Here is a 72,089-nt window from a genome sequence, read left to right as displayed (position 1 = left end):
CCTTCCAGGCTCTAATGAATGAGATTTTTTAGCCTTACTTGAGGAAATTTGTTCGTGTCTTCTTTGATGACATCCTTATTTACAGCTCCAGTATGGAGGAACACTTAGAGCATTTGAAGATTGTTTTTTCTCTCCTTAGACAACACCAACTATTTGTTAAGAAGTCTAAGTGTTTCTTTGGACAACCTTCTTTGGAGTACCTTGGTCATATCATTTCAGCTAATGGTGTGTGTGCTGATCCCTCTAAGATTGCATGTATGCAGAATTGGCCAATACCAAAAACCATCAAGGAGTTGAGAGGGTTTCGAGGACTTACTGGGTACTATAGGAAGTTTTTTCAAGGGTATGGTTTGATTAGTAAACCATTAACCTATCTACTCAAGAATAACCCTTTCATATGAAGTCCAGCCGCAACTACTGCATTTGAAAAACTCAAACACACAATGACCACTACTCCAATTTTGGCTTTGCCAGACTTCACTCAGCATTTTATTGTGGAAAGTGATGCAAGTGACACATGTTTGGGTGCAGTACTTCTCCAAGAAGGCAGACCAATTGCTTTTTCAGCAAACCTTTAGGTCCAAGAGCTCTGGCATTCTCTACTTATGAGAAAGAATTTCTTGCAATTGTAATGGTTGTGCAAAAATGGAGACAATATTTACAAGGCACCAAATTCATCATCAGAACAGACCATCAAAGCTTGAAATATTTTCTTGAGCAAAAGCTGACTACTCCCTTACTGCAAAGATGGTTGATCAAGATCTTGGGTTTTGATTACAGCAATGAATACAAAAAAGGAGCTGACAATGTTGTAGTTGATGCCCTGTAAAGAAGGCCCACTGAATCTGCTACTTGTCATTCCTTGGTTCTATCTACACCAGCATGGGTTCAAGAGGTTACCACCAGCTATATTAATGATGATAAAGCACAACAGCTTATCTCTCAACTACTTCACAGTACCAATGGTGTTCCACACTTTAGTTATAAGGATGGTGTTCTGAGATACAAAGATAAGCTCTACATTGGGATGGGTGGCAGCATAAGACATAATCTACTTGCTTCACTTCATGCATCAGCTATTGGTGGCCATTCAGGTATTCAAGCAACTTCTGTTAGAGCTAGAAGTCATTTCTATTGGAGGGGTATGCATAGGGATATTGTGATTTTTGTTTCTCAGTATGAAGTTTGTCAGAGGAATAAAAGTGACACTACTAAATCTGCTGGCTTGCTTCAACCTCTTCCCATCCCTGAGCAAGCATGGCAGCATATCTCTATGGACTTCATAGAGGGCCTTCCTATCAGCAACAAAAAGAGTGTCATTATGGTGATTGTTGATAGGTTAACAAAATCTGCACATTTTATAGCTCTTCAACATCCATACACAGCTTCCACGGTGGGAAAGGCTTTTCTCACTCAAGTTTTCAAGTTACATGGCTATCATCCTCCATTGTCTCTGACAGAGACAAAGTCTTCACTAGCCATTTTTGGAAAGATCTGTCCAAAGCATTACGAACAAGCCTTAACTTAAGCACAACTTATCACCCTCAGACAGATGGGAAAACTGAGAGGGTGAATGCTTGCTTAGAGAACTACTTAAGATGCCTCACAGGTCACAGGCCTAGCAAATGGAGTGAGTGGTTATGTCTAGCTGAATGGTGGTACAATACCAGCTTGAAGATCTCTCCATTCCAAGCACTTTATGGGTATGTACCCCCACGTTTAGCTTTTCCTTCTCAGATCACTACTTCAGTGGAAGCAGTTGAGGTTTACCTTAAAGAAAGGGAAGCTTGTCTTGATGTCCTCAAAGAATCCCTTCATAAAGCTCAGGAGCGGATGAAATTATATGCTGACCAATCCAGAAAGGATAGATCCTTCCAAGTGGGAGATATGGTGTATTTAAAGCTTCAGCCTTACAGACAGGCCTCTCTAGCATTGCGTAAAAACTTTAAGCTCTCCTCCAAGTTCTATGGACCATTTCAAGTGTTGCAGAGAATTGGACCAGTGGCTTACAAATTGGAGCTTCCTTCTCATGCGCGCATTTACCCTGTATTCCATGTATATCAGCTTAAGCAACATATTGGACTCAAGCACACTCCTTCCACCACCCTGCCAGTTGTAGATCATGAAGGTGCAACCATAATGGTTCCTCAGCAAGTCTTACGCAGACGCACTGTGTTAAGGGGCTAACAATTGGTTCGACAGGTGCTGATTCAGTGGAAAAATTCGTCTCCAGAAAATGCTACCTGGGAGGATGTGTCAAATATCAGAGCTCACTACCCTAAGTTCATCCTTGATGACAAGGATCCTTTTCAGGAGAGGGCAATGTCACAGTGTGACAATTAGTGTACTGCTGCTCATTAGTTAAGTAGTCACTCTATGGTCTGTTGTTAGTAATTCTGATGTATGCCCAAATTATTTTCGATTGGATGTATCGGATGTCGACACGTGTGTGGCATCCATTGAGTCTTAGCCAGGTTTAGTGATTGGTTAAAAGCCCTGTAAGAACTCTCTCCTCTCTTATCTGGAAATTAAATGAAGTTATACTTCTTTGGTTGCGCTTCTTGAGCACAGATTTGGCCTTAGTCTCGATTCAGGAGGTGAATTATCACCAATTTATCCAAATTTATCTTATTTGATTGACAAATTGTTGTAACTATACAACAATCTCGTAGGAAGTGGGAGTCATTGAGTGATGGATAAGTGGGGTAATGTGTAAATGCTAGAAACCATGTCCCCACTATGAAGGAAACTGGTTAGTTTACACCCACTACTTCTTTCCGCCACTAACTGCTCGCTTTCCTGACAATTTCTTATAATGGGCGTGTTGCATGCCGCACGCTGTAAACCACCAGACCAATACCCTGATGAGCATCCCCCAGTTTGTAACATACTGACATGTTTGATGTCTTGAGTATTTTCGTGAAAAATATGCAGAAGATTGCTGAGTGGGTCTTGTGTGCAAGACCTGGCTATTCTGATTAATCGTACGCCAGCTAAATGGCGGATAATAATGTGTGGCAAGTTAAGTCATGAGACTTGTCGTAGGAAAATGGTTTGTGACGCTATTAGGTTAGTCTTGGTTGGTCAACTGATACTAGTTATAGGCCGGTTAACTCCATGGCGAAGTTGGACGGCTGAGATTGCAATTTATGAGAGAAGGTGGCCATTGATTATGGCCACATCCCGTTGGCGCCAGTAGTGGCATAATGGTGTAATGGCGCCTGTCAGTGGCATAGTGGTGCAGTGGCGCCTGCCTAAATTAGGGATTGGCATGCCGCAACCCTAATTAGTGCGTGTGGCATGTGTCATAGAGGCCCTGCCTAAATTAGGGTTTGGCATGCCGCAACCCTAATTAGCGCATGTGGCATGTGGCGTAGCGGCCCTGCCTAAATTAGGGTTTGGCATGCCGCAACCCTAATTAGCGCGTGTGGCATGTGGCCGCTGCAGGGAGACGTTTTTTATGCAGATGGTTCCATGGCCGCGTCAAAGGAATTATGGCAGGGCCATAATGTGGGAACGACCACAGGCGCAAGGATAGCCATGGGTGGCATAACATGGCGCCTTTTTTAGGGTTTTATGCGCCCCGCATGGCTCATGGCATGTCGTGGGACCAAAGTGGCGTAATTTGGGCCACGACCAAGAATTAGGGTTTCGACTAATGCCACTAAAGCAAAAACGTGTTTTCTGATAAGAATACTCTGGTTGGAGTCTGTTATGGCGTTGGCCACGAACAAAAGTGGGTTAGCACATAGCTGCGCTGTTTGTGGAACGTCGGCATGTTACTGCGGCGGAGTGGCATGTTGGCATGCTGATTAGCACGTTGGCGCGGCATTGCATGTTTGGCATGCCGATTAGCATGTTGGCGCGGCATGGCACGTTTGGCATGGTTTGGCCTTTTAATGCATGTGGTGGGTTAAGAGCGACCTGATTGGTCAATCGAAAAGGGGTCGGCCAAACATAGGGCGTGACCACATCTCTAGCGCGTGGCGCATTTAAAGCGACCTGATTGGCTGATAGGAAAGAGGGCCGGTAAGTATGGGCCCGACCACATTCCATGTGCATGTGGTGGATTTAGAGTGACCTGATTGGTCGATGGGAAAGAGGAGGGCCGACAAGCAGCATGGGGGCGTGGCCACATCTCTAGTGCGCGTGACAGCTTTAGAGTAACCTGATTGGTCGATATGAAAGAGGGGGGCCGGTCAAGCAGCATGGGGCGTGGCTATCTGCGGGTGGCGCCTAAAATGGTCGGCCATGTGACATGGCCACGCCTCCTTTGTTGATGCTCTTATTTTCTGCGGCTCCTCTTTTATTTCTTGTTTTCTGGTAGGACTTTGCTCCTACTAGCTCCATGGCGGATTAGCTTGCCTAGGTTTGGCCTCGACCAATAGGGTTTGAGATATTTGCACAGGCGCAAAAAGGCCTAATTTTTGCAAATTAATTAGGTCAAAACTTGAATTTTCTAAGTTATCACAAAATCGAAAAAATTAAACAAATTATTTGTGTTGACACAAAATCCTTTTATTCTCAGAGAGCAGTTAGCGCATCTTCTGATTGAGCATTTTCATGGAGACCTTAATTTTGATACTTCGGGAAATTCGTGCTACTCAGCTGCGAGTGAACACTAATTGTCATATCATACCAATACTAAGGGTTCAGCTGGGGAACATAGCATAGGAAAATACTTAATAAACCATACACTAATGAATAATGTAGGCGAGAGTTTACAGAATGTTTGGGATTGTTGATATATGCACCATTCAGAATAAATATACTGAATTTCTAAGTACATGTGTGAGTAGAGAGGCCCGGGCACTCATTACTTTAATATGGCTCAGTCCTTTTGCAGACGGCGCATTGAATATAGGGTTTTACATTTTTTCCCTGAACTAAAAACCACCAACAACATTAAGTTCACTGCTTAGTACGTAACACTGACATTGTTGCGGGGTAAGCATTAGATAGTGACAGACAAAGCTAAAAAATTGAAAAGGTAAGACATGTAGAGGTTACCAGGAAAAGTTCGACCGACCTTTGGCAGCAAGTACGAGCGGCTGGTGATCTTTGTACTGGCGCGCTGCTAGCTTGGACATGGAGCATTGCAGGTTGAGCGGCTGGTGTTCCTCGTGTTGGCGCGCTGCTAGCTTGGCCACGGAGCATTGCAGGTTAAGCGGCTGGTGTTCCTCATGTTGGCGCGCTGCTGGTTCGGTCATGGAGGCTGGTGCCATGGAGCGTTGGTGTCGCGGACCCAGATGCCTTCTTCCGTGCATGGTCCAAAGGGAAAAACCTCCTCTACTCGAATTCCAAAAGTGTTATGCATTTAGAAGGGCATGCTAACTTCCTCTCCTTTTATTATTCGCTCGTCTGCTTGTTGTGTTTGTTTGCAGCAGCTCGATCATAGGCGTGCCAATCGTCGGCGGCAAGGTAAGTTCATCTTGTCTTCGTATTTTAGCTGTGAGTGTAATATCCATGAGTAGTTGATCAAACTTGGATATTTATCTCGGTGTGAATGACTTTATTTGTTAGCAGCGTCAACGGAAACAAAGCAATCTCCAATAGTTATAATCATCAGCAAGGCGAGCCAAGAGAACTCCAGGTATGTGCTCTTTTCTATTTTGTGCATGTAGCCACCCAACAGTACCATCGATCTTCTCAAGAATGTGTACTAAGGTTCTCACTTCAGAAGAATGAGCATATAACCTCTCCAGTGGATTTCAAAATTTACCAAACTCCATTGCACTCCTGGGATGGATGGATGAAATATATGCTCGGCAGTGACCAAGTCAGGGCTAATCTTGGAGAGTGTAGCTGCGTTGTTGATCCGTCCTTGACTTTAAGTTATTTGGTGTCTGGACTGCTGAGCCGGTGTTTGGAAGGCTTATTCTTGCCTTTCTGATTGCGATGATGATATGTTGTGGATGCTTGTATGGTAGAAATATTACGGAGCCGTTGGTGAAGTAGATGAGATGAAAGGCGTTCCGTTGCCGGCGTGCTGCTATCAAGTCTTCAAGAACTTCATTCCAAGCGAAATCCTTTGAGCCACCTTCTGAATCTTGGACAATTGTATCGAACAGGATGTGATGAGAAGTCCCCAGTTACACTTCTGTTTGGTCATAGATCTGATGGCGTGGCCGTATATGTGAATATCTCTGCGGCGTGCTTCTTGAGTCTTTGATGCACGTATATGGCTTCATGTTGAGAAATTCATGTGGCTCGTAAAGCTTCGACAGTGACGATGTTGACATCAGAAATAACCTGGTTGAGGGAAGTGAAGGCATCCCATGCTGGTAGTCCCCGTGTGTAATTATCTTGAGCCCATTTTCTCGTGTAAGATGTGCTTTTACTGCATTCGCTGGTAAGGTGGTGACTGCGTTTAAACTTCTAAACCTGAAGGAGGCTTCAGTCCCCAAGTGTAGCCTACTTTGATTGTATCACCTTGAATTCATGCGTATGGGATTTGATACAATCTAATTGTACTCTCCTGGATGCGATGCTGGGATGCCTGGAACATCACATGGACGAAATATTCTGGATAACGAAGAGGTAGAAGTGGGAGAGTTATGTTGTTAATCGTGGCTCCCCCTGTTTCTTCAAGAAAAACATTTCAGCATCTATGGAGTTATCTCATGAATATTTGATTGTTGTCAGGGATGGACTCGGATGAGCATCCCCCAGTCGCACTTCTCTTTAGTTACTGAAGTTGTTTTCTCTGAATAGGCTTGGGATCCATCGCGGCCTCGTAAAGTGTTGCAGGAGCCTTCCATACAGAGAGGTGATGATATCCTTACGCTACACATTTGATGAGTAGATGACCTTATCGTGGCTATGACTCTTTGGTTGACCGTGTCTTCAGAGCTTTGACAGTGAAGGGTTCCGTGTAGAACCTCAGTCCCCAAGTGTGGTTTACATGTTTCTATCTTGTATGGTCGGTGGGTTGACCATGATAAAGATATCACCATCTTGCATCTATACTGGTGACTCTATTACTTCTTCCATGTGAAACTATAATATGGAGAAGTACGGATTACCTTTATAGTGGATGTTGCTACGGTGAAGCTCTAGCTGGTATCAGCAAACGATCATCAGAGGTTCTTGGAAGTAGTTGTGATCAGAAGAGGCTACATTGTCGTGGGAACAAAATAGGATGGATGAAATTGCATGGGGGTCCATGGAAGCAAAGGGATTGGATGGACGTGTAAGCGAGTAAAACTATCCACGACCACGAGCTTTGGCGGGATGGGACAAAAGTTGGTCGCAACTACGAACCTTGGCTGGATGCGATCACGATCCTTAACATGGAGGAGTGTGGCAGCTACGGCACGATCCTTGGCAGGAAGGAGTGGCGGCTACGGTACGATCTTTGGCAGGAAGGGGTGGCGGCTACGACACGACCTTTGGCAGGAAGGAATGGCGACTATGGAACGATCCTTGGCAGGAAGGAGTGGCAGCTACGACATGATCTTTGGCAGGAAGGAGTGGCGGATATGGCACGATACGATCCTTGGCATGAAGGAGTGGCAAGGCGGCCGCGTACTCTGGTAACACGCAAGGATTTGCTCCGACATTATGGCCCAAAAGAAGGATTCCTCCTTTTAATATAACTCTTGTCCGTGAGGTTATTTCTTCTTATCCTTCTCTTTTTTTATTTCGGCGAAGTATCTCTTCCATGATTCTCTGCGCGCGGCAGCTTGCCTATTGTTGCTTGCCACCGACATGACACCGACGGTTGTGGATTCTTCCCTGACATGATGGTGCGGGCACCGTTATCTTCTTGAGGCTGCTCTCTTACCGTGTCGGCTCCAGTAGATCTGAAAATGTCCCGGGCTTGCTCTTGCTTGGGTCGGCATAATAGGCGAACCCCTATGAATGATTTGAAGATGTGTCAATCCTCCTTTGTTATTGTAGATGTACGAATTCCCATAATTTCGCCATGGTCTAGATCTACACATTTTGCTGATGAAGTGATAGCGGATACTACTGACCATAAAATGGTAGTAGCGGTGGAATGGAGATAGACCCTTGCTTTCGTGATCTCTGCAGGTGCCTTTCTAGGACTCCTATGGTGTTGAGATTTGTTTTCGACCATCTCCATACTAGAACAACGGATATGCGAATCTTCCTTTTATCTCCCTGAGTGTGGACCCTGGAGACATTAATATTGGTGATAACTTTGAGGCGTTTCCAGGTTGCTCCATATAACACTTATAGTGTTGCAGATGTGGCTGCTCCATTCGGACCTCGAGAGAAGCCATTGTGCCCTCCTAAGTAGTAATCACGTCTTCATGCGACTTTATGATCCTTTCATCTGGGAGATTTACTGGTGCTCAGCTATCCAAGGCATTTCCAGTAGCATTGCTTGAAATAGGAATTTTTGTGAAGCTTCTTAGTGAACGGAACACCGGAATTGAAATTGGCTGTTGAACCTAAATTGAGTTTAATGATTGAATTGTATCTAAGATCCACCCTTTTGAAATTGAGAAAAATGGAATGAATCCTGAGAAACTGATTTTGCAACCGAGAGATTAATCTCCCACTGTGGTCGCCAGTTGTTTTGGGGTAAAAACTTTTTCTGCCGGTTTTGGTAAATTTGGGTGTGTTATTGAGAAACGAATTTAGACCTAAACAAATGCATTGTGTGGGAGTGCTTTAGATTCGAGAGATCAATCTGTACAATCCTGGCCTAAACCAAGAAATGGTCATTCCAGTCTTGGTTCGGTCACAAAGTGAAGGAGAAGGGTTTGTCTTAGGGAGGGAAGCGAAGAAGGTTTTGAGACCAGAATGGTTAATTCTAAAGGTGTGGTGTTTTATGACTTGTATCAGAATATGGAACTGGCTTGCGGAATGTAAGCTATCAGTTTTTTGGTGTTTTTCTGGATACTTGTGTTGTTGTTAACCAAAACTCTGTTTTTTTTTTTGGTCTAAATAGGTAGAAACCTATTTATACAAGTCATAATTGAACGTACCCTGATCTCGTAGGAAGTGGGAGTGATTGAGTGATGGAGAAGTGGGGTAATGTATAAATGCTAGAAACCACGTCCCCACTATGAAGAAAACGGATTAGTTTACACCCACTACTTTTTGCCGCCACTAACTGCCCGCTTTCCTGACACTTTCTTATAATGGGCGTGTTTCACGCCGTACGCTGTAAACCACCAGACCAATATCCTGATGAGCATCCCCCAGTTTGTGACATGTTTGATGTCTCGAGTATTTTCGTGGAAAATGTGCAGCAGATTGCTGAGTGGGTCTTGTGTGCAAGACCTGGCTATTCTGATTAATCGTACGCCAGCTAAACGGCGGATAATCATGTGTATCAAGTTAAGTCATGAGACTTTCCGTAGGAAAATGGCGTGTCACGCTATTAGGTTAGTCTTGATTGGTCACCTGAGACTTGTTATAGGCCGGTTAACTCCATGGCGAAGTTGGACGGCTGAGATTGCAATTTTTGAGAGAAGGTGGCCGTTGATTATGGTCACATATCGTTGGCGCCAGTAGTGGCATAATGGCGTAATGGCGCCTATCAGTGGCATAGTGGTGCAGTGGCGCCTGCCTAAATTAGGGTTTGGCATGCCGCAACCCTAATTAGTGCGTGTGGCATGTGTCATAGCGGCCCTGCCTAAATTAGGGTTTGGCATGCCACAACCCTAATTAGCACGTGTGGCATGTGGCGTAGCGGCCCTGCCTAAATTATGGTTTGGCATTCCGCAACCCTAATTAGCGTGTGTGGCATGTGGCCGCGGCAGGGTGACGTTTTTTGTGCAGATGGTGCCATGGCCGCGTCAAAGGAATTATGGCAGGGCCATAATGTGGGAACGACCACAGGCGCAAGGATATCCATGGGTGGCTATAACATGGCGCCTTTTTTAGGGGTTTATGGGCCCTGCATAGCTCGTGGCAGGTCGTGGGGCGAAAGTGGCGTAATTTGGGCCACGACCAAGAATTAGGGTTTCGACTAATGCCACTAAAGCAAAAACGTGTTTTCTAATAAAAATACCCTGGTTGGAGTCTGTTATGGCGTTGGCCACGAACAAAAGTGGGTTAGCACGTAGATGCGCTGTTTGTGGCACGTCGGCATGTTACTGCGGCGGAGTGGTGTATTGGCATGCCGATTAGCACATTGGCGCGGCATGGCACGTTTGGCATGCCGATTAGCATATTGGCGCGACATGGCACGTTTGGCATGCCGATTAGCATGGTAGCCGTTTGGCATAGTTTGGCCTTTTAATGCATGTGGCGGGTTTAGAGCTACCTGATTGGTCAATAGAAAAGGGGCCGACCAAACATAGGGTGTGGCCACATATCTAGCGTGTGGCGCATTTAAAACGACCTGATTGGCCGATAGGAAAGAGGTCCGGCAAGTATGGTCCCGGCCACATTCCATGTGCATGTGGCGGATTTAGAGCGACCTGATTGTTCGATGGGAAAGAGGAGGTCCGGTAAGCAGCATGGGGGCGTGGCCACATCTCTAGTGCGTGTGGCAGCTTTAGAGCGACCTGATTGGTCGATATGAAAGAGGGGGGCCGGTCAAGCAGCATGGGGAGTGGCCGTATGAAGGGGGCGCCTAAACTGGCCGGCCATGTGACATGGCCACGCCTCCTTTTGTTGTTCCTCCTATTTTCTGTGGCTCCTCTTTTATTTCTTATTTTCTGGTAGGACTTTGCTCCTACTATCTCCATGGAGGATTAGTTTCCTAGCTTGCCTAGGTTTGTCCTCGACCAATAGGGTTTGAGATATGTGCATAAGCGCAAAAAGGCCTAATTTTTGCAATTTAATTAGGTCAAAACTTGAATTTTATGAGTTATCACAAAATTTAACAAATTAAACAAATTATGTGTGTTGACACAAAATCCTTTTATTCTTATAGAGCAGTTAGCGCATCTTTTGATTGAGTATTTTCATGCAGACCTTAATTTTGATACTTCGGGAAATTCATGCTACTCAGCTGCGAGTGAACACTAATTGTCATATCATACCAATACTAAGGGTTCAGCTGGGGAACACAGCATAGGAAAATACTTAATAAACCATACACTAATGAATAATGTAAGCGAGAGTTTATAGAATGTTTGGGATTGTTTCTACATGCACCATTCTGAATAAATATACTGAATTTCTCAGTACATCTGTGAGTAGAGAGGCACGGGCACTCATTACTTTAAGATGGCTCAATCCTTTTGCAGATGGTGCATTAAATATAGGGTTTTACATTTTTATCCCTGAACTAAAAACCACCATCAACACCAGGGACGGTTCCATGACTTCTTGGTCGGTCCCTCACTTCTTCATAATTAGGTTTTTATCACTTAATGCTCAAACGATCACTATTTCAATAAATGATTAAACCAGCACTTAATCATCCTTTCACCAACTAGTCTTCAAGGGACTTTGGTATTTGTTCACTCGAGCATCTGGGCATCACATGGTCGGATCATCATCCCATGTATCCGGTCCCTCTTTCACCCAGTGGTTGATTTTTCATAAAATCATCAATTGATTGACAGTTGATCAAAGTTAGGGTTTCAAATCTAATGCTCCTCAAAGCATAATTCTGAACAGGTTCAAACACTAATAATTTTATGTTGATCCTGCAATTGACATTTTAATTAATTAAACTCGGTCCAGTTGTCAGTATCTTAAATTAATATTTTATTTTATCCCGCTACCAATAATTCATCAAACTAGCAATATTTGCTCAAACTAGGAATATTGATTAAATTATCAATATTTAATTCATTAGATGAGTAATATTTGCTCAGACTATGAATATTGATTCAACTATCAATAATCAGCAGTTCATCGAACAAGCAATATTTGCTTACACGAGCAATATTTGCTCAGACTATTGGTTCAACTATCAGTATTCGACAATTCATCAAATGGGAAATATTTGCTCACTTTAACTATTTACATTCATTCGACAATTATACATCTGTCTCAACAGACATGTTCAATTCATGAATCGCAGAGCATTCGTAAATCATGCTCGACTCAGAAATACAAGGACTCATCGTCCAATCAAGTCAACTGACTAATTAAATACACGTCTGCCTTGCAGACTCCACAATCACGGGACATCAATCGTGTCACATGGGGGATATTAACTTGGGTTTTGGTTTGGTGGCGTCTGACACGTGTGTTCACCCACGATTAGAATGTGACTAAATCGTGCAAGCGATTGGAGGAGTTAACGAAGTAGTGGGTGGAAAATCAACCAAGTCTCCGCACGATGAGTAACTGGCTTTAACACGATTTTCCACTTTCCTACTCTTTGACTCCAGCAACCGTCACACTTACTGGGATCAATGTATCTACTATTTTTGCAATATAAATAAGTCTTTGAATCCATGATTGAAAGGACAAAGAACGCTCGTCTAAACAAAGAATTCTCATCATACAGGAATTCTCATCCTCTAAGCAATCATTCTCAAAATTCAATCAATCAGAACTTATTCACGCAGAATACACAACATATTCGCAATCCTTGATCATAATTGATCTCACACATTTCTCAGCTTCCCTCCTATAGATCAACCCATCCTCTCTTGTGACCTAATTGACTCTGGAACGACCGTTGGGTTTAGGCCAGAGTCCTACAGATTGATCTCTCGAACTCATAGCACTCCCGTGCAGTTCATCTGTTTGCAAAAGGTTAAAGCAATTTGATCGGTCGAGAGTCTCCTCCGTACGGTCGTCTTTCCACTTTCCTAAAAAACCATCAAATCGTTTTCTCCCATCAACATATTGGCGACCACAGTGGGAGATCATTCTCTCGGTTGCAATATCAATTCTCACAAAGATGGTCGGTCTTAGTCTGGTTCAGTTACCAATCCGGGTTCAACACCCAACTCTAACATTGCAAGTTCTAGTGGTACTGCCACTTCAAGTACTACTCCTCTCAACATTGCAGGCTCTAGTGGTACCGCTAACACCACTCCTCCGTCCAGCAATATCACGCCACATGTTACTACTACTCCTCCGAGTGTCGGTGCTCCAGTGATCATTCCTGTGAATGCTGCAAGCAATGCTACTGGCACTATCAACAATCCACCTCCTAGCGGATCTCCTGAAGAAACCAGAGGAAATCCATCTACCATAGCCGATATCATGAAGGTTCAGGAAATTCTTGCCAAGAATCAGACAGACATGGCGGCAACACAGAAAGAGTTGTGCACCTATCTCAAGACTCTGACAGACAAGCTGTCGTCTAAGCAAACTCATCCCCAACGCCAGTCAGACAAAGGAAGAGATAAGGAAACATCCTCAACTGTCGATCCTGAAATCTCCCAATCCACATCGTGGAAGATGATGAAGTCTGTAATAACCCACTAGGAAAGAAATCAACAAGTTTCATCACTCGAGAAGATTTTGAGCACTTTCTAGAGGATCGTGGAAAATACAAGACATCATTTTTCCATCGTCACCAACCTCCATATACTTCTAATAAACAGAGAGTTCCTCTCCTGAAAGGTTATACTTCTCCAACGTTCACACTTTATGATGGAACAGGCAATATTCGAGAACATGTCTCTCGGTTCTTGGAATCATTGGGCGAGCATGAGTAAAACCATGTTGTCCGCTTGAAGGAGTTTTCAAAATCCTTAACCGGCAGAGCATACACATGGTACAACAACATCGCACCAGGAAGCATCACTAGTTGGGGAGAATTGATAAATGAAAATACGAGGGTAACAAAATATACCTTCATCTAAAAACTTTTCCACATATAAGTCCTTTCTCCAAAAGTGATTGTCTATAGACTGAGTCGAGACAATACAACGAATCGGTTCACACTTCGTGTGATCATTTATGGATACGAGATCGAGACAATATGACAACAAGATAACTTGCGTGATTCACCATGGATACAAGATCGAGACAATACAACAATGAAGTATGATTACTTGATAATAGGTTCGGACTTAACTAAACACTATAGGATTGCTATCAAGTAATTAGGAATTAACGTTTGTGTATTTTACTTCTAATTATAATAAAAACAATTATAATTGCGGAAATATAAAAGTAAAAGACACTGCAAGATTTTGTTAACGAGGAAACCGAAAATGCAGAAAAACCCTGGGACCTTGTCCATAATTGAATACTCTCATAATTAAGCCGCTATACAAAATCTAAACCAAATTCGTATAGTTGAGACCAAGCAACTAAACCTATATTTCACCTAGTTCCCTCAGTATCCCTGCGCCTCCAACTTGTAATAAGTCACGCACTTGGAACAATTCCTTTAGTTCGTATTCCAAACATTAAAGGAAAAATAAATCTGTTCGGTAACAACACTTTTCAAACAACGTGATATGAGTTTGACAAAGGCTCTTCATGTTTAACTAATAAACTCCTTTGTCGGGTTCTTAGATCAATTTATTCAACAACTACCAAAGTAATTGTTTAACTAATAAACTCCTTTGTCGGGTACTTTCCTCTCCGAATAGACGACTCCACCAGTAACAACACAACTAGGTAGTTTTGCTGGCTCTGAGGATTGGTTTACTTGAAATGCAAACTTCAATATTTATAGACCAAGGAAGTTTAGACACCAAGGAATTTCCAAAACCGAATATTCTCAAAGATATGCAATAAAGCCAAATCGGTTTTCATAATCCCTGGAAATGCACTGTCCAAATATTGGCCGAAATCTCAGTAGAAAATCTCCAATTAGTAATGCACATTACCAATTTTATTTTCTAAAGATAAGCATTTAATTGCTGGAAATTAAAAGCATATAAAAACTAAAAAACCTTAATTAAAAGATTCTCAATTTATTTCGATCTGGGATTCTCCTTTAGTTATTAAGGAATATCTTTGAAGAATAATAGATAAGAATTACTTCACATGTTCAAAGTATGGCGACATCTTTACTTTGTAAATTCTTTTTCATATTTACAATCTTGGAACCGATTTTCCACACGTCCAAACAAGTTTAAAATTGGTTCATCTGACTTCCAAGAACTATGTGATTGATTATCCTATCAAATCACCATTAATGGGTTTCACGGTTATACCAAAACACAAAGCTTCGGTTCTACCTCCATGTGGGTACAAGGACCGGTCACACTAGTTTTCCAAAAATTGGTTGACTAGGTACTAGGATCGGTTACCACGTTATTATGGTATTTACTTATGATCGGTTGCACAAGTCATAGGATCGGTTACCAATTACTAAGACTTGTTGTACCTCTTACAAGGATCGATTCCACATACTTGTAATTGGTTGCACCTCTTACTAGGATCGGTTACCCAATGTCTATAGTTGGTCATACCAATTACAAAATATCGATCATACCATCTCAGGTGATTACTTAAGATAGGTTTCACTAATAAAAGTCATACCAATACAAAAGTCAGGCATTGTGAATAGTTTTACCAAGATACATAAACAAGTTATGAGCGATCATACTAAACACACATATTGGTAATCCAAAGATTTGCAATGAATAACAATATCAATAAGCCTAGCGATTTCCCTTTTGATTCACAAAACAAGTTTATGAATTGTACTTCCTTTAAACGAATGTAAAACATTGTTTCCTAGGATGAAATATTCACCCATACCCATACATAATCACAATAGCATTCATACGATTATGTCGATGTCTTATATACGAAGTTCAAAATATAGACGTTATACTTCGTATTGTAATTCCTTAATACTATGTATAACTAGAGTATAATCATTCACAGCTTCGCAGTTATGTTTTCAATGTGCATGACTTGAAGACACGTTAGGAATGAAACAGTTCAAGTCAAATGTTACTAACCTCAAGAGGAAGGATGATGTCGTCGTTGTAGCTCTTTAGTTCTTCACATTCTTCAAGTCTTCACGTAATACTTGTAAGTCTCATATCCTAGTACTTTCTAGCTAACCTATACGAAGTTGACTCTATCATATAATCAAGCGACTCTTTAAATGAGTTTTGGTTCACTAAAATATGACAACCAAACTTGACATACAAACGCTTGGTGGTTCAACCGAGCAATGCTCTAACAATCTCCCCCTTTGTCAATTTAGTCACAAAACTCTTACATCATATGGATAAAAAAATTACAAGAATTCATTACACATACGCTTGATTCCAAGTTTCAACAGCACAATGACCTGTATACATTCAATCCATAAATGTCGTTGTTGACATTATAATAACAAAGCTAATACTCCCCCTAAAGGTAATATAGGTAGATTTTAAATCCGCACGTCTTTGTTATTCCCTTTGTAGTTAAGATAACCACATGAATCAATATGATATGTTACTCCCCCTTAGTCTATGCTTTACTCTTTCGTTAGATATAACGTTTAAGCACCATTGTCCTTTCCTTAGTGATACCAAATCACTTGTTTACTCCATATATTTCTCCCTCTTTTTGTCACAAAATGACAAAGGTACGAGAAAATAAAGGACAAACCGAAAGGATCTTACAAATCTTAAAAGGCTTGCAACCTATAAGAGTTAAGCACGAGGGTTCCGCACACCATTTTAGATAACTATCAAAACTAAAATTACAAAGTAATTTTATTCTGATATGTTACCAAGGAAAAAATTGCCCGAAGAAATTTTCCCTAATAGTTTAGCAAATCAAAAATTGACTAAGCACCTTAGTTCTTTTGCTAAACCGATTGCACAAATACAATCGCTTGTTTGATAAGACCAAAATAAAGATCAGAATTAACTTTATTTTTCTCATCAGGTTCTAATTATTCGAACAATAACTTAGACCTTTCACTTTAAACAAGACAAGTATTAGGTTAGTTAAATACTATTTCTTGTTAAGGCATTCGATTAGACTTGAATAACCGAATCCTACACTTTGATAAGTCTAACTAAGATCAGAATTAACTTAGTTTCTTTTATCCGTAATCGAATTGGACTAAACAATTGATCTCGAAGACCTTTTTGTTAAGCCATAAACAATTCATACAAACCAAATAAATGAAATTGCATAATTATTTATCTCAACCGGAAGCAATTGAAAAAAACATAGGCATTAAAGCACCGCAATTGCACCGAAATTTCGTAAGCCTAAACAATTGATACCAAACTATAAAGAAACATAACAACAGTTTTTCTTAACCGGAAACAATTGAATCACACACAAACGTCCATACACAAGTAATGGAATAAACATCAATTGTACCGAAATTTTGTTAAGCAAAAGCAATAAATATATGCAATAAAATCAGGCTTTTCTTAAACAGGAAAACGATTAACTAACAAATTCGTTACCTCAGATTTCGCATCCTCTTCACCCCAAAAAGATATATCATTAAGCGCAAGTTCACATAGAACTCCCCCCCCCCCCCCCCCCCCCCCGTTGTGTTGTCATCCTCTCACTAAAACAAAAGAACAACAACAAAGACCAACCTTTACCAGAGAAAGGTTGAAGAACAGTTTTAACTAATGCGATGCAAAAGTTGAAACCCCGAAACACATATGCTTTTATGCTAAACCAAAAACGATTCAACATATTGTGACTTTTTCACATATTAGTTTCAATCATAACCCCTTATGATCCTTTGATAAAGCCTACCAACATGGGCTAGAACTCAATCCCGCTAAATCAAAAAGTCACCCAAACCATAAGGGTTCACACCATATGAGATCGAATATTAAGGTTATGAAAACCGAAATCAAACATCCCATATCACGTAGCAATAAAATAAAGCATTTAAGCACAGGATATGTAATATAATAATAATTTTATTCATAAATATAATAGTTTTATTCAAAATAGACCTTATACAATTATTGAAAGAAATCAAAAACTGATGTATATTCTCCTGGATTAATCCTTCATCTCAATGCTAGAGGAAGGTACATTATTACTTTCAGTCTTCATCTTGTGAAATTCTTCAAGTAGATAACCTTGTTGTTTGACCAGAATTTCTTGCGGTGGAGAATTTTTCGTGAAGGATTCTGCAAGAACATGTAATTTTGTCTTTGATTGAACACAGAAGTGTGTCAATGCTTCAATACACTGATCTTTCTTCAGCATATTCTCTCTTTCCTTCTTGCTAAGCCAATCTCTCTTTTTGATTTTACTCTTTCATTTCTCAATACCCAGAGAAAATGCAGACTTATTCTTGAAGTGATCTTTCTGATCTAGCATCTTATCAAGAGAAGACATTGGATCCAGACTCATAGTTCAGACAAGGAATGACCAAAGAAAGAGAAGGATCTTTTTATAATTTTCATACTTTCGAAAATATGATATTCCTATAAATACGAATATCTCAAATATTTTCAATTACTAGATTTTATTCCCATAATCTACACATAAGTGCCTTGATCTTTCTTCTTCCTCACACAATATTTGGCACACGTGATGAGGAAAGAATTCTAATACCGATCATGTGGTATTAGTATGAGGTTTTATCTCTTTATGGAATTTTGAACAACCAGAGTGTTCTTGATCTAGTATCGTATGACAAAGTCTCTTTTTGTTACCTCGAACTAACGAAGTATCTTGAGATTGACTGGGGTTGCATATGCAACTTTTAACAATTCTGTTTTTGAGACAGTTTTTGCATCTTGTCTTATTTTTCCCTTTACCATTAGATGATTTAGTAACATCGGAAGACATGACCATTCTTAAAATGGTTGAATCACTAATGGAGGAGGAAGGAATAAGATTGAAAACTAATGCAATATTAGTTGTTTCCTCTCTTCAAAATCATATGAATCAGAGGTCTCATCTAGAGTTACAACCAGAGCCTTGCTTCCAGTGTATTTCTTAGGATTGGGATAGTCTTTAGATATATGACCAAACCCTTTACATTTGAAGCATTGAGGCTGATATTCATCATCTTCTTCATGATCTTTCTTGACAGGAACACGATCATGTGGAGGATAAGATGAGTATCCTTTATGAATCTCTTATTTCTTTTCTTTAAGAGATTTCGAAACTGTCAAGTAATCAACGATAATGATTGTTCAATTTCATCATTAGAATTTTCTGCAATCTGTTTATCTGAATCATCCATCTGTCTATTTTTCCCCATTGGAGCTTTCAGAATTTTTGCAGCTTTAAAATCAATTCCTTTAGTTTGCATAGACCGTGATTCATGATCACATATCTTTAACTTTCCAACGAGTGTGCTTCGTGAGAGTGTTGAAAGATCATTTGCTTCTATGATTGCAAGCTTCTTAGATTCGTATCTAGATGGCAATGATCTGAGAATTTTGCACACTATATCCTTTTCAGAAATAATCTTTTCAAGTGATAAAGAACCATTAATTATCTCAGAGAGTTTAATATGAAACTCTTCAAAAGTGTCGTTGTCATCCATTCGAAGGTTTTCCAAATCAGACATAAGAGTTTGAAGTCAGCTTCTTTCTCTGATGTATTCCTTTCAAATATGATCTGAAGATTATCACAAGCTTATTTCGAAGTTTGACATGTTGATACATGATGTTGTAGATCAAGACTTACAGCATGTATAATAGCATTCAAACCATCTGAATTCTGCTTAGCCAAAGCCTTTTCTGCGTTTGAAAAATCCACTAAGCGTTTAAAATCAGTTTCCGAATTTTCTACTTTCGGGCGATTATAACCATCGACGACTAATATCCATGTATTAAAGTCTCGTGATTGAACTCATAGAAGATTTCCACCATAGATAGTTTGTTCCGTCAAATCTTGGCGATACGTTAATTGAAGTCGATTCATGAGAACTCGAGTTCATTTCTTATAGGTTGGATCGCACCAAACACAGATTGTTAGATCTTTTCATGTTTGCCTGCTCTGATACCAATTGAAAAGACGAGGGTACCCAAATATACCTCAATCTAAAAACTTTTCCACATATAAGTCATTTTTCCGAAAGTGATTGTCTATGGACTGAGTTGAGACAATACAACGAATCGGTTCACACTTCGTGTGATCGTCTATGGATACGAGATCGAGACAATACGACAACAAGATAACTTACGTGATTGACTATGGATACAAGATCGAGACAATACAACAACGAAGTATGATTACTTGATAATAGGTTCGGACTTAACCAAACACTGTAGGATTGCTATCAAGTAATTAGGATTAACGTTTGTGTATTTTACTTCTAATTATAATAAAAACAATTATAATTGTGTAAATAGAAAAGTAAAAGACACAACAAGATTTTGTTAATGAGGAAACTGCAAATGCAGAAAAACCCCAAGACCTTGTCCAGAATTTAATACTCTCAGAATTAAGCCGCTATACAAAATCTAGACCAACTTCGTATAGTTGAGACCAAACAACTAAACCTATAGTTCACCTAGTTCCCTCAGTATCTCTGCACCTCCAACTTGTAATAAGTCACGCACTTGAAACAATTCCTTTGGTTCGTATTCCAAACATGAAAGGAAAAACAAATCTGTTGTAACAACTCTTTTCAAACAACGTCATATGAGTTTGACAAAGGCTTTTCCTGTTTAACTAATAAACTTCTTTGGCGGGTTCTTAGATCAATCTATTCAACAACTACCAAAGTAATTGTTTCGACTATGCAATCAATACTATTAATCACAAATAAATGTATTGATGTCGGTCTACGCAACTAATCAATCCAATCTATCAAAAGATAAACCGATTATAGTAGGATCCCAAGCCAATCAATTTTGTGCACACCAAAGATTATGAACTCAAATAAGAAATTTTCTTTGTCTTCAAATCTTCTTAGATATTCAATAAACACCTGCACACAAACAACTTGAATCTCTTGTGATCAATCACACACAGAACGGAGTCTGTTAACGATGGATTATCACAAGACGTCTTTAGATCTACAAACAGTCTAAAGATCCCCGTCGTACTTCGATCTAGTTTGAGTGAATCTTATATCAGAAGAGAAGATTCTCAGGCATAAAAAAACTAGGTGCAATCAAAGTCCAACAACCGTTAGTCAATCAACTCAATCGAAAACTAATAATAAACTGCAATTATCTAGTTTCCCACCAACGGTACTCGTAAAGCTTCTCAATCCCAAAGAAGTCTTTAAAACGAGTTGTCGTAAGAGATTTCGCCTAATTAGGGTACTTTCCTCTCCGAATAGACTAAGTAACAACACAACTAAGTAGTTTTGCTGGCTCTGAGGATTAGTTTAATCGAAATGCAAACTTAAATATTTATAGACCAAGGAAGTTTGGACACCAAGGAATTTCCAAAACCGAATATTCTCAAAGATATGCAATAAAGCCAAAATCGGTTTTCATAATTTCTGGAAATGCACTGTCCAAATATTGACCGAAATCTCAGTAGAAAATCTCCAATAAGTAAATGCACATTACCAATTTTTATTTTCTAAAGATATGCATTTAATTGCTGGAAATTAAAAGAATATAAAAACTCAAAAACCTTAATTAAAAGATTCTCAATATATTTCGATCCGGGATTCTCCTTTGAACAATAATAGATAAGACACTACACATGTTCAAAGTATGTCGATATCTTTACTTTGTAAATCCTTTTTCATATTTACAATCTTGGAACCGATTTTCCACACTTCCAAACAAGTTTAGAATTGGTTCATCTGACTTACAAGAACTATGTGATTGATTATCCTATCAAATCACCATTAATGGGTTTCACGGTTCTACCAAAACACAAAGCTTCGGTTCTACCTCCATGTGGGTACTAGGATCAGTCGCACTAGTTTTCCAAAAATTTGTTGACTAGGTACTAGGATCCGTTACCACATTATTATAGTATTTACTTGTGATCGGTTGCACAAGTCATAGGATCGGTTACCAATTACTAAGACTTGTTGTACCTCTTACAAGGATCGATTCCACATACTTGTGATCGGATGCATCTCTTACTAGGATCGGTTACCCAATGTCTAGAGTTGGTCATACCAATTACAAAATATCGATCATACCATCTCAGGTGATTACTTAAGATCGGTTTCACTAATAAAAGTCATATCAATACAAAAGTCAGGAATTGTGAATAGTTTTACCAAGATACATAAACAAGTTATGAGCGGTTATACTAAACACACATATTGGTAATCCAAAGATTTGCAATGAATAACAATACCAATAAGCCTAAAGATTTCCATTTCGATTCACAAAACAAGTTTATGAATTGTACTTACTTTAAACAAATGTAAAACATTGTTTCCTAGGACGAAATTTTCACCCATACCCATACATAATCACAATAGAATTCATACGATTATGTCGATGTCTTATATACGAAGTTCAAAAGATAGACGTTATACTTCGTATTGTAATTCCTTAATATTATGTCTAACTAGAGTATAATCATTCACAATTTCGCAGTTATGTTCTCAATATGCACGACTTGAAAGATACGTTAGGAATGAAACAGTTCAAGTCAAATATTTCTTACCTCAAGAGGAAGGATGATGTCGTTGTTGTAGCTCTTTACTTCTTCACATTCTTCAAGTCTTCACATAATACTTGTAAGTCTCATATCCTAATAACTTGATATCTAACCTATACGAAGTTGACTCTGGCATATAATCAAGCAACTCTTTAAATGAGTTTTGGTTTACTAAAATATGACAACCAAACTTGACATACCAACGCTTGGTGGGTTCAACCGAGCAATGCTCTAACAATTAATGCTTTTTCCAGAAAGTAATTCTTCGTTTCAGAACAGTTCACCCTCTCATACCTGGGAAGAATGTTTCAGAGGAACAATGAACATCCCAATGATTACGTGAAAAGGTTCGGAGTCCAAGCTTTGGATTGTCATGATCCGAATATCACTGAACAACAACTCGTAGACTTGTGCATCAATGGAATGACCACGGTCTACAGAGTTTGACTAGAGAATCTACGATTCCAGACTTTCTCAGAACTTCATGAAGCAGCCAAACGATCAGCGACTACTGCACCTGATTTACTGGAAATAGCAAAGTATGCAAAGTTCGAGGAACCTCGCAGCTGACGCCTAGTAAACAATAATCAGTACAAACTGCAACCTTCAACAAACATTATTTCTGAAAGGAGTGAAAGGAAAGCCGAGACACAGCATCAGAACGCTTCTCCAACATTCCAGGATCCTCTGAAGGCACAGAGATAGGATAACCAATCTTGAAATGCACAAACCTTGACCCGTCATCAATAAACGAGGAAATGATCAGACAGACTCAAACGTCCCTCTTCTCATTGAAGAAGTGATCGAGTTACTGGAAGTCTGGATTCAATATGGTGCAATCAAATTGTCGTTCATCAGGAGAGAGCGAACTGAATAAGAAATAGAGAATCTCAGGCACAAAGGAGAGATATGTTCACATCACTAAATCACATCGTGTCAGCAAGTCCATTCCGGAAATACTTCCTGAGCCTCCATCCACAGACAAAAAGATATACAACTGGGGACTTCTTACCACAGTCAATCTCAAAAGAAACGAATTTGGGAGAACGTTGATCGATGTTGGCACTTCTATCAACATTGTTCCCTGAAAAAACCCTAAGAGCGGCAGGCATCACTGGAAAAAAGCTACTCATGCTCCCATCTCAATCATAGACCATGAAGGAACGCTCAGAGATGCTTATGGCTACATCACTCTATAGATGAAAATAGGTTCGACCTGGACAGAGACCAAGTTTCACATAATCAGGAAGATCCAAGATATGACACGATCCTCGGACGAGCGTGGATCCGTACTGAAAAGATGGCTACTAACAAAGCGTCTTTGGTTGCACATATATCCAACGAAGAAATTTCTGATCAAGAAGATTTAGCGGACATTCCATCATCAGAGTACTTGGAAGAATTTCAAACTTTGACGAGGTTGAAGCAAGAACCTGCAAAAGATGCATAGACATTCATCAAGAAGTTCCGCACTCAGGAAAGTCTCATTTCTCCCATGTCTATGTCATTTATTTCCTCACATGCTATCCTAGCATGGGGACTCAACTTTGCTAGCAACTCTGTTATTTGCAAGACGTTATGAATGGGTAGCTTCACCACGAAAATATTTTACCAAGTGGTTGAATCTGACACTTCTCCGAATCGAGCATCACACCGAGACATTCATTACTGAGATGATGTTTAAGCATGGCAAAGAACACTTTGGGTGTTTCTCCATAGACTTGCGGGATCGATATAGTCAAGCCTAAGACATTATTCGACGCTTAAGGGGTGTGAGGCTTCAACGTTCAAGCATCTAAGGTTTGAAGCATTTAGGATTTACTTTACTTATCCGTTGTTTTCAATTCCTCTTTGGATTAAGCAATTGAATCTATCAAACCAAAATAAAATCCCTACAACTGTCAATCACCTACTTTTCTAAGGCCAACTGAAAGTAAAAAACCTCTCATCTCTGAGTGATACATTCTTCAGAAGCCTTCAAACTGTACTCCGAATCAAAGAGTACACCTTCGAAAATGGCGCCTTTAGATTTCAAACTGTACTCCCAATCAAAGAGTACACCTTCGAAAATGGCGCCTCTAGCTTCAGCACAAATATATCGACGATGACACATTGAGTCAACACCAGCACGATCAAAGTGTAACTGAACTACAATCACTAAATCTTAACTATCCCATCATAAGACTTCTGAAGCAAATGCAACATCATTCTCCATGGATGGCACAATCTCCTTCAACATGCACTGGGGACTTGATCTATTTATTGAAATCGATTCAAATCTATTTCAATAAATCTTATACACATAACAAGTTATTTCAACCTAATGTGATTCCATGAAACTTCATCAACGGGACCTCTCTATATCATCAAACCCTGCACGACTGAGGAACTTACTCTGTTCACCAATCACATCCAGAATAAAGAGTCTGATATCTGCCGCAACAACATCGACTTACTGACGAAGCCAGTTCGCAGTAAAGTCATACTATTCAGGAGAATTAGGGTTAACCTCCTAGTACAACTTCGTCTTAGGGATGCTCAACCCACCAACTAGTTCGTGAATGTAAAGGCTCACTGGATGGAGGAGCAAAGACTATGTGGATAATCATGGTTCTAGCCTTTTCGGTCTCTGGAGCAACTCCGACCACAGTATCGGCATCAACAGGGATATCTGGAGAAACTCCGTCCATGGTCTCAGCATCAACAAGAATGTCTGGAGAAAATTCAATTGTGATCTCAGCATCAACAACGGTCTCAGGAACAACATCCTCATGACAGGGCTTCATCAACTAACCATTCTATGAAGTGTTACTCAATGAAGCGGACTTCTCCAAGCACTGATGATTCATATCAAGATGTGTAGACATGAAAACATTTTAACATGAAAGTCTTTCCCAAAGCTTGCACGAAGTATGGGCACAAGCCAAAAGTATTCTACAAGATTTTCTCATCACCTCTACAAATGATATACAACACACTTCAAGACATGGGCTTACAAGAACGTACCAATTTGTGAGGAATGGTACAATACATCCTTGACAAAAGACGTTCGTCTATGTCTCTACTACAACATACCAAAGGGCGCATCAATCGAACATACGAGCTGAAAGATATGGCATTTACCGTCAGGTCTATGAAATCTGAAAGTTTTGTACGGGATTACAAATTACAAATGTGCACGCTTCGTTGGCTGACCTATGCAACTCCAAATTGAGTTATTCTTTTCCCATATCATGACTCGGTCTTTTAAATTCAAAAGTTGGGGTCAAGCACCCGATGTCGTATGAGGTTCCTACAACTTCCAGAGCATAAAACATACAAGCAACAATGCTTAGACGGGATTCATTACCTCCACAGACGATCAATGTCCACCAGGTCTTTCCACTAAGTTTGTCATCAAGGTAGCTCCAAATTTGACCACCTAGGTCTTTACATCATATTTTTTCTACACGAGTGCTCTATCTAGGTCTTTCCAGAAGAAGGGAAAACGAAAAGGATATTTAACAAAATACTGGGGACTGATGATCCACTGATCATGACGATCAGTTTCACAGTCCAAGACTCGTGACTGGCACCAAGATCACATATGATAATCATTCATCATCGAATGCTATAACTGGGACATATAACCATGGTCATTACATCATCCCCTCTTGAGAGCAACCTCAGTTATGGTCCCGTGACCAGGGTTTCATAAGTGATGTTTCTATGATTGACAGAAACAAAAAATGGTACTGCAAGCACCAGGATCATGTATCAACCATGGAATGCAGATTGAAAATTAATCAATGGTATTGAATTCCTTCATCAAGTGTTCAAGACACAAGCAAATGGTCTAAAGACACAATAGGGGCATTTCACAACAAGCTCGTCTGAGACGATTTTACACTTTCCTGCACAAACAAGCGAGCTGGGAGAAATTGGTGAAGAATATAGGTATGGGTCATATACCATTCTCTTTGCATGGATGTCCTCTACAACATATCAAAAATTCACAATACTTGGATGAACTATCAAAAAGTTGTGGCCGGAACATCAAACTACATGACAGCTGAAGTTTCTGAAGACTTCATGGAAGTTTACTGTTTCGTTAATTTTGACCACTAAACGTGCTCAAAACTCAAAAAAATTCTTTGCTAAATCTAGGAAATTTCCTGGGAATCAAAAAGTTGGGGTAGATCATCAAAAAAGGACATCGCATGAAGATTCTACAGCATAATCAATGAAGACCTAACTTCTGGATTTTCTGATGATGAATTATGACGAAATTCTTCTTTCACCTTCACATCTGAATTAGGAGCTCCACCATCAACGCCAGGCCGAACTTCATCTTCAGCCGATAGTCTCGCTTGCAAGTCGGCGCGGTGCTTCCGCTGATAAGATATGAGCTTTTCATCTTCAGCTCTTTTCTTCTGTGATATTTCATCACGTCTCTGCTTTCCCTCTGCATCTTCTAAGATCAAGAAAGCATATATCTTAGCACGAACCACTCACGGATGATCAAAATACATACTATGTATCAGCTTTCTAGCATCTCTGAAAGGTTGATTCACCTTGGCATGAACATCTGCAGAAGTCTTTATCTTTGACTTGATATTTCTGGAGTGTTCCCCAGAAGAGCCAGAAGGGTGGTTGTAACTGGAAGTCACCATTATATAAGGCTAAAGACATGGAGTCATGGATATACCAATACCAAACACGCCACAAAAATGGTAACATTCCAACTCTTACCAGTTTACAATTTTACTAACAGTAGTAAACTTAGAACAAAAGTTTTAAAAACTTGCCTGTTTCTTCAAACCTGCAAAGACGGGCAAAGTCCACTATTCAAAAATCATAAATTGATTTTCATAAAACCGTGAAAAACCCACGTGAATTTTTATTGTGTGAACATCCACTAGTTTTTCAAAAAATTGACAAACGTCCATTCTACAATTATGAAAACTCACATACAAACATTATTTCACCATGTATAATTGTCTACTTTCAACAGTTGTTCAAAATCAAAACATCGATTTTACAAACAAAAAAAAAATGCTCCCTTGCGCGAGCTTTCGTCTTTGAAACGAGAGTATATTTTCAAAATTTTGTGAAAGTTCACATATCTAGAATAAAAAATTTCATGAAAGCTCATAGACAAAAATTTTATTAACAGACGCACGTCTATTCAAAAAAAAAAAAATCCCTTCTATGTTAGGGATAATTACTCGTTTCTTACAACTAACGGACGTTCATTCCCAAAGCAAAACTTTTTTGAAAGCTCACACATATATAAAAAAAAGGTTCTTTTCTTTTACTGGACAGACGTCGATCTTAAATAAAATAAAATAAAATAAAATAAAAAAAACTTTTTCTCCTGTACGAGCATTCATCTTTGAAACGGGAGTTTATTCCATTTTGTGAAATCTCACATATTAAAAAAAATGGTTTTCGTGAAAGCTCATAGACAAAATTTTTATCATTAGACGCATGCCTATCAAGAAAGAAAATCTCTCTTATGGTAGGGATTATTGTTTGTTTTTTAAACTAATGAACAAACGAACATTCGTTCCTAAAACAAGGATTTCTTTTTTTGGGTCCGGCCCGTAAACGCTAAACCGACCAAAACTGGACGTCTGACCGTCCAAATCAACAGTGCCTCGTCTCTCCGTTCTTACGAGATGACACTCTATCATACTGACAGGGTCCTTATCTGGGCATTTGCTCATATATGACATCATTGGAGCAAATCGAGGATTCTGAAAAAATGCCTTTGTACGACTAAGTTCAACTACTTATCTCGTATACTGGAAAATCACCATCCAGTGCTTACTGCCGAACATGATTGTCCCTGACTAAGCAGGGGACTTAATGTTGATGGTGGATTTTCGGCAAGGTCTAAAATCGTAAAATCATGATACTGCATGTTTTTGTCCTGGCTTCAGGAATGTATGTGACGATTCATATTTTATGATCGGTGAACCATTTCAAGATCTCTGACTGAGCGAGCATTCCTCTCAGAGCTATGATGAATATGTTTCTCGAAAAGCCTCTCAACTAAGCTTTCGATGCTTCACACATTTCATTATCACCTCTACATAGAATCAAAATGATTGGGCGGCTCCTATACATATTTCATGCTAGTATCAAGCCTACCACCTTCGGGACGTCACGCTGCTTGTTGTCCCCTGACTACGTAGAGAGACCGTGTATAGAATCTCTTAATGATTGGGCGGTTCTTAGACATATTGTCTTCAGAACGTCACGCTGCTCGTTATTCCCTGACTATACACCCCCCTCGGAACGAGTATGATGCTTCAATTATCTCATATCTCGATTCTGCAAATAGGTTAATTCTAGCATGTCATTCATCAACTGCATTCCTAGAAAATAATCTATCCTATCTCATTACTCCGTTTCATGGCTGATCCTCAGCTGGATTCCATGGATTAGTAGTAGATACTCAACTCATTTTATTACTACGTTTCATGAATCATTCTCAGAATTTCATGAATTAGTAATAAATACTCACGTAATTTTTATTACTCTGTTTCATGAATTATTCTCAGCCGAATTTCATGAATTAGTAAGAAATATTCACTCATCGGGCATCTGGGCTACCACCGAGTAAGCCCCGAGAAAATGGTGCAAGTGTACTTAGAAAATAATGCACAGACGAGCACCCGAACGCACGATCGAGCATTCGAAAATATGGACAAATGAGAAAACCTGTGCAAAATAGGGAGGAAAATAATATTAATAAAATAATAAAGAGGCGCCTAAAGGGACCGGACCCACCGAACGGCCGGTTCCGCATCTCTTTCCCTTATTTTATATTATTTTGTTATTTTCCCTCATCTTATGAAGACTCCTTCATTTGAGAAAACTCCCTCGTTTGAGCAAAACTCTTAGTTTCTCCATATTTTCCTTCAAATGATGAAAAAATAGTAAAAAATAGGGAAAGGTGTCACGGGACCGGGCCACCTATCCGGCCGCCCATGCCCTAGCCGTGGCCGGTCCCACACCTTACAATTCCTTATTTTCTCATATTATTTTTTCCTTCATCTCATGAAACTCCATCATTTGAGCGAAAACCCTAGTTTTTCAATATTTTCTCAAATATTGCTTTAACCATGAAAAAGCTAAAAAGTAAAATAGTTACATGACCGACTAGGCTTCTCACGTCAAAAATTAAAATATTATTATTTTAATATTCTCAAAATATCGGTCGCACGAGCAAAGTTCTACTTGCTCATTCGAGCAAAATTGAGAGTTTCAGTCAAGATCAAACTCTTCTGAAAATCCAAAATATTGCTCAAACATGCACCAGAAAATACCAAAACTCGCAGGACTGAGACACGGGCAGTATGGTGACACGGGCATGCCACCTTGACCGACCATGGTCCGCCCTTAGGCTTGCAAGGAGCCGGCCCCACATTCTTTGATAATTTTGACTTAATTAGCTCTCAACAGTTCATATTGGGTCCAAACTCTCTCCAACCAACTTGGGATTTGCTCAATCGACCACCAGTTGGTCCCACGACCATCAAGGGCCGGTCCCATGACCCCTTGTCGGTCCTCATGTCTCCATTATTAGGTTTTATTACCAAACGCTCAGACGAGCACTATTCTAATAAATGATTAAATCAGCATTTGATCATCCTTTCACCAACTTGTCAATAAAGGACTTTGGTGCATGCTCACTCGAGCACCTGCACGCTACATGGTCGGCCATCATCCCATGTAGCCGGTCTCTCCTTCACTCAGTGACTTACTTTCAGTAAATCATCAATTGATCAACATTTGATCTAAATTAGGGTTTCGAACGAATGCTCTGCAAATCATAATTTTGAGTAAGTTCAAACACTAATAATTTCATGTTGATCTAGCAATCATCATATGGATTAATTATATAATATTCGGTCCAGCTATCAATATTTTAATTAATATTTTATTTGGTCACGCTACCAATAATTCATCAATCGAGCAATATTTGCTCAGATGCTCGAATATTGATTCGACTATCAATATTCAGTAATTCATCAAATGAGCAATATTTGCTTCGAATATTGATTCAACAATCAATATTCAGTAATTTATCAAATAAGCAATATTTGCTTAGAATATTGATTCAACAATCAATATTCAGTAATTTATTAAATGAGCAATATTTACTCATATGCTTGATTCAACTATCAACATTCAGTAATTTATCAAATGAGCAATATTTGCTCAGATGATCGAATATTGATTCAACTATCAATATTCAGTAATTCATCGAATAAGCAATATTTGCTCAGATGCTTGATTCAACTATCAACATTCAGTAATTTATCAAATGAGCAATATTTGCTCAGATGCTCGAATATTGATTCAACTATCAATATTCAGTAATTCATCAAATGAGCAATATTTGCTCAGATGCTCGAATATTGATTCAACTATCAATATTCAGTAATTCATCAAATGAGCAATATCTGCTCAGACAAGCAATATTTGCTCAGAGAATATTGATTCAACTATCAATATTCAGTAATCCATCGAATGAGCAATATTTGCTCAGACGAGCAATATTCATTATGTTGATTCAATTATCAACATCATTTACTCAAGAACTATACGTCCCAGCAGACATGTTCAATCCACGAATCCCAGAGCATTCGACAATCATGCTCCACTGAACAATACATAGACTCATCGTCTAATCAAGTCAATGACTGACTAATCAAATACACGTCTGCCTTGCAGACTCCACATTCGTGAGACATCAATCACGTCACATTGGGGATATTCATTAGGGTTTTGGTCTGGCGGCCTACGACACGTGTGTTCATACACGATGAAAAATGTGAGTAAGTCGTGCAAGCAGTTGAGGGAGTTAGCAAGGTAGTGGGTGGACAATCAACCAAGTCTCTGCACGACCTGGAACTGGTTAAACCACGATTTCCCACTTTCCCACTCTTTCACTCGAGAAACCGCCACACTTACTGGAGATCAATATGTCTACATTCTATCAATATAAATAAGTTTATGAATTCACGATTGAGAACAACATTGGTCGAATAGACAGATAATATTTATCGTCTAACCAAGAATCATCGTGTGAGCAACAATCTCCCTCAATTAAACATAAATCAAACTTATTCAAACCTAGCAGTTCATTTGCAGAAACATATAACACATTCACAATCCTTGACCACCATTGATCTCACACACTTCTCAGCTTCTCTCCTACAGATCGACCATCTTCCCTCTTTGTGTCCGAATTGACTTTGGAACGGCCATTGTCTTGGTTTAGGCCGGAGTCCTACAGATTGATCTCTCGAACTCAAAGCACTCCCATGCAGTGCATCTGTTTGAGGTTAAGAAGTTTGCTCAGTTGAGGAGTCCCTGTGCGCACGGTCGTCTCTCCACTTCCTAAAAAACCAGCGAATCATTTTGCCATATCAACAAGGTCCAAGTGTTTCTTGAGTTTGAGGTTTGGGATCCACTGCTGAAATGGAGAATAAGTGCCTTACAAGCCCATGTTTATTCTCCTTTATGTATTTCTGGAAAGCCCCCAAATACATAGAGGATACTCTAACTTCTTCAATAATGACTTTAAGCTCAATCTCCTTACCCTTCTAAGTGGAGGAAACTGCCATCTTCTTAAAATCAAACTTTACAGGGCTGATATTCCTTATCCAGTTCACCCCTAACACTATGTCACAACCCCCCCCCCCCCCCCAATTTTAACACTCTGACATCAAAAGAAAAGGGGTTTCCTTGCATCTTCCATCTAAACTGAGGACATTTAGCATCACTAAGCACCTTGTTACCATCTTCTACAGCTACATGTAGAGCAGTAGTGGGCTCCATCAATGCACCACTTAGTCTGGCCATCTCTGGGTCAATGAAGGTATGGGTGTTGCCACTATCAATTAAGACAGTGAATAACCTTTTATTCCTAGTAATTCCTTGAATTTTAATAGTGTTATGGGATACATTACCTGATAAGGCATGTAAGGAAATCTCCACCTCCTCTTCCAGCTCTTGTATAACTGGTGAACTACCAGAAGATTCTTCTTCAGAAGTAGCCACTTCCTCTTCATCACCAACCAACAAATACAGTTGTTGTTTAACACATTTGTGACCAAACTTGTACTCTTCATCATAATTATAGCACAAACCCTTCTCCCTTCTTGCCTTCATCTCAGCATAAGTTAATTTCTTTATGGGAGGTAATTTAAGGCTGCCACCACTTTTGGGAGATAGTGAGTTTGACTTTGGTGGAGTCACAAAGCTCTTAGAGATGCTACTGACCATTGAGAGTAGAGGAAGTCTTGAAACAAATTTTGCCTTCCTAGCTATCTTATCCAGCACAACCTCTTACATCCTGGCTAAGTACATGGCCTGGTTGAGTGTAGAGGGTGAATGCATTTGGATTACCATCCTGATTTCTTCCTTAAGTCCACTGACAAAGCTAGATGTGAAGTAAGCTTCAGTAAGATAGTGATTCTTAACAATCATTAAGGCCTTGAGCTCTTCAAAAAGCTCTTGATACTCTAATACGGTACCTTTTTGACGGAGCTTGTTGAATTCACCCACCACATCATCATGTCCTAACTCTTGAAATCTAAAATTTATATCACTACAGAGCTCTTCCCACAATATTACCTCTCTCCCCACCTGGTAATATTGATACCATACATCTACTTTACCCTATAAATGTAATGAAGCAAGCATGACTTTCTGCTCCTCATCCATCAGATGTAACTGAAAGAACTTATTACACTTACGAATCCAAGATCTAGGGTTATTCCCATCAAATTTAGGAAAATTTATCTTAGGTTTATGAGTATTTGAAAATTGGTTAAGCAGAGTTTGGTAACTACCTCCTGTTGTGTGATCATTTCCCGCAGATTGGGTCTGATGTTTCAAGGGGGTATCAAGTAATACTTCTCCTACTTTCTTTTTACCAAGAATATTTGCTTCTAAAGATGCCATCTGAGTTTCGAATAAACTTCCCAGTCTTGCTAACAATGCTGGAGAGACCGTGTTCTGAGCTTCATCAAGTTTTTTGCTAAGATCCTTGAATCCCTCATGTTGTTCTTTAGAGAATTCATTCACACGCTTGTTCAAAGCGTCAAATTCCTTTTGAGTCACCATAATCACACAGGAACACTCAGATCGAGTGCTCTGATACCAATTATAGTGATATACACTACAAATTAGCACAAAAACAACTCGGAATATCTAAAGATACAGATTATAATGGGGAGAACAGAAATTGAGAGAGAGAAAAACAATTTCGATTAATAATTCTTCATACCAGAAGAAGGATTCAAAGTACAGACCTATACCAACACACGCAAGGAAGGCATGCACTGCACTTGTGTTTGGAACAGACTCGATTACCGACTAAACAAAATTATAAAAAACAATAATTAAGATAATAAACTGGGTGCCGAAATCCACTGGGGGTGCCCATAACTGGTCAGGAAAATGAGGTCTATGACATTAACATGAAACTCTTCAAAAGTATCGTTATCATCCATACGAAGGTTTTCCCAATCAGAATTGAGGGTTTGAAGTCTATCTTCTTTTTCTGATGTATTTCCATCGAATACAGTCTGACGATTATCCCAAGCATAATCGTGATATTGCAGATCTCGGCTTACAGCATGTATGATTGCATTCAAACCATCTGAATTCTGCTTTGCAAAAACCTTTTCTTCACTTGTATAATCAACTATGCATTTAAACTTAGTTTCCGATCCATCAATTTTTGGACAATTATATCCATCAACGACTAATAACCAAGTATTAAAATCGTGTGGCTGAAGAAAAGATTTGATAGCAGATTTTCACCACAGATAGTTAGTTCCGTCAAATCTTGGCGGTACGTTAACTGAAATCGATTCATGTGAACTCAAATGCATTTCTTATAGTGTGGATCGTACTAAACACGGATTGTTATATTTTACGTACTGTGGAAATAACAAAAGATCTTACAGATTGTGGAAATACAATTCAATTAGTCGTCAGGGTAAAACCTTGAATAAGGGAACAACTAAGATACAAAAGATATTAGTCGTCGGGGACGACAGTGGAACTATGTGACGACTAAATAAAAGTCGGCATCTTATAGAGAAACTAGGTTTTGGTTAGCATTTAGTCGGCAGGGTCGATAATCCATAGAGTGTCGACTAATTTGTAGTCGGCTAGGTAGTAATCTCATAACATGATGGATAATAACAAAATGGTATATTAATTAAATGCCCTTAATTTTGACACCCAACAAATATACCCTTATACAACAATAAATATACCCCTATCATTAAAAAATCTTATCCATTAAAAAATATATTACCTTAATATTCTCATTTATAATATTATTTTTCATTTAAAAACCTTATCCCTTGATAAATTTATTTCTCTATTACTTCACAACCACCACCACCACCACCACCACCAGCATCTCCGCCACCACCACTCTGTCACCACCGCCTCCGCCACCACCATTCCACCACTACCACCACCATTGTCGATGTTGTCACCGTTGCCGCCACCACCGTCGTTGTCGCCATCATCGTCGCCGCCATCAAAATTCGGTGTCAACAACCGAAGTTGATCCAAAAATTTAAAGTTCAAAAATAACTCTACTAATACATATTCCTTTTTTTCTGTTAACAATCGAAGTTGATCCCGGTGAATGGATTCAACAACCAAAGTTGATACAAATAACTAGAAAAAGTTCAAGTTTAGTTGCGTCAACAGTGGAAGTTGATCCCAGTAAATGGGGTCAACAATATAAGTGGGATCAACAATGGAAGTTGACCCAAAAAGGTGGAACCCATGAACAATGTTTCCATATTATAGTGTCAACAACTAAAGTTGATCCCTTTAAGTGGGATCAATAATGGAAGTTGATCCACAAAAAATGGGATCAACAGTTGGAGTTGACACCATTTATATAAGTTTGCTTCCTGTAAAAACCAATAAACCTGGAACTTGCAAACTGACATATCCTTAAGAAAAACAAAAATAACATTCATAAAAAATAAATCATTATGTATGTCATCACAAACATAACAAGTCCAAACCAAAAAACATTAAAAAAAAAAAAAAAAAAAAACATCCAACTAGTATGAAACCTAAAAAAGATGCAAAAAAAAAACACACTGTAGTGAATCAACTTCAACATATCAAGCCCTTTCGTGTTGGAGCAGTGAATCAAAAATCTCTGTAACAACCATCTTTGGCCTGCAACAACCAAAGTTTAACACACACAAAAAATGACATATACGAATGAGTGAACTTGGAGTGAGTTGAACACGCATCATCTGACGTGGAGTCATGCTACCATTGCACTACAAATTCAACATTTGAAGATTTTTACAAGGAAATTAAACTAATTTTTTTAGCAAACATGATTTAAACTACAAGCATGACTATACTAATCCAAGGAAATGTTGTCAACAAATATGAGTTGATCCCATAAATTGGATCAACAACGGTAGTTGATCCATAAAAACTAAAGACCTCTACTACCTTCACTACAACTACACCTGCCACAATAACCACCACCACCACTACAACAACACCCAGTACCACCAGTATTGAAACCAGTCTTGGTCTTAAACAAATCAAACATGCAAAACTTAATTATCTATATGAATTATGTAAAAAACCTCAAATATCACTTCTGGTGTAGACTAGGGAGCAAACCACCATGCCAAACAGTTAACAGATCTAGAGTAGCGAAAAGTAATAGATAATAAACTATAGTGACATACCCAACTCATAAAATCACCACCAACACCATCACTTGTATACGTTTTTTCTTAGGAAACGGGAAGTAATCACCACCATCTCCTGGTAACCACCACCAACACGTAGAGATTGTTAAGCACAAGTTGCAAAAATATATGTGTAAATCAACAAAGTAACCAAAAAAATTATCTTCTGTATATCTTAGATTTATCTCTTTAATTCGTCTTCTCTACATTTTGAAATTTAAAGATTAATAATCGACACTAATTACAATGAAAATCAAAAATAAAACTTATCTTTTAATTCGTTTTGATGATTGAATCTACAGATCCAATTATTGATGATGATTTCCATCATCTCTTCCCAATTAGTACATACATTTCTTTAAGAACTAACATTGGTATCATCGATTTTAGGTAATTTGAGCCGGACCGAGTTGAAATCAAACTGAATCGAATGATCTAATTCTCAAAATAAGGTTTTGAAGATTATTTTCACATTCACCCATCACCAGTTTTTGTAACTAATGATAGATCTGCAGTTAATAGTGGAGGATGTGGTGGTGGCGATGGCGGCGACGGAGATGGTGATGGTAATTGCAGAAGCTTCGGTGGTGATGCTGGTGGTGTTCTAGGGAGAGAAGGAGAAAAAAGTTTAGATCTGAAAAAAATGAAAATAAAGAAACAATTTTCTCTAAAACCATATTAAAAGAAGAGGGGTGAATATGGAAACAAAATAAATATTAATGGACCCCTGATGGGCATATAGATGGAGAGGACCATATTTATCGTGAGATAAGGATATTTGTGAAGCCCGTCAAAACAAGGGACATTTATATAATTATCACATAACAAAATGGAACTCAGGAGAAACATGTTTTTTCACAGCATTAGTCGGCATTTTATGATTTCTAAGCCTGACGACTAAAAATTACGTCACTATTCTGCAAGGTTCTAGGTTGAATAGCATGACGACCCTGTAAATATATTCGCCAAATGATGAAAATTCGTCACCATCTTCAACCTAGGAAGATAACGACTACACTTAAACATGAAAATTCGGCATAGTCGTGGAACAAAAACCCTGCCAGCTGCATAACTGCAAATTCAAAAATTCAAATTTTGTGCCCTAGTTTGACATGCAAACAACAAATTGAACTACTGGAGTGAGTTTAAGTAGACACTTATTTTCTCAATCGCGTCATTTCTTTGGTTTCAGCAGTTTCAGTGATTTCTTCTTCGTCAATTGTTTTTATATTATATTTGTATTGAATTACTTTTCCAAATCCAAGGTCTTCAGTACTAGGTCTTCTAGAAGTATTTTTCATACGCTTCGGATTATGCATTTCTGAAGAGATTAATCGACGAGGGAATTTTCGAATCGACGATTATGACGAATTAATCGACGAGTTTTCAATCGTTTTTAACGAAGACGGGGACTAATTTGATCGTCGATATGGTAGAGGAGAAGAGGAGAAGATGAACTGAAAATGAAGTGGAATGCATAAGAATATTTTTCTAACTTTACCCATTTTAACACCCGCTTAGCTCTTCAAATGAGTCCCTTTAAAATTAGATATACCCCAATTAATCTGGGTATATCCCAATCCGACCAGTATAGTTAAAGGCCCAATTTGAATCCTTTTTGAAGTCTGTCACCACTTTAGCTTTTGAAGAGTCTGAGAGCCTTCAGGCCTACTTGTAATTACTATTACTTGTAAATTATGATTTTTCTGGCCTTGATAAAAAGAAAATTACCAAGCCAAAAAGAAAAAGAAAAAACGTAAAATGGGTCATTTGTCCAAATATTTCTAATGAACGAGCAAAAATTAGTATGGGTGAAATGGACACCAAAAAATTAGCAAGAATGAAACTGGATTCATCTTGTCTTAAACTTAAAAGAGCGAGGATGAAACCGGATGCATCCTGATATGAATTAAAAATAAGAAAAAGTATTTGAAAATGGGTAGGATGAAGCTATTTACATCTATTATTACATGCTCGTCCATTTGAACGGTATCAAATTTTACATGTTTTTTTCAACCAGGAATTGTCGTTATTGGGTTGATTGACCAATTTTGTGGGAAAAAAAAGTGTGTAAAACAAAAACGGTAGGCTATAGCGGGCAACTGGTTTTAAGCCAATGTAATTTGATGGGGTGCCACAGTGCAGAACAACTGATCAAGTAAATGAGGCCTTGTTCTGGAGTTCGATTTCATTCCACCAGTAACTATTTCAGATATCATTAAACTGTGGATGTAGTATTGCAGGCCCTACTTTATACTGTTAACTCAAAATTAAACTTGGAGCTGTTACATTGATTCAAAATGACAGGAAAAAAAAAGTGAAAATAGAAACATAATCTGAACTAGGATAAATTAACTAATGAAGTACATAGTTTTAGTTAACTCGACACTGATTATTATCCATATTGTTCAACATTGGGGATGAACAAGAGCTCGTAAAGCACGCACCTGCAGTTCAAGACACACTATGTAGCTTTCTACTTCAGAAAACAATTCGTCGTAATCTCCCATTTCATTCCCTCCGGGTAAAATACTTCTTAGTTTTCTTAAACGGGACTCAAACTTATCTTCACCTCCTATCTTTCTTTTCTTATTCGATCTTTTCGAGTATTTATCATGCGAAAAATCGCCTACGGATCGAGGAGGTAGAGAAGGGTTCAAGCTTCTTGCTATAGGAAATAATAATTTGGAAATGCATTTCAGTTCTCTACTGTTGTTGTAATCGCTATCAAAAAACTTACAACTATGAATACTGCTGTTGCGCCCATACGCAAACAGAAGTGATTTTGGTGCATGTACTGATGATAGAATACACTCATTCGAGCCTGTATCACTCTGATCAAGTTTTCTTTTTAACGCACGACTCCAGCCGAACATACATTTAGTTGATAATACTAGTGCCATGTCTACCTGAAACCATACGATTTTCTCTATTTCGCGATCTTGTTTGTCAGTAGATGACCTTGTTTCAGAATCAAGTTTTACTAAAAATGACAACAGAGTATTCAAATATCTCTGTGAGAAAGTGGCACCATGTAGTAGCACCATTGTACTAGTTGGTTCGAACGTATAAACGCGTTTACGCTTGCTTACAGCCCCTTCCTCCATTGAAACACAAATGAAGAACTAGATATCTAGTAATGCTAACAAATGATTGAAAGAGCAAAGAAGTGACACAATGGAAAATGAAGAGGAAGGAACAAGAAGAAGATTATATAGATGTCTTCTTGCTTATTGCTCTGCCAAGCTTGAAGGGGAAACTTTAAGTTTCTTTACCGCAAGTCTTATCAATTGAAGCACATGGATAGGTACTAGGCTACACAATGCAAACATTAATATAAGTTCTCATTAGCTTATAGTTTTTCACATAGGCCTTTAACATAATATTAATGCAACCAACCCATATGAATTAGTGCAGATGATGATGATGATGATGATGAAACTTTAAGCAATACTCAACACATATTTATAGATAGAGAAAGACAATGCAAATAGAGCTGGCAAACCAAGCCAAAACCCGCGGGTTAGCCCGTCCCGTCCCGTGAAAACCCGCACCCGTCCCGGATCGTAACTAAACAAGACGGGCGCGGGTTGTATAATTAGTGGCTTGTGAAGAAACGGGTTAACCCGGCCCGTACCGTGAAACCCACGGGTTAACCCGGCTCATTCCCCACCGCTACGTGTCACAGTAATGTAAGCCTGTTACGTACGTGTCACAATATCTTGTTTCCCTCATATAAAAAGTTAAAAACGAAGAAGGAAACCCTAACTCCCTAAGCCTAAGCCGCTGCCGCCTTCATTCTTCCTCTAATCCTCTTCTTTTCTTCTTCCCTGCTGAGTCTTCTGAATTTGATGGCAGGTACGAATCACAGTCACAGAACAACAAATTGAAATCTAAAGATCAAAGTTTAAAGGCTAGCAGGTAACAACAACATACTTCAAAGTTTTACCCAAGATTTTTCTCTTCACTATTTCCAGATATCATTTTTTGTCTCTGAAATTTTCGTGTAACAGCAGAAGAAGATCGATCTCATGTATTTAAAGGTTCACTGTAAAGGTTAACTTCAGATCTCGTGTTTGAATTTCGGATTTCATCTTCTTACAGTTACAATCAAAAGTAAGTTTTCTTTTCTCGTAAATATCATCAAAATAAAACATGGGTTTTGGTAATCAATTGTTAATTTCTTAAATCTAACCCCTTTACTTTTTTTATTCATCCAGTCTACCGAGAATACTCATACCAGCAGATGAAATACTAGCCTTTTTTCCCCAATTCTAATTTTATTGTTGGTAATCTCTGCTGTAGTTTGCACATAGGATATTTAGATTCTTTAATTGGTAATTTTGGTTGTGTTTATCGATTTGTCCCCCACAATTTATCTGAATACTCTTGTCTCTCTGTCCTGCAACTTAATTACTGTTTAGTGATGAACAAAATCTCATCTGTAACCTTTCCATGGAACTCAGGGGGGACATCAAGCACCATCTTTGATTAAATCTACTGGGGAGAGAGTGAGTCCTTTTGCCTCCATGTGTTGTTATTGCTATCAGTTACTGCATCTTTTTCAGTTCAAGTTATTCTTCAATGTTGTGTTTAGCTGTATGATTTGGTTGGAATATTCGACTATATCAGTAGTGGAATTTGAGGTCTGAATTTCATTGACATTAGGTTTATATATGATGAACTATTAGGTACGAGACTGGTAGGTCAATTTTTTCTGTGATGTCTCTTTCTCTTAGAAATCAATGATACACCTGATGAAGATAGCTTTTACACAAACAACTCATACAAGTGACAAATTCTCAATAGATTGGTAGTCTATACTTTTTAGTCACCAACCACCAGCAACATAAATAGCACCACCACCATCAGAGCATTATGCTTAGAAGAAGAATTGTATAAATACTTACAACAGATTTAGAATTTCTGAAATATGGTTAGGTTTCAATAGACAGTTGATTTTTTCTTTTCTTTTCTTTACATTGCCAGTTTTTCACGTTTCTGATTCTCTGAATGACTCTTTGACTTGTTCTTTGTGGCTCCATCCATTTCAGGATGTCAAGTGTACAAGAACAAGAGTTACCAGAACCAGACCATTACAACGATGTTATGAGTGGTGACGGTCAAGATGATGATGATGTTGAGATGCTAGATTCTGTGAATGAGGATCCAACTGTTGGTTGTGCACCTGCACAAGTTGCACGTGGAAAGAAAAATAGACTTAGATCCGAAGTTTGGGAATTTTTTAAACTCGTTAAGTATAAGGATGGTACAACGAAGGGGGTGTGCAAGGCTTGTAATGTAGGATATAAATATGAAAGCCAAAGAGGTGGAACCTCAGCCATGAAAAGGCATAAGTGCATTAAACGTCAGTCTATGGACGTAGGGCAGATGATATTAGCTTCACAAAATAGCCAGCTGTCTACCCGTGTACGCAAGGTTGATCAAATGAAATTACGGGATTTGTTCTCAGCTTTACTCATTGCAAGAAATGTTCCATTTGCTTTGGTGGAGTGGAAAGAGTTTAGGGATATATGTGCTTATTTAAATGATGACTTTAAACCAATATCAAGGAATACTGGGAAAGCCGATGTGGTAAAGAAACATAAAGCACAAAAAGAAGTTATTCGCAACAGATTGAAACTTGCTCCAGGTATGATTCAAAATTTCAAATGATTTGTTTATACTTTTATGTATGAGTAATTGATTAATATGATGTGCTAGCTAATGTGTATGACTTACCCTTACAGGTAGGATATGTCTAACATCAGACATGTGGACTTCTGTAACAACTACTGGATATATAAGCTTAACTGCGCACTATCTTGATAAAGATTGGGTATTGCAAAAGAAGCTTCTGAATTTCTCTCCCCTTCCACCACCTCATACAGGTAAAGCACTTAATTTTATTTCTTTATTATCTTAAATATAATTTCATGTTAACTTATTCCCCTTTCTACTACCTCAAACAGGTGAACACCTTTCTTCTAAGTTATTTGCAATGATAGAAGATTGGGGAATTGAAGAAAAGGTATCCAACATCACCTTGGATAATGCTGCAAATAACGGAGCTTGTGCTGGAATTATGAAGAGTAGACTTGTTGCAAAGAAGATCTTGTTGAACGATGGAAAATACTTTCATGTGCGTTGTTGTGCTCATATCTTAGCTCTTATTGTAAAAGAAGGACTTACGAAGATTGATCCAGCCGTGCTTAAGATTCGAGCGTCAGTGAAGTCCCTTAAAAAGTCCCAAGTAAGAAAACAAAAGTTCTTGGACATTGTTGAAACTTTAGGAATGTCTGGTCTGAAAAAGGGTATTCGGCAAGACGTAAAGACAAGGTGGGATTCCACTTCTATTCTGTTATAAATTACAAAGTTGGAGAATTGTATAATTTGTATTAATGTTTTTTTAGATACTCACTGAATGTTTGTTTTATGCAGGTGGAATTCAACTTATCTTATGTTAGACAGTTGTATCTTGTATAAGCCAGTTTTCTCTCATTTGAAGTTGGTGGATTCAGACTATGAAGACTGTCCAACTAATGAAGAATGGGAACAAATTGAAGTAGTCACAAAGTTTCTCAAGGTGTTTCATGAACTCACAAAGGTTTTTTCTGGTAGTAAGTATCCTACTTCCAATCTGTATTTTGAAAGAATTTGTCAAGTTCAGGTGTTACTAAAGAAAGAGAGCAGAAGTAATATTGAATTCATTAGGAACATGGTAAAAGAGATGCAAGCAAAATTTGATAGTTACTGGAAGGAGTTGAGTCCTATATTGGCTATGGCAGTTGTGTTAGATCCTAGATCGAAAATGAATTTTGTGAAATTTACTTACTCCAAGTTGTATCCTGATGAGAGAGAATTAGAATGTCAAGTTAATAAAGTGCATAGTAATATAAAAGCACTTTTTAATGAGTATTACACCTTGTCAAGTTCAAGAGCTTCCAACAGTTGTGCAGCTCAAAATTTGAGTGTTCAAAATGGTGGGAATTTTGCTGCCCAAGAAGGGAGTGATTTTTTTCAGGTAATTTCAACTTTTATGTTCAGTTTGATTCATTTGAGTTCTTCATGATTGGTATAAGTCTGCAAAACATGTTCTTTTTTTTTAATACAAGATGATAACTTTGAACCCAGATTTAATATGTCAATGTAAACTCTGAGCATGCCGTATATCGTTTATTTGTCATTGTAATTACTTATGATAGAATGAGGAATGTACCCAAGAATTGGTGTTGTGGATTGTTTGGGATTCTGTCATTCTGTGTCTTGATATCTAGTGTCTTGTCAACAGGAATATGTTGCAACACAGGAACGTGGTGGTAATGTATTAACTGACTTGTAGTTAGATGAATATCTTGGCGAGACGTACAGAGGTTGTCTAAATTCACTAGACATCCTTAACTATTGGAAGAACCATGAACAACAATATCCAGTACTTTCAAGAATGGCAGGGGATATTTGTCAATTCCTATTTCAACCGTCGCATCGGAGTCTGCATTTAGCATTGGAGGAAGGGTGATTGATCGATTTCGCAGTTCCTTATTACCTGAAAATGCTGAGGCGTTAATAACAACTCGTGATTGGGAATATGGAATTGGTAAGTAAATCAATAATATTTTATTTAGTTGAGTGTCTAAATCTATCTATAACATTGGTTGTTTTATTATGATCCATATAGGAAAAGAAGATATGGATGAGGACAATGTGATCGTTGAAGAAGATATATTAGGATTTGAACCTGACGCAGTGGAGGATGGGGCAGTGGAGGATGTGAGGAAGTAAGTTCTTATGCGTCTAGTTAGTATGCGTACTTCTTCAATATAAAGCGGGGTAAGGGTAATATGCAAATTCCATGTTTTTGACTTGAATCTTTTTTTTTGTTTGGTTTATTTTTTCTTGAAATTACAGATTCATATTGAATAGTTGGAGCAACTCAAAGATAAACATGGAATATGAGAATGTTTTATCACTTACCAGTATCTCCAAATATTGCATAGAAAAGAGATTGGAGATTTTTTTTGATAGTTAACACTTTTTTGATTAACCACACATATATATTTTGTGCAGGAAGTGGTTATTAATATTGTGATATTGTCGCACTTGGTGATACAAATTAGAAACAATGGTATCTACAGTCTCGGTCTCGGAAGTTTATTTTCATTATTTATCAATTATCATCATGAACTGATGAAGTACTGTGTAACTGTAACTAAAGTACTTAAGTACTAAAGTAAACTACTAATGACTAGTAAAGTAAGTCTAGTATGAATGTATGATACTATGATAGTATCTGTGTGACTGTGTCTGTGTTTCTTTAAGAAGACTAATTTGTTTAGTTTTGCAATTTTGAGTTTTTGAATTGATATACCAAATGAATTGGATGAATGTTAGATACTTAGGTTGTAGCTTGTAGGAAAGGAACTTTAGATGCCCTGAATGTGGAAGGAAATAGCCCAGAAATCGATTTCTGGCGAGTTGACTCAACAAAAACCAGGTAACCCGTGAGCACCCGTGAACCCGCGAGCTTTACCCGGGACGGGCACGGGTGGGATAAATGACCACCCGTGAAAAATTTCAACTCGCGAGCTCAGGCTTGTATTAACCTGTAACCCGCGGGTTGGTCACAAGCCAGACCCGTCCCGCCCGTTTGCCAGCTCTAAATGCAAACCTCTCTTCTAACTAGCATAGATGAAGTTAGCTCAAGTTATGAGTTTTTGGAGAGTTGTGGCAAAGAAAAAGGATCACCAAAAGAATACAAGAAATACTGGTAAGAAAAAAAAATAGTGTTGCAAGTGTAGATAGCTCTCTAGGGGTCATGCACATGGGTTCACATGCTCTTAATGTTTGTTGCTTTTACAATACCAACCAATAGACTGTTTTTCTTCCACCCATGTGCAAGGGTACACTACAGACATATGACACTAAAAATGTCCTCACATAACTTCAACAAAGTACTTTTCTCTTCCTTCCTTCATCCCCATAAAAAAAAAAAAACACTCCATTTTGACTTTATTCCTCAACCATCCATTCCAAATTCCAATTGATAATACACATACCTTCCCTTCATTCATATGCCTAAAACCCTCGTCCACTTGATTTCCACTTCTTTGCTTTCCAAACCATATCTTCAAGGGTTGAAGTGAACCCACAAAAACCTCATCTTTCTTAACTACATCTTGAGGACTAAGGCTAATTTCTATGGGCTAGATATCTAGTAGTTAGATTGGCCATCCACGTCAGCCAGGGCAACCTCTTAAGTCCTATGATATTTCTAATCTAGCAGCGAAACGCTGAACCAAACAGCGTCACATGATTTTATACCAATCATTACCATTTCTCTCTCCACTTTTTTCCTCTCTCTCCCTCATTTTCCTCTCTCTCTATGCCTTTTTCCTCTTTCTCTCCCTCTTTTTCCTCTCTCTCTCCACCTTTTCCCTCTCAAATACGTCCCACTTTCTTTCTCTACCAAAAACATTTATCTAGCGTCAAATGGTTCAACGTTTATGTCACTTTTTCAGCGCTGAATGATTCAGCGTTTCAATCTCGCTGCTAGTTGAACTGCGAGCAGTTGATAGGATAGAGAAGTATCCAGAAGTAGAATTAACTTTTTTCCCACACTTTTTTTTTGATTGGCAACACTTTTTGGCCAATCTAACGGTTCAATCTAGCCCATAAGAATTAACCTAAGATACATGCACCCGTAGATTCTTGAATTGGCAGTATCACTAACCCCACACTATTCAATATCCTAAGATAAACAAAGCAAAAGCTTATTTTGAATAATTAGTCAGAATTTCAACTCATTAGAATAGTTTCTGATGCTTTTTGTAATTAATCATGTGAAATATAGGGGTGGCCTTGTATTTGTGTTACTTCTGTAGTTTCTTGCATTTGCAGTTAATAGAACCTTGATTACCAATGGCATTGAAATGGTGGAAACTGGAAAGTGATTAGGTGAACATTTATTGGAGGTGTTTGTAATGTAGTGATCAAGAGAGAATGCACATGCAAATGTATAAAACCGGCCTTGTATTTGTGTTACTTCTGGATACGCAATGCTTTGCTGGTTTTGGAGCTTTGTTGATAATGTCATTCACATGCACTGCATTGCAATGTTTTTTACTCGTCACTTCGTATCTACATGGACAAAATTCAAAACCCAACAAAATAAAGAAGGGGCCATGCAATGCATCCAAATTTATTTATTTTGTGTCTCAACGTTCAACTGTATATACTTGCATCTTGTTTGTTTGCAGCTGACTCGGCGTCTGGATCTGAGTCAACCTCTGATTCGGACCGAGTCAGCAGTCAGACCGTTTGTTTTGTATTTTAAGTCAGATCTTATTCGACCTATGACTCAGAATATTCCTGATTTACGGGACCAAACCACTGACTCACATTTTTCTGAGTCAGATGAGTCAGATCTGACTCAAAACAAACATATCGAGTCAGATCCAGATGAGTCAGGTGATTTCACTCAGATCCAGACGACTCAGATGAGTCAGGAGCAAACAAACATAGTGTTAGGGTGGGAACCTTAAGTTGGGGGCTGTTCACAGGTTTCAAACCTCCACAATAATATCACACACATCTTATCAGCTTAACTTTGAACTTTATAAAAACAAACAGCAGGGCAGCTTTTGGTCTGGCTCCGTGGGTAGATATTTCGGACTTTGGAGGTCAAAATAATGGTATTGTTTAAATCCCGAGGTTGATCGAGTTGAAATCCTTGTGATGGTGATAATACAGAAGTGAATTATGAATTTTAAAGATTTTTGAGTGCTGAAAGCTACTGTGAATCCGGACATCACATATAAAGTTTTAAGGAATCGAATCCAGTGAATGGAAAAGGGATAGGAAGTTGGGTGAATCCTGATGGACAGATGCATGATCAAAGGAATCAAAGCATAAGCCTTGATAGGATAGGACACCCCTTTGCAGATTCACCATCAGTCCCTAGAGGAGAAGGGAAGTTAAGATATGAACAAACTCATGAAACAATTTCTGAACAGAACACAATGAAGAAATAATTGCCGAACTTCTGCACAACTTGCAGTGCACAGCACTCGGCAATCCTTTGTGTTCTGTAGGTAAAACAACACAAGTAGAGTAGACAGTAGATCCATAAAATCTGAAGTAGCAAAACTATTCATAACAAAAATATTAACACAAATATCGAATGAAACTCTCCATTTCATCAAAAGGTTTGATTGAACAATTTTGCTTTATCACTCAAATACTCAATTGGGTCATCATTGAAAATGTTACGATGCCCCTTGAGACTGAGATTACAAAGTGCACAAGAAAAGTGAAGGGAAAAAAAAAACTGTGTGACGCGATGTTATTATAACTCTTCATACATAAGGAGATGTGAAACACAACTTTTCCTTGAGGGCACCTAGAAACAGCAGCGGAAAGAAGAAAAAGCAAACTGATAAATAAGTTTATAGCACCGGCAAATATCTGATTCACTATTTAGAAGGAAAAAAAAAGAGTTCTAATAGCTGTTGCGCCGTCGGCATCCTCTTCTTAGTTATGGTGATGTTCTTTCAAGGAGCGCCAACAAACCACACTTTCTCAATATAATTATGTTTATCCGAGTTTATTAAACAGTGTAGTGCTGTTGGATAGTATCGATATCTAGTCCTTTTAGCTTCACGACAGATTCAACATGTCCCTTGAGTGTGTGAAGTTCCCTTAGTCTGCAAGGTAAAAACAAAGAGGGTTTAATAAATCCAATTGTACAAGAAACCCCATGATACAGGAGTAACTTAGCATCATAATGGCATCTTGATCGGGAATGCTTACCTGGCAACTTCAGCTCGCCTCTTAGCTTGCTCAGCAATTTCTGAAAGCTCTCTGTAGCTATTCTTGTCAGCGAAGAGGTTATTTGCTTCTGGTGGTTGTAGTCCATGTAGAGTTCTTTGAGCAAGAGCCCATTGAGCTTCTCTCTCCTCTTTTCCGTAATCCTTCTTGGTAGTGAAGGCAGTCTGTTTTTATACCAAATAAAACGAGAGAATTGTAAGAAGGTATCCCAGATTGCAACTTGCAGTTAAGAAGTAACTTACTACAAAATTCTGAAAAACAAAGGCAAGAGAAAACCAAGAGGGAAGTACCTTGTTTTCAAGGAGGTTGTCCCAAGCCTTTCCACTAAGAACATATCGGATGATGAATTTGAGAATGTCAAGTGGGAAATAGGTAACAAGGCTGAAAAGCCAAACAACCCCAGCCCATCCCCAACCAATACCTCTCATGTTAGCAAATTCCCAATTGGCGTATACGGCAATCAAAGTTGCCACCTGATAACATAGATCACATACGGATGTAGTTAGTAACAAACTTGGTGGAAAACTGGACAGCAAATGAGAAGAAAGAACACCAAGGGAGAGCACAATCTTACCAGCTGAGCAGCAAAGAACGCAAAAACAAGAAGAAATCCAGGTCTTTCAACGAACGACCAGCTGCGAGACCTTGTAACGAAAATGAGGGCCTGGCTCACAATACTGACTTGCAAGTACAAGGCAGCCATCATTTCACGCTTATCATCCCTAATAGGTCTAACACCGAATTTGTCCTGTATTAGGAAGATGAGATACAACGACATCAGAATTGTAGTTAATGAGCAAAAGAGGTAGAACAGGGGTTAACGTGTTAATGTACAAACAGTACTTACAGAGAAGAAATCAGTTTTCCATGCAGCCCAGAAGAATATGACTGTCATCAATGCCAAGTAACTTCCAAGCACAACTCCAGTTGCAAAAATTTCTTTTAGTTTCCAACTGTCGGGAGTTGGAGATGGCTTGACACGATCTTTAGAGATGGTCATGATGGTTCCTGGATATAACAATGTGAGGATCAGACACACAATCATGTCATGGAAGCTTTATATCATTCAGAAGTTCTTTGATAAACTCTTACCATCATTTAGGATGGCGATGATCAAAACCATGAAAGGAGCAAAGTCAAACTTCCAGATCAAAGCAATAAACATGAAACCGAACTGTAAATCAAAAAGTAAAGAAGAAGAAACAGATCAGTACAATAATCACAGTTGACATAGTTATATCTAGGAATTAGACCATGAATATCAAAATGACTCCACTTACCACAATACGGATAGTGATTGAAACAGCATAAATCTGCAAGAGAGGGAAAACAGTGTTGGTCAGGCTAAGTAGGTTAAGATAATGCTAGAAAATCGTGAAAACAAAAAAGAAACACTAAAACAAACTGAACTCACTGTGTAATTCTTCATCCTTTGGAAAATGGCTCTGCTAGTAAGTACTGCACTGATAATAACACTCAATCCAGGTTCTGTGAGCACAATATCGGAAGCACCTCTGGCAGCATCAGTTGCATCAGCAACAGCAATACCAATATCAGCTTTCTTGAGTGCAGGAGCATCATTCACACCATCCCCGGTCATACCACATATGTGTTTTTTCTCTTGCAGCTTCTTTACAATTTCATACTTATGCTCTGTTGTACAAAACAAAAATCTCCCTTTAGGAGGCAAATAAAAAAAAAATCTAAGATTTAGATAAGCACAGAGAATTGAGCAACAGACCTGGGAAAACCCCTGCAAACCCATCGGCCTTCTCGATCAGCTCATCTACAGGGAGAGAAGCAATTGATGCATCCTTGTTGTTGCCAAGGAGTGCAGAAGAGGGGTACATGTTAGTTCCCATTCCTAGCCTTCTTCCGGTTTCCTTAGCAATGGCAAGCTGGTCTCCTGTAATCATCTTTACGTTCACTCCAAGATTGAGAGCTCTTCTGATGGTTTCTGCACTGTCATGCCTGGGAGGATCGAAGAGGGGAAGAAGACCAACAAACTGCCATGGTGCACCTGGACTGTCTTTATTTTTCTCAGGAACTTCCTGCAAACATAAACAAAAAGAGTTATACTATGTAAATATTAAAGTAAAAGGTAAGTGAGGTATCATCGAATAGTCACGGATCATTACCTGTCTTGCGACGGCCAACGATCGCAGACCACGTTCTGCATACTTGTCAATGACGGAATGAACCTTGTTTCTTACATCCTCTTTGCAGTTGCAAAGATCAATAATCTGTTCAGGTGCCCCTTTACTGGCCCTGTGCCATTTGCCGTCATTATCAATATAGGTAAGAGCAGTCCTCTTATCCACAGGGTTGAACGGTAAAAAGTGAACCTCTCTTATACCAGCTCTAGCCTGTCAAGTATAAAAGTGGTCAACGTTCATGCCAAATATTAATAAATGGATATGTAGGACAACGGGTGAAAGATAAAATATAAGAGGAAGTAGAGAAAGACGTATACCTCTTTGGGATCCGCAAGCATACCAACCATGCAAGCATCAATTGCATCCTGATTTTCCACCCTGGATGCCCTTGCAGCAACAAGGAGAACGTGATCTTTCTCAACACCCTTAGCGAACACTTCAACCAAGTTCTTGTCAACACTAAGCTTGTTTAGGGTAAGGGTTCCAGTCTTATCGGAACAGAGAACATCCATACCAGCCATCTCTTCGATGGCAGTCATTCTCTTGGTGATAGCACCTTGTTGAGAGAGCCTGTGGGATCCAATGGCCATGGTGACAGATAACACAGTGGGCATGGCAATTGGGATACCACCAATCAAGAGAACCAATAGGTTATCAATTCCATCTCTGTACTTTCGTTTCTGAATTGGGTACATTACTATGATCTCAATTAACATACCAATTGCGATCGAACAGATACAGAAGTTACCAATAGCAGTAAGAACCTTTTGGAAATGCCCAACCTGGTTGGTACTGTCAACTAAATGTGCAGCCTTGCCAAAGAAAGTGTGCACTCCAGTTGCAATAACAACGGCTTCAAGCTCTCCTTGTTTACAGGTGGAACCAGAGAACACCTCGTCAGATGGGTTCTTAGTAACTGGGAGAGATTCTCCAGTAAGAGCAGATTGATCGATCTTTAAAGGATCACCCTCTAGAAGACGAGCATCAGCTGGGACGATGTCACCCAATTTGATGCTGATGATATCTCCTGGAACAAGAATTGCGGCATCTTGCTCACTCCAACGACCGTCTCTAAGTACCTATATTTGAAGAACATGGACCAAGCAATATAATTACAGTATTTTAAGCACAAATTCATGTAAACCTATATTTCATATTAAAGTTTAGATATAACCGGTGAGGGCTGTACCTTAGTTTTGGGAGCAAGACCAGCCATGAGAGCTTGTGCGGCGTTACCGGCATTATTTTCTTCAATGAAACTGATTGTGGAATTGATAACAAGCAAAACCATGATACCAACGAAATCTTGCCAATCTGGGGGCCTACCACCACCATTAGCCAGGGCAATAGCCATTATTGCAGCAATCTCCATGACCCATGACAATGGATTCCACATGAATCCCAAAAACTTGAGAAGTTTGCTCTCCTTTTTCTCTTCAAGCTTATTGGGTCCAAAGATCTCAAGCCTGTTGGTTCCTTCTTCCGTACTCAGACCCTCCTTCGAACATTTCAATTGTTCGAAAACTTCATCCATGGGGATTCGTTCCTACAAAACATAAACATTGGATAACATTTGTCAAATATTTATATACACATTTCCAGACTACCTTCACATAACTGCAAAATCGTCTTAAGGTCTCAGCTGGTAGTAAGGGAAGGTCTATGTGAAAAGGAGTCATTGTCTAGCGCGGATATTATGCAACATTTCGAAATCTAAGCTTTACAAGCTTTCAAATATAACTGTGTAAAAGACATGAGTATATTGTTACATCTCAAGTGTTCACTATGTCATTGATATCATAAAATTAAACAACATATGAATCGAATAATTAACTGAACATAGCCTATAACTGTTCCTAGTTGACTTAGAAGAAAAAGAGGTGTCACGAGAACAAAAACAAACTACATAACGAATAGTGGTAAAGCATAACTATTGAAATTTGTCAATTTTCAATATTAGGGGGAGAAAATCTAAGAAAGGCAAGATATGTTAATTATTTTTTCAGAAGAGTAAAACTTCTAAGGAGAAAAACACAATAATTTGGCAAATTTAGGCGTATCTTGGGTCGGTGTGTCGGTGTATTCATCAAAGGCAACACAAATATTGACAACATTCTGGGTCCACAGTTTAGCAAGTTTTTTGGGGGACCTATACCCATGTGTGGCCAACTCTACTAGGGCACAGAATTAAGGTACAAGGTGCATGTTATCATTTTCATTATCTTGGGAAGAAAAAAGAACTGATTGGCACAAATTAGGCCTTTAACTAAGGTCCTAAATTTTAGTTTAATATATAAAAAAATATTCTAACAAAAACACAATTATTAGTGTTAAAAATAAAATATTTCATACCAAACCCACTAAGGATTTAGGTTTTCTGCGGAAAACAAAATCTAAGGCGTCGAGATGCCTGGATCAATCAATCTCACGTATCTAGATAGATTTAACCTGTTTAACAGACTTAACGGTAACGATGGCCAACACATCGTTACATCCGTACTAAGAAAAATATGAGGTACCACGGATGTACTCAAATCCCAAAATAGGTAAATCAAAAAAAAAAACAGTACAAAAATAAACTGCAGTAATAGTGGAATTATTAGAATTATTATCACAGAAAAGGACGAAATAAATATATTAATTTTTAAGGGTCTTACTTGTTAGGGGGAAGAAAAAACACTAGTATCAAAAATAATAAATCGAAAAGATTTCGTTTTCTATGCGGAATAAGAAATATATAATGAAAAAAATCGCAACAGATTTTTATTCATTATAGAAATTCTTGATTACTTTAATTTTTGGTTATTAAAAATTAGACTAGACAATTAACCATAATTAGCGGAAAATGGAATTCTAAGTCGCAGGAGGAGATGAGGTTATCTAGGAAATTGTGCTGAAAATTTTTTGACTGAAAATTTAAGAAAGAAAAGAAATAACTTTCCTTACAAAAGCTGAAGCAAAAAAGTTATGAAAAAGATTAAAGAAAAAAAATCTAAAACATAAAAAGTGAAGAAATTCCAATAGGTGAAAATCACAGATCCATTTTCATTTTTAGATCAGGAAAAAAAAAGAGGGTTCTTAATTATGAATCCTTCATTAAAGGACCTCAAAATCCCACAATGAAATTCCTTGGAAGTAACTATAATATTCTCTTTTTCATGGCTGAATCAAAATCAATTGAATTTTGATTTTGATTATGATGAAAATTAGATAAAAGAAAAAATCCTCGATCACTTTAAAGTAAGAACAAGAGATTTAAGTGGTAAAATTAGTTACCAGATCAACAGCTTCATTCTTAATCTCCTCCAAACTAATAGATTTATTATCGCCACCCATCTTCTCAAATCACCAAAAGAACACACACCAGAGGACTCTTTTTGTTGATCAAATACTCAGAGAAGTTTTTACAATCTTCCGACCATGAAAAGTTGCTCTCTCTTGCAGGAAAAAACCCCCCAAAAAATATCAGTAGTAGTGTTTTGTTTTCTGGAAAGGGTTTTCCTTCTCTCTAAAATGTCTGCTTAACCTCTCCCTTTATACTATGCTTTCAGTGGGACCCTGCTAACATTTACATGGGACCCACACTCCCCTTCTTACCACTGGTTTTGGACTTTGAACTTTCAATCTCCCCAGGCCGTCCGAAATGCGGTGTTCCATTTCGTCTTGCTGAGCTTTTCTTGGGTCCCACTTAAATAAAAGCCCTAAACTCTTCGTTTTAGTCAAACTGTTGGGAAATTTCCTTTGATTAATCAAGAGACAGTGAGTCTCACTTCTCGTTTTAGCTTGCTATCATCACCTAATTTTTCATTAGCATAAAATTTTCTTTTTTGAAGCATAATTTATTATTATTAGCTTAAATTGATTCAACGGCTGTTCTTTTTCGCATAAATTTCTCCGTTGTGCGAGATTCTTCGCATCAATTTTTCAGAGGCAAGCAACATGAACAGCAATACATTTGCCTAATTTACACAGGATAATATGTTATTATTGCAATTGCAGACCTTCTTCTGCATTGGAATTAATCTATGCCTTCCCTTTCTGGATGATTTATGTTAATTAATTTGTGCAGAATCATTAGTTGTCATGCAAAATCGACCCTCAATGGCATATAATCTATCAAATTTAATGTTCAGCGTTAAACATAAATTGAACATTAAAAGTCGATAACCAGATGCCGTTAGATGACAACCAATATGTTTTCATCCTCTTCGATTCTCTAGTAAAATATGTTCCAATGCGTGGAGCTTGCCGCTTGAGCCAGGGGAAAGTCCAGCTTGTCCGGCGCTCCTTGTTATGGCATTCACGTTATTGTCTCTCTTTCTAGGCTTAAGTAGTGTTTTTGAGATATTGTTCTTTACCAATTACTTAAGGAAGTTTAATAAGCGGTCATTGTTTTACCCTGTAAGTAAGAAGCACATAAACACATTTCAACCATAAAAAGAATTGGTTTTACCTAAATACCACCCATGTTTTTCCTAATACCGCTCACAATAAAATATAAAACAATTTTCTACCAAATTTGATGTGGGTAATAAAAACTCACCTTTCTCCATAGCTATCAGCTAGTACGGTTACAACTATCACCAATATAAACCCGCCACTTTACCACCATTACAAACGTAACAGAACCATGTATAACAACAAGATCTTAATTTCATTGCGACTTAAGTTTTAGTTTTTAGTTTAATTCCAACAATCTTAATCTTTATAACGATTTTGATTTTAGAAATAGGCTTTAATCCATTTTATTTTGATAGATTAGGTTTTAGTCAAATCAATTTTTGATTTGAATCTTAATCACGATTGCAAACTCGAGAAACTCTCATGTAAGTTTCACTTTTTTTTTTAATTTATAACACAGAGCATATCCAATTTGACGTAACATTACTTAAGAAATTCGTTGCTAAAATCCATGGATAGTTACATACAAGTACTATGAAGAGCGATGGAAATGCCCGTGACTGTGTTCGCTACAAGCGTTAGTGATAATGTATTTCTTTGTTAGGGTGGTCGTAGAGAAAGTGAGTTTTCATTACCCAATCTAAATTAGGTCTACATTTATTCTGTATTTGGGATGTGGGAGGTACATATAAAAAGTGTAAGTGGTATTCAGGTAAAACCAAAGAATTTCATAAAGTAAAAGATTTGTTTCTATGAAATCGGCGTTATTTATGGGTACGGAATACGTACGAGCTAAAGTTAACTAACTCCGCCGTTGAATTATTTTTGTTAAGACCAGTGGGGACCACAAAACTCACTAATCACACAACTAATACTGTAAGAATATTGAACAGTAAGTAATGACCATTAGATTTTAACTTTACGAACCTCATGTTCATCTAACAGCAAAGATTCTTGATTTGCCCAATCTGAACGCTATATCGCATATCACACAAAATACTCTCACAGAGTCGTTGTTCAATTCAATGTAGTTAATATCGGATATCGGTTCATCTCGGCCGGGACCGATACACTGGTACGATTTTATATCGGGAATATTATCGTTGAAATATCGGTATAATATCGGTTCTAGATTTAGAGACTATAATTTTATATTAAACATTTTCTCCACACATTTTCGGATAAGATATAATAGATAACATCAATTTTATCAAAAAAACAAAAGAGTAACTTTAATAACTTGCTTCGAGAGCTACATGCACCTCTACTACCACCTGGAAGACTTTCTTCGTCAAAATTACCCTTAAACTTTATAGAAAACGACCAATACCGTCTCATATCGGGAAATGTAGGAAAATTTCGTATCGACCGATACGGCCGATATTTGACCGAAACGGCCGATATTCGACCGATACGGCCGATATTATCGGGAGAATATCGTATCCCCGATATCCTTCTTATCGTATCGTTCTGGGCCGATATCCGATATATCGGCCGATACGGCCGATATTGACTACATTGGTTCAATTACCGGCCGATACCGTTTCGAAAACGGACGGAACGATTCAAGGCAATATGCAAATCTTGTGTATAGAGCTGGCAAACGGGCGGGACGGGGATGGCTTGTGACCAACCCGCGGGTTACGGATTAATACAAGACTAAGTTTGCGGGTTGAAATTCTTCACGGGTGGTCATTTATCCGACCCGTGCCCGTCCCGGGTAAAGCTTGCGGGTTCACGGGTGCTCACGGGTTAACTAGAAATGAAGAAAACCATAAATTCTCAAAATCGAGAAACGGGTGCTCCTTCTTCTTCTTCTTCTTCTCTGCGAGTTTGAGAGAAATCTAGGTTCTGAGATTGACCATCGTAGGGGTTATGTTAAGGATTGACGGTTGGTGGTGGTGTTGATGTTTATCGAGTTCGGGAAGGAAGAAGCTGATGATGTTACTCAGTTAATTAGGGTTTTTAGATTGGAGTTGGGAACTGAATGAAATTGATAGTAATCGAGTGATGATAGATGAAGAACAAAGGGGTTCTCATTTAATTGATGTTTTGGTGTTAGTAGGATTACGAATTTGAAGACTAGGGTTTCTGCTATTTTTGAGTTAATCACAGATCGGGAGGAAGGGTTGTTTTAGATGGTGCAGTTGCTTATTATGGATGTGTATTGAGTAGGTTGAATGAATTAGGTTAGAATTGCTGATGAAGTCAAGTTTCAAGTGAAGAAATTTATGGTGGTGATCGATTTCAAGATTTGAGATGATAATTCTAGGGTTCAGTGGAGATGAATTAGGGAAATAGCAATTCAGAGGACGCTAATGCTTGGGTAAGCCTCTAAGTTGATTTAATTTTAGTTTCTGAATCGAGTTGTTTCAATTATCGAGTTTTGTTGGTACTAATGGAACTAAGGCTTGAGTTTGGGATGGAGTGGAGCTGCATGTATTTGCAGTTAGAGTTATGTTGATGTTCAGTGATGGGTTCATTTGTATGTGAAATTGAAAGATGGGTCTGAGGTAATTTTATATGTTACGATTGTTTCTGAGATATGAAATTCAGAGAAGAAGAAGCCATAGGAATTGTGGGTTTGAATCAAGAGTTCAGGGAAGAATCAAGATGGGTTCATAGTCATTGTCAAGGAATTGAAGGAGTTGTCGATGCTGTGAAGATGAAATGGGTTTAGTCGGTTGCAGAAGGAGATTCGATTGGTGGTGATGTTGATACTGCAGCTCAGTTCAAGAACGAGATTTCAGAGAATCAAATTAGTGGTGTTGATATAAGGAACTCAGTGGGAAGAAGAACAATGGATGGGGGAGGTAGTGATTGATTGCTGCTGTCGAAGAAGTGGCTGAAGCCTGGATCTGTTGCTCTTTCACAGTACGGGAATGAAATTACGGGTTTACGGGCCAGCCGCGAGTTTCACAGTACGGGCCGGATTAACCCGTTTCTTCACAAGCCACTAATTATACAACCCGTGCCCGTCTTATTTAGTTACCATCCGGGACGGGTGCGGGTTTTCACGGGACGGGACGGGCCAACCCGCGGATTTTGGCTTGGTTTGCCAGCTCTACTTGTGTACTTTACCTAGCGTGTCTGAATCGAACGATCTCGGGTTCGGACACTGTAACATTTCCGGTATTTGTAAGATCTTTCTTAAGAATTTTTTTGCAGTTTTGCACGTGTTCGACTTGTTTCTGCGACTGCGCTTGAAACTAAATGCATCGGCCATCTAACGGACAAAATCTGCATCGATATCCACACTCCCGTTCACATAGGAGTTTTACATTTTTTTTTAGGTATTGACTTTAGGTTTGGACTGGTCCCACCAGTTTAGGGCTAAAGTAAGAAATTTGTATATAACACCTCGGTGCTATATCATAAACTAATATTTCTTTCTTGCGGGACCCACTTCATAAGGAGGTGAAGCTGTGAGGGCAAATAATAGAGCCATGGCCTGTCCTGGCCCTAATGAAACTCCAAATCACATGAAACTCTATTGGAGAAAAAACTATAAATTTTCAGACCGTTAAATTATTCCAAACCCTATTTTGACAGTTATCCTGTTATGGTCTTAAGATATTTTCTCCCGCCGGATACATCGCAGAGCTTTTAGGGTTAAGATAATTCGGATGAAATAATACTATTATTAATTGAATTAGAGAAACAAAAAAGGGAAAAATATTTAAGATGGTTCTTTTTTTTATTTCCTTTGGTACGTTGAATCACAACAAAAAAGAAAACACCACCAATTTGCTGACACAGTTAATAAGTGGATTAAAAGAATCCTAGTAAAGTATTTTTCCAATAATTGAAAATGAATGAGTTGTCGGGAATTACATCTTTGATGAAATAACATCTACCATTAAATTTTGTTAAATACTCCTACTAATTAAAAAACTTACACCCCATAGTGTTCATATTAGCAAAAGAATGATGAAATTATGAACAATGGCTTCTGTTCTGAATTGCGTTTCTGATTAAGCATGATTTTAGTTGGATCAATATTGGTAACTTCATGGCATGTTTGGACGGTAGGAAGAGAATCAATTATATTTCCTAAAATGGGAATCCTAAAACTAACCTTTGATATGATTTTAAATTCCTTTACTTTTTGGAAATCTTATCCTTAACGACATTCGTATTTACCAAACATATAAATAGAATAGTATTCTCAGGAAATTAATTCGATTTCCCCCAACCGACCACACCATACAAGAGTAATTGAGTGTGAATTAATAAGAATTTGATTTTACTTCCATCTTTTTGTGATGACATTTTAGCTTTAAATTTTTACCAATTTTGAAAAAATACAAAGATTATAAACTTTATTAAATTTACATTTTTAGGTCACACTACGGAAGATAACATCCAGTTTGTTGATTTTGACCCCCACTATGGACTCAACAAACACGAAAAAACCGAAATAGCCATATGGTGTGGGATACACGAAATAGCCATACAAAAGGCGGTTAGCCATATTTGTGTAAGAACCATTCTAGAAGACCGCAAGTCCGAACATGGAAAAAACCGACACTCACAGTTTAGCTTGTGGGTCACGCCATGTCCTCCGTGACAAACATGAGTTCCATTTAAATGTGTCCCTGTCGGTTTTTGCAATGTTCAAAAACGTGGTCTTTGAAAAATATTTATTTGCCTAATTCTCCGGATACTTGTAGGGTTGCTGCGAAATTACCAAATTAATTAGGATTGGAAATGGATCTATGTTTTGTATTGGTTATCCCATGTAGCGTCCATGGATAATTGCGGGCATGGTTAATCGCATAGGTTGATACACCAGTAATTGTTGACACGAATTCAAGATCGCCATTTTCTTGTAGTCATTTGGTGAATAATGGCATATTCTTTCTTAAGTAACTTGAATGAACTAGGAAAAGTTAACTACAAAGCTTGCTTACCAGCCTACAATATATACTTACGACAGTGGTGAAGATTGCTGCAATACTTCCAGAAATCCCCAACATGTGTTGTTTCTGCAGAAAAAAATATTCATCTTACCCTTCAATGTCCTTTCTCAAGGGAGGCTTGGGTCCATATTCCTAGGAGCTCAAAAATTACGCAAAATGTAAGGAAATATCTCAAACTTTGGATGAAGTCTTAGTAGTTAAATGAAGGTCGGAATTTCAATAGTGGAGGGGAATGGAAGTCAACTACAATATTATGGAAAATATGGATTTCTAGATGCAGGATCTCAGATCGACAATCTGAATTCTAAGCCAGAAGACATATTCTCGGAAGCTTTTAAAGCCATGTTTAAGCTAACTTCAGATTTTCGACCAAGAAACTCGAAAACCATCATGAAGTCATAGAACCCTCTATCATACATCATAGCCATGAGGAATCTTATGATAATACTATCTTTTGTGATGTTTTTTATTGATAAAACTAACTATGCTTGTGGTATTGGATTGTTTGTAGACGGTACAACAGGAAGGAACAGCAGAGGAAAAACAACTTTCACAACCTGCAGAGATGAAGAGCAAGCAGAATGCTTAGCTTTACTTGAAGAAATTAAATAAGTCAGAAATCTCCAATGAAGTTCAGTAAGGTTCATTAGCGACGCAGCAAACGTAGTAAATTTTCAATAAATAAGAACGTTAACCAGGTTAGCCAGTGCAATAGTAGTATTTTAAATGATTGTAAACTTATACTTTCTTCTTGTTTTAATTCTTATAAATGCTCCCATGTTAAGAAGACAGGAAATTCTGTAGCGTAAGCATTCCAAAAATGATGGCTCTTGGTCGTAAAAGTCGATGTTATCTTTGATGTATTCCTCTTGATATTTTAATATATTGGTCGTTCATCAAGAAAAAAACAGCCTACAAAACCTTTTAGAATAAGATCTTAAAGTCATTGTTAACTAAAAATTTGGAGTTTTGCTTCGCATGCTTGCTAGCCTTTAAAATACAATTCCACAAGTTAGATCTAACAAATTTAGAGTAAATATATCGAAGGAAAAAGTCAAAGTTATCTCCAAATTTTTGCTAGATAATCTGCCTCAATGGAGCCTTTTTTCATTCCCATAATGCTATATTCATTTGGAATGAAAAGCGTGATTGACAAGGTTGAGTTTTTTTTTAATACCAATAGAGGCTATACATGAACCTAATTCTCTTTTAACTAAAACTCTAGGTTTTAAATATTTCAAGTCTATGTCTCCTCTAAGGGAAAAAAACGCCTGACAAATTTTCATAGATCTGGAAATGCCTTTATCAGGGTATGAAGCTAATTAACCAGTATAGTATTTGGGAAGTCGATAATTGACTAAGTATAAGTATCTAGAATGATGATTGGGTACCATGATTAGATTGCAAATTATCTTCTTACCATAATGCTTCAAACAATTCCTTCCCAGCTAAAGTGGCAACAAAGATATGTAGGATATGTTTGTTTTTTGACAACCTGAACTCGCAAAAAAAAGGATAACCTTATATAGAACTAAACATAGTATATAAAGTTTTTTTTTCCTTTTTTTTATTTATATATTAAGAAAAATTTCATTGAGAAATTTATGAAAGGGCTACATATGTTTTATCCTTCATTAATCTTGCCAATAGGAAGGCTGGAGGATTGTAGTTCCAAGTATTACAGACTACATACTTTCTGGCATGTTTTGCCAACATATTTGCAGGCTTATTATACACTCTCTAACGACATTTCTACATTGCCAATCACTAACACAACTTAAATAAAATTTAATATCCTGAATAATAATGTGGTTCTGCCGATACAAGCTAGAGCAGTCATCATTTATTGCTGAAATAACATTTTGCGAATCTGTTTCTAATATGATATGCTGCAGTTGAAGGGCCATTTTACTCCTTCAAGAACAACATGACACTCCGCTTCCTCGGCATTCAGGTCGCCGTATCTGTGGATGCATCTTGAATGTCGATGAACACCTGCAACATCACAAATTAGTAAGTCGGTTCCACTTTTCCTTAAATTTAATTTAAACGAGGCATTACAGTTTATAGTAATGTAAGGGAAAGATGGTGGTTCCAATTTCTGTTGTCTATTAACAGAAATTTTCTTATTCCTTCGCAAGTGTCTTTTACTCTGAATAACAGAGTTGTCCAGTTTCTGAATTCTTCTTATTATGGAGATTGGGTTTGGATTGATCTTATCAAACACACATATTTCCCATACTGCACAAGCCATATTTATCAATCAGTCTTCACCAAACAGATGATCAATGGAAGTATGTTGAAACCGACTTCTTATCCAGTCACCAATATTTGTATGTGTCATCATAGATCTGTTGCTACCTGGTAATGAAGTAAGTACTGCTCTTGTAAAGCTACAACTCATTATTGTAAAGTCCATGTATGATAAACTGAATGGAGTAGAAATCAATACCTCGAGTCTCTCTTTAAATGAATCCATCTGGAGGTTATTATGGAAGTTAGCAAAGAATTAAACTTTTCTTATAGAAATGGTTATAGGGTGCATTATCTACCAACTCTAAACTCTATGGGGGGAGTAATCCTTCCTATAATTTGTGCAGAGAGGAAGAATAAACAGTAAAACATATTTTTTTTCACTGCTCCTATGCAAGGTTGTCCAGGAATAAGGGCCTAATCCAATATGTCTTCGACTTGATTATTCTTTTAAGCTCCTAGATGTGCATAAAGTTAGGATGCAAAACTCAAATAGTGGAATTTATATAGAACTGGATTTAACTAAGATGTGTTCATATAGAAAGAAAGATGTAAAGTATTTCAGGAAAATATAAAATCTCCTCTTCAGTTGTCCTTTGAAATCCAGAGATATATTTACTATTGGTCCAAAAAAACTCCATTAAAGAAAGATTATCAACATACAACAAAGAAGTCCAACATACCATGGAATACACTAAAAAGATATTCCTTTAAAACTAATTTAGATGCAGGTTCATTCTCGGAACATCTACCTCAAGTTTTGCTCTAATTCTTAAAGATGATGCAAGTAGCTTTGGAAAAGGAAGAACATGACCATCAACATGCTCATATCCATAAAAGGCATAAGTTGTAGGCGTTCTTCAAACAACAATTTAGGCTAAGGAGAAAAGCACTACCAATTTTAGCATAAAAGGTGACTGTGAAAGCTCAATCAAATCTCAACAGAAAACATTCAGAGATCTCATGGTGTAGCGAAGCTCTTTTGGACGAAGCAGACAAGGTGGCAAATTCTTGCAAAAAAAAATTGGGTTTTTATTTTGTGCCTAGAACTGAAAATTCAGTGACAGATTCATTAGATAAACATGCAAAATCCTTAATTTTAGGCTTAGTTTGGTATTGCTGCGGCTTTTATAAAAGCACTTTTTTGATGTGCGTTGATGTGTTGTGTTGTGAGAAAAAAGCAGTTAGATGTTTGGTAAAATATTAATTAAAATTAAAGGTGATTAAAAAAGCAATCAAAGTGTGTTTGGTAAAATATGAGATTTAACCATTATTGTCGTGGCAAATAACAAAAATGGACATATCTCTTAAAATAGTTTTATTTAATTTTATTGGGTTTAAAAATAATTAATTTTTTACTATTAAATATAAATATATTACTCCCTCCGTTCTTTTTTAATAGGCCAGTTTTGTTTTTAGCGAAATTTAAGGAAATTAAGAGAATTAATCATTGAAAGTGATTCTCATGACACTTGTCAATAAAAGAAGTGAAGTGAAATGGTCCCCATGACACTTGTTAGCAAAAGAAGTAAAGTGAAGTGGTCCACATGACACTTGTCATCAAAAGAAGTTAAGAGAAAAGTGGTCCCAAAAAATAAAATAACATTTGACTTTCCCAATTAGGAAACTGGCCTATTTTTTTGAAACTTTTATTTATAGAAACTGGCCTATTAAAAAAGAACAGAGGGAGTAAATATTAAATTTACTAATTGTTTTTATTATTATTATGATTGTTAAAAATTTTATTTTACTTAATCATTTTTTAATATGTATATATATATATTTCAAACAAAAAAATTAAACCAAAATTAAGTAATTATTTAGTATTTGTTTTTATTTTTATTTTTGACAAACTAAATGAAATGGTATCATAAAATAGTTTGAAAATAAATATAAGAAATAAAAAAATTCTGCTTATCAGTTGGCTCTTCAGAACTTTATCCTACCTTCGACTTACTGCATCAATGATACTTCCCCCTTCTATGCATTCCCTCGTAGTTACCTATTTCGATGCAGTTAAGAAGCAAATCCCCAACCAATTTTCAATGTCTGCAAGAGATTCCATTTTGTGGCAGCGCAACCGTGTCAAGCATGCACATGATTATTTATTGGTTGTACCAAATAGTGGACTTAATCGATGCCTTGGGCCAAGACAGTTCAGAGTTGTTCTTTGTTATCGCCTGGGCATCATATTGTTTGTTGAGAATGGTTTGTGCTCAAGCTGTAACAGATCTATGAATATATTTGGGGATCACGCGCTTCATTGTGCTAAGGATGTTGGAATTAATTTTCGACACGACCTTGTACGAGATGTAATCACTGACATCTGTTATAAAGCTGGTGTGCCTGCGCGTAAGGAAGTTTCTCTTGGTTTTCTGTCAGGTGATGACAAGGATTTACGACTTGTTGATATCCTTGTTTTTAACTGGGAGAATGGACAGGATGTTTGTATGGATGCCACAGGTGTCTCGCCCTTCACTGGTGAAGGTACCTGTTCTTTCGTCCAAGCAAAAGCCATTTCGGGTGTTGTTTCGCGTAAACGCACTAAATACTTTGACAAATGTGTTTCACATCGTCACGGTTTGGGTGTTTTAGCTTTCTCTGCTTTAGGGGAGCTTGGTGATGATACTTTATGTTTTTTTAAGCTTCTGAAAAATTGTTTACTTAGTAATGATGCTAGTAGTGGTTTGGGCAGTTTTATTTTTTACAGGCTAGGTATTGCTATTCAAAAAGGTGTTGGATCCCAGCTTGTTGCTAGGTTACCAACCAAAGGCTTGTACGAGTCTTAATTATTAAATTTTTAATAAAAAATTAATTGCATATATATTTAAGAGCAATTTTTGTCATTTACAAAACAAAATAGGGACAAAAAGGATAAATCAACATTAAATTTTGGTGGGACCAAAACTCATGCTTTTGTAGCTTTTAAAAGCTGCTTCTCCCCAACTTTTAAAAATTGAGGAATTTGGGAAGTGTTTTGGATAAAAAGTATTTTTTTTTACCAAACACAAATTTCAAAAATCATTAACATATATAGGTTTTGAAAGTGCTTTTGAAAAAATAAAAGCATTATCAAACCCACGCCCAGCATTAATTTTGATTTGATTGGGAAGGTACCCACCCCTCTCTTATATACTCTACACAAACTCTCAACAAATAAATCTAATATTAGGAGATGTACACAGCATTATCCTACATTGGACGGCTCTACTAATGTCGTAAATTTATAATCCATATTTATCCTGAATCGTAATTTTATATTGAAATCTTATTCACAAAAAAAAGAAAAAAAATCTTCAAACAGGCAATATTTTCAACCCCACCGCTACCGGCTAAAACTTTTACTGTCTTTTGTAATCCCTTCCATCCTGGAGATCCGGCTAATAATGACATTTAGCTTCAAAGCTTGTTACATTAACGTGAAAAGCAATCAAGCCAAAATGGAATTTTGATTTTTACTCTTAGGGAGAAACTTGAAATGTCTCGCTTTCAACGAAGATCACTTTTCTTTTCATTTTTTATAATTGATTAGCAAACAGAGAAGATCACTTACGATCCTAACTTTTTATCCATGGATCACAGCATAGATACACTTTAATTTGGTTTTTGTCATTTTGAGATAGTGTACGATTAAAAGTTAAACTTGTACGTACAATAGGTTACACGATAAACAAAAAATATTAACTAATACAGATTAGGAAAATTAATGACTGTATACTACTAACAAAGCTTTTATTTTATTTTATTTGGTCTCACACTTACAGATAATATGCGTTGTGACCCATGTGGAAAACATCTGATTAGATAAAAAAAAAGAATCATTTTTGAGTAATTTGTCACTAGCTTTGATTCCTAATAATAAATGTGTTAACATGATAAGTACAGAATCAACTGATAATCTAAGTGTGCCACTTATCTAATACACCAAAAATTAAGTTGATCTGAGAGTACTTGATGAACCACTTTAATTAGGTTTTCAGATATATTAAGAGGTACAAAAGAAAGGGGTTAAAGTATAAGATCGAATCATACGTAGGTCCACTTGAAAAATCTTCAATGTTTCAAATCTTTGAACCACCAGTAGATGTCGGACAGACTTACAGCGGGTGCGGAATGGAACCGGATAATATAGACTTCAGGGTTCAATAAAGTTGCCATTTCTTTTAGAGAAAGATTAAGTTGCTAATCGCTATTGTGGTAGGCTTTTGTGTTGACAGATTAGTAACTTTGGTAGTATTAAGTTGTACTCTTTTGACAAATATGGTCAATTTTATATTTGACAGATTCCAGTTAATAATCATCATGCTGTGTTTGTGTATAAAGTTTTCCTTACCTCGTGCATGTTGTTTAATTCAAAGTCCTGGTAATTTTTCATATTTGGTGAACACACTGGAAGAACCTTCTAAACCTTCACAAAAAGAACCTACAAGGAAACTAATAATCCTGAATAAACATGCAACTCTTTGGTGTGTATTGGATTTTCTGGAATCACATGTAATATTAGGTACAAACTCTCGTCTAATGTTTAGATCTTTTTAAAAAATATTCTTCATCTTCATAAAATAAATAAACCTATAAAACTTCTAATTAAATTCTCAAAAATTATAAGAAGAGATTCAATATGGAAAAGCTTAGTATTCCCAAAAAAATGCACAAATCCTAGGATTTTAATCAGGTGACGCAGGATTTTGATCACACTATATCCCCTATCCACTCACACTTCTAAAAATTTAACTTTTACACGGCCTACGGTCAGTTGAGGACAGTTCACTAACCGTTGTGAACTGAATTTTGAAGTCGGTATAATAGGCTAGCAGTTGGCGGACCAGGTTTACGAACCATGATCAACTGAGTTCGGTAGTCTTGTAGGATTTGCGAATCCGGTTCACGAACCGTAGCACCCTGAATTCACGATCTGGTTAGCGGTTCACGAATCGTTTCACAAACCATCCCAGTGAATATTGGCAGATGCTAAAAGACTTATTTTTAAATATATTTAGCATCAATATGGCTCTCATAAACACCTCTAAGATATCTATGATCACTAAGACATCTTGTGTATGTGCATCATGATTAAAGTCTTAAGTGTTTATATGAACACGGTATTGCTTATTAGTTGGAAAGACAAATTTTCCAATAACTATCAATATATACGGTTCACGTACCTGGATCACTGTGTAAACACTTCTATGTGATTTCAATACAAACCTCTCACATGCTTACTTGAAACCCTAATTTGAGTTTCATCTAAACATAGAAATTGTTTGCTTGAGTCTCAAGTTATCTTAGCTTGAAATCTAAGCAACCCTTAGTCTTAAATGTCTATAAATAGAGACACAAATTCAACTGGGAAACTAAATCTCTGACACTTTATGTCCTAGCTGGTTGCTAGAGTCGTCCTTTATTGACCTAGGTTTCCTCCGAGAAACATAATTAGATCTACGACTGAAATACTTCACTTAGGGATTCGTGAAGTCATGTCCGATTATCTTTACCTCGATAGCCTGTGTATCTTGATCTTGCTCTTTCTGTTATCGAGGTTTTCCTAATATCACAAAGTTCTATTCGTATCAGACTTTGTGACTTCTCAAGATAGATATATGAAAGCTATTATTAGATTAGTTCACGATTGTTATTGAGAGGTGGTTAAGAATCCAGGCTTCTCGGCTGGTGTAAGTGACATTCAGGTTTCCGAACATAAAAGTCAGTGGTGTACTTGGTACTCTCTCCTTTTCAATTGAAGCTTATAAATAAGTGAAATGACGAGGGTACCAAGTACACCACAATCTTTTCGATATCCACCTATTTAAGACACACCTTGTGTATTCTAATTCAAACAACCACAGTCAAGGAGATTACTTTTCTATAAGGTAACACTGGGTACACAGAATAGGTACCGATACCAAACCTATTAGGATCCAACCCAAGTGTTGGATTTACGTACTAGTGCATTTACTTAATTATAAATAAAATAATAATTATACTGTAATACAAAAAGTAAAGTAAAAGCACACAAAAATATTTTGTTGACAAGGAAACCGCAAATGCAAAAAAAACCCTGAACTTAGTCCAGTTTTCAATACTCTTAGAATTAAGTCGTTATACAAAGATGAAAACCAACTTCGTATAGTTGATACCAAGTAAAATAATTCCAAGTTTACTCAATTCCTCTAATATCCCTGCGCCAACTACCAATCTGGTTTACGCACGTGAATCCTAAAATAGAGTCCACCATTTTAAATCGTTTCATATGTTGTGAAGACTTCTAGCACTCAGCCCATTTGGATCGTATTCCGAAATAGTAAAGGACTAATATGTTTCATTAACCATTCTTTAAATCTCCCGGGTCAACAAGTTAATCAGAGATTGGTTGAGTTACAAAGGTTCTTCCGTTTTATCAATAAACTCCTTTGTATCGATTTAGATCAACCACGATTAGGATTACCGAAATAATTAAAACTTAGTTCACAGTATATCAAATTTGGTTCCTAAATAGAAACACCAAGTGATATATTGTTGATCCGTACAACAATCTATAAAATATCTATGTAAGATAAACGAGCTTGTCGGATCCCAATAAATTAAGTATGCACGGAGTATCACAAAGATCATAATACAAAAAGTGAATCTTTTAGTCTTAAAATCATCAGGATTCAAAGTACCTGCACAAATAACTTAATTACCTTATGATTGATCATGCACAAACCAGAATCTGTTCATTATGGATATCACAAGCCCTATCTTCAGATCTTGAATCAATAAAGCAGATCTGAAATCGTCGATGTTTAATCTAATTCGAGTGACCTTATATTATAAGAGAAGGATCACAAAATAAACAAACTAGGTAATATCTAGGTTCGCGTTTACCTTTAGTCAACCAAATTGATAACTGAAAACTAAAATAACAATACGATTCTAGTTTCCCATCAACGGTACTACTAGATGCTTCTTGATCATAAATAAATCTTTAAATGAAGCACATGTAAGAGATTTCATCTAATTAGGATAATTTCCTATCCAGTAAGTTTTACGAGAATACTGCAGGTGGGCTTCCTCATACCGACTACTAAATGAAGTATGTATGCCACTGGATAAGTTTGCAAGAAAGACAAACTTCACTATTGTTTGGGTAAAAACGGTTTATAGGTTAAAGCGTAAATTAATGGAGTAGGCAGATGATAGATGAAACAAATCGTCTAAACCTTTAAACAGATGCACTGCATGGGCATGCTTTGAGATCGAGATACCAATCTGTAAGACTCTAGCCTAAACCAAGGAATGGTCGTTCCAGATTCAATTCGGTCACAATGAAAGAAAAATAGTCGATATGTGGGGAGAGAAGCTGAGAAGGTGTTAAGATCAACGGAAATTGATTGTGAATGTGTTGAACTACTTTGAAGATGGTTTCTCTGTGTTAGACCAAGAGAAATATTATGTGTGATTTTTGGGATATGGTTGTCGTATGACTGATATGTTTTGTTGATATGTTGAAAACCTATTTGTAGTAGAAGTAGTTAACACATTGATCTCATGTAAGTGGTGGTAGTTGCAAAGAAGTGAAAGAGTATACAAATGGAAATCATGGTGCAATCAGTTCCGCTTTGTTAGAGGGACTTGGTGGTTTTCAGACCACTACCCATTTACTCATTCAACTGCCAGCACAAATGACCCACTTTCTCATCGCGGGTGCATTGCTGCATCGCACGTGCTTAGGCTATCAGACCAAACCCTAGCGAATATCCCCCATGTGATTATTTGTGTCTCGAGCATGGTTAAGTCTATTATATATACGTGTATTTAACTGGTGAATTGTTGACCTAGATGCTAGTCTTAGCATATTTATGAGTCTAGCATGTTTCTTAATGATGAGTTTGTTATGCTTTATAGAGACTCTTTATTCTGATGAATGAAGAATATAAAGTGTCTGCTGAGACAAGTAGTGATGCTTTGCATATAATAATGCTAGTTGAGGCAGATACTTAGACGATTTGAATCAACTGGTATAGGTCTGATGAGATTGTTGGATCAAGCATAGATGAATAAAATATTGAGCAATATTGAGAAACTTTGCTATCCAGACAAATATTGCTAGTCAGAGTAATATTGATAGTCAGAATAATTAAATATTGATCAAAATAATATTTCTAACTAGAGCAATATTGTTAAACACAACAATTTAATATGAGCAAATATCACCACAATTAGATATTGCTAGTCGAACCAAATATTGCTAAGCAATTAAATATGGCTAGCTAGAAAAATATTGCTAATTGTTAGCTAGAGCAATATTGCTAGTCAGAGGAAATATTGCTAAGCAATCTAGCTATGGCTAGTCCGAGAGAATATTGTTAATTGCTAAATTTCTAGCTGGAACAATATTGCTAGTCGGAGCAAATATTACTAAGCAATTAAATATTTCTATTTAGAACAATATTGCTAGTCGAAGAAAATATTTCTAGTTGGATGTATATTGCTATCCATAATATAAAGACTATAAAAGAGAGTTTGCTAGAAAGAGAAAGTCCTCGATAAATGAAACAACAATAATAAAATAAGAGGTGGGGATTGGCCAACCAGACCGACGCCGGTCTCGCCAAATATTTTTCCATTCCTCTTTCTTCCGCTAATCCTCTTTAGACCATATTTTTCTCTTTAGATCTACGTACATCCGCGCCATTTTCTTGGGGTTAACCGGTGGTAGACCATATGTCTGAAAGGCGAATATTCTCAATTAATTAATGGAATTTTACTAAGAAAAGCTGACAAATTGTAATAATAATATATTTTGGGGAAAGTAAAATATTTTTTAGGAATTCAATTGGAGAATATAGCACTAGAATTAGTTTTCGCTCTATACTAGTATGAAATCAATCTAGGAGCATTATATTGGATCGATAACGAAGTACAGGATGGTAGAAGTACTATCTTCGTCCTGGATGCATATTCTATACAGTTATGAAACATCTAGGAAGTATCGCAACAAGCACCAATAACGTTTTAGAGTCTCAACCGAATGAGTTTTGAGTACTTAAGCAAATACTGAGTCGCATGGTATATATAACAAAATACATAGAATATTGAAAGCTCAGTCGGGCGAAACTCTAATATTGCCTGTGCATTTATGATTTGAAGAGATTACATGGTCAGTTGGAGATGCCTGTAATAAGGATTTTATTTTAATTCTCTTGCGGAATATGAAAATATGAATCTCATACTTCTGAAGCGGTGTCAAAAACATACAAAATTTCGATGTTTCTAGGAGATTTTACTATTTTAACTTTCGTTAAAAATCCACAATAAACAACTATTAATAATGACAATGGTAGTTTGGATACCAAGGAATTTCAAAATTCGAAAATACTAAAGATATGCAATAAATTCTTATTTTCGATTTTGTATAATTCCAACTGCAATCCAACTAATATATCAAAATCTCTCTTGGATGACAATCAAATATTAGCTAGCATACAAGTATACTTTACTAATATAGTTACAAAATATATGTTTTAATTACTGGGAAATTAAAGATATACAAATTTATGATATCAAAGAAGATATTTTAGAGTGGAAAACATGGAATTTCCATAACCGAAAATATCAAAAGATATCATATAAATACCAATTTTCGGTTTTGTCTAATTCCAACTAATATACTGAAATCTCTCATGGATGAAAACTCAATATTATCTAGCATACAAGTATACTTTACTAATATATCTTCCAGGGATATGTTTTACTTACTGGGAAAGTAAAGATATGTAAATTCGAAAACCCTAAAAAAGGCTCTCAAATATTTTGGTTTGGGATATCACCTACAAGAAAAATACTTGAACATTAAGTAATAAGAGTTTAGCACATGGTTAAAATGTTATGTCCACATTGTAAATTTTCCATATTGACCAAATTGTATTTCCGAAAGCTATCCAAAACCTAATCTTATAGTCGGATCGGAAAAACGTTTAACTGGCTAAGGATCGGTACCGCTATACATCTCCAAGCAAGAGATTGGTTATGTTATAGATCCCTGGTAAGGATTGGTCTTGCTACACATCTATGTGGGACCGTTTCAAGTATAGCTCCCTGTTTAAGGGATCAGTCCAACAAGGGTGTGTTAGAGCATAGATCGGTTGAACCCACCAAGCGTTGGTATGCCAAGTTTGATTGTCATATTTTAGTGAACCAAAACTCATTTAAGAGTCGCTTGATTAAACGTACTAGAGTCAACTTCGTATAGGTTAGCTTAAAAGTATTAGGATATGAGACATTACAAGTATTGCGAAGACTTGAAGAAGTGAAGAAGTAAGGAGCTACAACCACAAAATCATCCTTCCACTTGAGGTTGGTGATATTTGACTTGAACTGTTTCATTCCTTATGTATCTTTCAAGTCGTGCATACTGAAAACAAAACTGCGAACCATGAACACTCTAGATA

At 37.6% G+C, this 72,089-nt stretch overlaps 4 protein-coding genes and 1 long non-coding RNA gene across 6 annotated transcripts in view; 3 read left to right on the top strand and 2 right to left on the bottom strand.

Annotated features, from left to right (window-relative positions):
• LOC113295742 overlaps positions 1-32 on the top strand; it is a 2,174-nt gene extending 2,142 nt beyond the window's left edge. The window contains exon 3 of the mRNA XM_026544066.1: positions 1-32. This exon is cut by the window's left edge and continues 463 nt beyond it. Coding sequence (XP_026399851.1) covers positions 1-32 — 32 coding nt within the window.
• A 38,297-nt stretch (positions 33-38,329) lies between these two features.
• LOC113293243 lies at positions 38,330-39,509 on the bottom strand. The gene has a single exon (XM_026541942.1). It carries the CDS (start codon positions 39,203-39,205, stop codon positions 38,507-38,509), a length of 699 nt encoding a protein of 232 aa, XP_026397727.1. The 5' UTR covers positions 39,206-39,509; the 3' UTR covers positions 38,330-38,506.
• Positions 39,510-39,932: 423 nt separating this feature from the next.
• Positions 39,933-40,610, top strand: LOC113294933. 2 transcript variants are annotated; one of them, XR_003332741.1, is made up of 3 exons: positions 39,933-40,019; positions 40,112-40,214; positions 40,565-40,610. It is a non-coding gene; the product is annotated as an uncharacterized LOC113294933 (long non-coding RNA). The 2 variants fall into 2 exon arrangements; XR_003332742.1 differs by having other exon boundaries at positions 39,960-40,019; positions 40,115-40,214.
• Positions 40,611-41,153: 543 nt separating this feature from the next.
• LOC113295741 (zinc finger BED domain-containing protein RICESLEEPER 2-like) lies at positions 41,154-43,440 on the top strand. The gene is made up of 5 exons (XM_026544065.1): positions 41,154-41,751; positions 41,849-41,989; positions 42,071-42,437; positions 42,540-43,122; positions 43,390-43,440. The coding sequence occupies exons 1-5, from the start codon at positions 41,154-41,156 to the stop codon at positions 43,438-43,440; spliced, it is 1,740 nt and encodes a 579-aa protein (XP_026399850.1).
• Positions 43,441-47,261: 3,821 nt separating this feature from the next.
• On the bottom strand, positions 47,262-53,416 carry LOC113299271 (plasma membrane ATPase 4-like). Its single transcript, XM_026548273.1, has 13 exons — positions 53,357-53,416; positions 51,270-51,626; positions 50,398-51,159; positions 50,063-50,290; positions 49,666-49,975; positions 49,339-49,577; positions 49,205-49,237; positions 49,017-49,098; positions 48,772-48,932; positions 48,499-48,672; positions 48,215-48,397; positions 47,907-48,088; positions 47,262-47,800 (listed from the first exon to the last, which is right to left on the bottom strand). Exons 1-13 carry the CDS (start codon positions 53,414-53,416, stop codon positions 47,704-47,706), a joined length of 2,868 nt encoding a protein of 955 aa, XP_026404058.1. The 3' UTR covers positions 47,262-47,703.
• Between the last annotated feature and the right edge of the window lie 18,673 nt (positions 53,417-72,089).

This window comes from Papaver somniferum, chromosome 7 (genome assembly GCF_003573695.1).
Source record: "Papaver somniferum cultivar HN1 chromosome 7, ASM357369v1, whole genome shotgun sequence".
NCBI lineage: Eukaryota > Viridiplantae > Streptophyta > Magnoliopsida > Ranunculales > Papaveraceae > Papaver > Papaver somniferum.
The sequence above is the reverse complement of the archived record's forward strand: the minus strand, read 5'-3'. Positions and strand labels throughout refer to the sequence as shown.

Bases quoted from the DNA above. Each gene is read 5' to 3' on its own strand.
- LOC113295741 (XM_026544065.1), top strand. From the start codon at position 41,154: ATGTCAAGTGTACAAGAACAAGAGTTACCAGAACCAGACCATTACAAC. The intron at 41,752-41,848 runs GTATGATTCAAA...TTACCCTTACAG, and splicing joins CAGATTGAAACTTGCTCCAG to GTAGGATATGTCTAACATCA. The intron at 43,123-43,389 runs GTAATTTCAACT...TCTTGTCAACAG, and splicing joins AAGGGAGTGATTTTTTTCAG to GAATATGTTGCAACACAGGA.
- LOC113299271 (XM_026548273.1), bottom strand. From the start codon at position 53,416: ATGGGTGGCGATAATAAATCTATTAGTTTGGAGGAGATTAAGAATGAA. The intron at 50,291-50,397 runs GTATACGTCTTT...TATACTTGACAG, and splicing joins TGCTTGCGGATCCCAAAGAG to GCTAGAGCTGGTATAAGAGA. The intron at 47,801-47,906 runs GTAAGCATTCCC...TTTACCTTGCAG, and splicing joins AGGCGAGCTGAAGTTGCCAG to ACTAAGGGAACTTCACACAC.
- LOC113293243 (XM_026541942.1), bottom strand. From the start codon at position 39,205: ATGGAGGAAGGGGCTGTAAGCAAGCGTAAACGCGTTTATACGTTCGAA.